This window comes from Vipera berus (genome assembly GCF_964194415.1).
Source record: "Vipera berus genome assembly, chromosome: 6".
NCBI lineage: Eukaryota > Metazoa > Chordata > Lepidosauria > Squamata > Viperidae > Vipera > Vipera berus.
In genome coordinates this window covers 57,512,678-57,584,766 of record NC_138208.1, presented here as the reverse complement: position 1 = coordinate 57,584,766, position 72,089 = coordinate 57,512,678, and the positions used below count along the sequence as shown (strand labels likewise).

The 72,089-nt window shown below is 36.5% G+C and overlaps 2 protein-coding genes across 3 annotated transcripts; both read right to left on the bottom strand.

The window, feature by feature from the left end:
* Nucleotides 1–15,057: 15,057 nt before the first annotated feature.
* On the bottom strand, nt 15,058–28,969 carry GAS2L3 (growth arrest specific 2 like 3; the record flags this gene model as incomplete). Its single annotated transcript, XM_081330595.1, has 8 exons — nt 15,058–16,488; nt 16,922–17,029; nt 20,657–20,795; nt 21,469–21,532; nt 26,985–27,126; nt 27,832–27,950; nt 28,509–28,677; nt 28,952–28,969. 8 exons carry the CDS (start codon nt 28,967–28,969, stop codon nt 15,058–15,060), a joined length of 2,190 nt encoding a protein of 729 aa, XP_081186721.1.
* Nucleotides 28,970–38,332: 9,363 nt separating this feature from the next.
* Nucleotides 38,333–66,568, bottom strand: NR1H4 (nuclear receptor subfamily 1 group H member 4; the record flags this gene model as incomplete). 2 transcript variants are annotated; one of them, XM_081332029.1, is made up of 9 exons in its annotated part: nt 38,333–38,571; nt 41,249–41,362; nt 48,666–48,812; nt 52,506–52,605; nt 53,204–53,302; nt 55,231–55,364; nt 58,371–58,523; nt 60,563–60,925; nt 66,484–66,568. In XM_081332029.1, 9 exons carry the CDS (start codon nt 66,566–66,568, stop codon nt 38,333–38,335), a joined length of 1,434 nt encoding a protein of 477 aa, XP_081188155.1. The 2 variants fall into 2 exon arrangements, with proteins under 2 accessions (XP_081188155.1, XP_081188156.1); XM_081332030.1 differs by having other exon boundaries at nt 58,383–58,523.
* Between the last annotated feature and the right edge of the window lie 5,521 nt (nt 66,569–72,089).

Genomic DNA, 72,089 nt, shown 5'->3' with positions numbered 1-72,089 from the left:
TTATTATTATTATTATTATTATTATTATTATTATTATTATTATTATTATTATTATTATGCAAATAAGAAAAAAATCCCACTGGAAAAATAAAAAATAAAAATGGCAACATATATGACTATTATTAACAGCTCTGTTACAATATTTACAGAAGGCTTTTCAGAATCCTAGTAATATTATAGCCTTCTACAATATAATGATATGAATAATGATACTGTCCTAAATAGAATGCTGAATGAGCTAAGCAGTAGCAAGTGTATCCCATGTGGCTGTGTATAAACTGCAATATTTCAATATTGTTAGCATATGTACTTGGAAAAAAGTACTCATCCCTACATGGCTACTATTTCAAGCAATTTTATGACAGAAGATTCCACAGATCCCTGAAACTCTGTATTATACCTTGGGCAAGGTTAATATACTTGGAACTATGATTATTCATTTCAGTCAACCATTCCAATCACATCTGACGTAATCATACATGCTTACTTTCAAATACAGTAAAATATTTTCCTAGAGTGGTTCCTAACTAAATAATGAGATTTCTAATCATAAATGCTTATTTGTGTATTTTTTGGTAAAGGAGATTTTTCATTGGCCAAACATCAGACCTCAATCTTATCTAGTATTCTTTTAAACTTCTGTGTTATTATACATCAAAACAGACATTGCCATGAGCATGAAGGAAATGTTTCACTTTTATTATGTTAACATAAAGGCTGAAACATCCATGTGGGGTGTGCGGTCAACAGTATGTGCCAACTGTGGGCATGACCAAATGATCAAAAGCTCATTCTCTTTTGCATATGTGTGATGTATTTTAAAAGGGGGCAGACATTTGATCGTCTGCTTATCCTTGTTAGTTTGACACTCTTGACCAACCTATGGATGCCAGTGGATAAAGCTATAGTCTTCTGCAACTCACATCTGACTCCCACTATTTGGATATGTTGCTCTCTTGTGAGAAAACAGAAGCAGCATCTAGTTTTTATCTTACTTGGATCAGCTATGTTCAGCTAAAGCTGGCTAAGTGCTGCTGTCTGTTTTGAGCCTATCTCAACTGTTTGGGCAGCTGTATCCAGGGAGTACTCTTTTCCTCCAAGAATTGGGGAAATGTAATTGTGAATATTTCAGCCCCAAACTGGGACTTAGCAAAACATAGTACATGTTTGTTTGGTGTAGTTTGCTTCAATTAAAAAAAAACCCTGGAAAGCTTTAAAAAACCTGGGGCATGAAGAAATGCCTGTCTAATGAACTGCACAGAAAAAAAAAATAATCCCAGAAAATTTTGGAAGCAAGTCAACAAGATTAATTTTCTTTCCCCACCCTCTCCAATACATCTTCTTCATTTTGGGTGAATAAATAGGTCACAGATGTTTCAACACTCCACACAGACATGCATTCTGCTGTGGAATAGAAAAGGGATGAAAAATATCCAAGTCCACTTAGATACATTTAATATAATAAAAAATACCAAAACACTTTTTGATCATATCCTTCTCATGTACACTGTCACTGTGCATATCTACAATGGGCATTCATGGAGGATACTATATTACCGGTACTTCTTTTTTAAAGCAATTGTCCAATAGTCTAATTTTCTAAATAAAAAATATATTTATTCCATAGTTCCTCCTTTGGTTCTCCGTACAATCATATTAATTGGTATGATTCCTTTTCCCTCAAGGAGCAGCCTGTTGCTATCAGAGCAAGCCACCTGAGAATGACTGATCTTGAATTAGAGCCTGGAAAGCCAGTGTAAGAGACAAACCAAGGAAAATCAACCTTTATACTTGGCTTAGAGAACCAGCATTCCCTTCTTGTCCAATTAGTTCAATACTGTAGGTCACCTTTTACAATTTACTCTCTCACAGAATTGTTATATAGATAAGATGGCAGGGTTCAATCAAACATATTGCCTCAAATATGGAAGAGGAACGATAGAATAAAAATAAAATAAACAATGATCTGCATATGGAACTTCCATGAGCAGAAATACACACGTGGAGCGTACAATAACAATCAGAGGGAAGAAAATCTTCACTACTTGCATCTTGTCCTTTTGCCCCTTTGCTCCTCCACTCAAGAGGAAATTTAACTGACTCCAGGGATCTTAGTCCTGAAATATTCCTACTTACCTTTTACCAGTTTTGGGGGAAAAGAAGAACTCATTGGGTATAGTAGCCAAAATTTCTAAATATAAAACATTAGGGGTTTCATGCAACACTAGCGAACAAGTTATTGATAAATAGCACAATAAAATTACAGAAATCATGCAGCAAACATTGCTTAGGTTTATAATAGATATATTTAAGTTATATAATTTATAATATTACATTCCTTATTATTATTATTATTCTGATTGATATAAAAGCACATCAAGGGACTGTTAATATTCTGTTTCATTTAATAAAAGCCCTGAATCTTTTCCTCAGTAGTATGCTTATTTTCTTTGAAGCTGAACTAAACCTATTAGTTGCTAAGACAAAGCAATCTGTAATAAAAAGTGCTCACCTAGACTGACATGTATGCTGAATACTTGTTCTTAATATATTCTTGGTTCACCTTTCCCTGATGAGCTGCATGCTTATCCACACTACATCATCATTCTTATCTGAGGGGACAGATCAGTCTCTACTAAAGACTTTTCATTCTCTCTCATATTTTAAGATCAGTTATTAAATTGCCATTGTTAAAGGTAAAGGTAAAGGTTCCCCCGCACATGCGTGCTAGTCGTTTCCGACTCTAGGGGCCGGTGCTCATCTCCGTTTCAAAGCCGAAGAGCCAGCGCTTGTCCGAGGACGTCTCCGTGGTCATGTGGCCGGCATGACTAGCACGGAACGCTGTTACCTTCCCACCGTAGTGGTCCCTATTTTTCTACTTGCATTTTTACGTGCTTTCAAACTGCTAGGTGGGCAGAAGCTGGGACGAGTAACAGGCGCTCACTCTGTTACGCGGCACTCGGGATTTGATCCACCAAACTGCCGACCTTCTGATCGACAAGCTCAGTGTCCTAACCCACTGAAATAGTAATGAATCAAAACATTAACCTTACATTCCTGATACCAAATAATTTATTTATGGAAATTCTAGTCTGCATCCCAGCAAAGTTAATGCAACATTCACACTGATTTTTACATGGCACTCTCAAAGTTAATACAAAGAGTCTTTGAAGTAGCAAAACTGCTGATAATTTATTTTTTAAAATGCTGCAGGTGCAACACTGTTTTGACACCAGTAATAAGTACTTTTCAGGTATTATAAAGGTTCAGTTCTGTAATGTGTACACATAATTTATGATGCTCTTATTTCAATGCTAGACTCAGCAGAACAGAGCTCCATTGGACATACTATTCATCAGAATAACACGTGGTAGTAATTATATTTTTCCAGTGGCCATCACAGAGGTCAATACAGAATGACTCATAGTGTGTTTTGTACAGAAAGATTATTGCATCATTCTGGCTAAATTGGTAGGAACAACTTGAAGGAAAGCAAGTGTCTTTTCCTATCCTATCAAATTGACTGATTTGTAATAAAACATTATATGGGCAGATAAAATGAGATCGATCTTTGTTTATTAAATTATTACAATATTAAAATACCTGCTTTTTAAAATCTCCTAGGTAGTTTGCAAAACATCAATACCTAGAAAATGTACAAATAATATAAAGTGGATTCATTATATAGGGTGTAAACCTGGAATTTACTGAAATAACTTCAGTGTAGAATTCCTAAAGAGAATGTTGATGACTCTGGCCAAATGGTCAGACATGTTGCTTTGTTCAGAAGAGGCCTCTCAAAGGGCTGCTCTGCTTACAAAGTAGATGCTTTGGGGCAGAAAAGGGTTCCAGTTTCTCTTCATTCAAATAAATCATGTTTAAATTATTTAAATTTGTTTTTACTGTATTTCATTTTATTTTCTTAGATAACTGTATTCTTCAAGGTGGGATTAGATAAGGCCTCAAAGGGTTGCTAAATTACAGCTCCGAGCATTTCTCCTCAGTGGCTATACTGGAACTGCAAGGAATTCAACAATTCAAAGTCTATAGATTGTCCAATTTACAACAGTTCATTTAGTGACCATTCAAAGTTACAACCGCACTGAAAAAAGTGGCTTACGAGCATTTTTTACACTTAAGACCATTGCAGCATCCCCATCGTCACATGATCAAAATTCAGATGCTTGGCAACTGGCATGTATTTTTGACTGTTTCAGTGACCTGGGGTCACGTGATCATCTTTTGTGACCTTCTGACAAGCAGTCAATGAGTAAGCCATATTTACTTAAAAACTGTGGTACTAACTTAACAACTGCAACAACTGTGGCAAGAAAGGTTGTAAAGTGGGTTAAAACTCACTTAACAACTGTCTCACTTAACAACAGAAATTTGGGGCTCAATTGTGGTCATAAGACAGGTATCACATGTACTATGCAGTTGTTAGAAAACATAACTTTTCCTACATCTACTTTTAAATAGGGATAAGAGAAGAGAGCAGAAAGAGTGGCTCATGAAATACTACTTGTTTTTACTAAGCAATGTCAGGGTGTTTCTATATATTATTTTTATTATTATGATTAATAATTGCAACAGTAAAAGTAAGAATTGCAGGTGAAGATAGACTTCTTAATAAAGTGCTTTGGTGTACTAGCCTTCACATGACCAACAACATGCAACTTCTGTTAAAAGAAATAAGGAAAGCATGCAAAATACGACTTCTAGAATTCTTCCCAATTGTTTCATCATTCTAGTATTGTCCACTAGAGGTCCTCAGACTATCAAGAAGTTGTCATTTTACTTAGAAAAAAAATTCTAGCACATCAAGTAAACAAATTGGATATTTAATGAGCAAAAAAGTGAAACAGATGACAGCGGAGCTCTTTACTAATTTTGCAATGTTCCCTTTATTATTTAGGTAGTATCTGAAAGTTTAAGCAATATGTTATGGGGTGTGTAGAAATGAAGAAGATAAGCTATGAAAATATTTCTGTAACTTTAAGTCTTTCAAATTGCAAGTTTATGCTCACATGCTAAATTAAAATGTAGTGCACTGACCACATGGAAGCATATAATCCACTCAGTGAATCTGAAGCAAGCACCACAGAGTATGGATAAGTGAAGGGTGCCTCGACCTTTCTATGGCAATATCTGCATTACACCAACTAAAGGATTTTTGAATGCACACTTTCGCATTCCTAAGAATTTATCTTCAGTCAAGATGGTAGCACAAAAAGGGGCTTAGAGATTTTTTTAAAAAAATCTTAATTTTAATAGTAAGGTAAGGTAAAGGTAAAGGTTCCCCCGCACATGCGTGCTAGTAGTTTCCGACTCTAGGGGCCGGTGCTCATCTCCGTTTCAAAGCCGAAGAGCCAGCGCTTGTCCGAGGACGTCTCCGTGGTCATGTGGCCGGCATGACTAGACGCCAAAGGCGCATGGAACGCTGTTACCTTCCCACCGTAGTGGTCCCTATTTTTCTACTTGCATTTTTATGTGCTTTCGAACTGCTAGGTGGGCAGAAGCTGGGACGAGTAACAGGCGCTCACTCTGTTACGCGGCACTCGGGATTTGATCCACCAAACTGCCGACCTTCTGATCGACAAGCTCAGTGTCCTAACCCACTGAGCCACCGCGTCCCTTTTTTTAATAGTAAATTTAAATTTAAATAGTAAATAACTGTAACATAACAGTAGATAGGCCAAAAGGGCAAAGAAGCAAAGTGCAGAAAACTTATACCATTTATTATTAATACCCTAGGTAAATCTATTAAAAATGCAAGATTGTCAACTTTTAAATAGCTGTCACTACTACTAATAATAATGGTTGTCAAGTCTGGAAATAAATAAAACTAAAAAAGAGAATTAATTTCAATAAAATATTCATATTAAATATTTAAACTGGGGTCAGGATAAGCTGATAATTAGGAAACAACTGTACCAAAAAGGCAAAGGGCCTCATTTTGCTGATTGTACTCCAAGTCTCAAAAAAGGAGCACAAGCTTTTGTGACATCTTTACTCATATTTTCTCATGCAAATATGAAGAAAGTTTAATCGCTGCAATTCAAAAAAAAATAGATAAAAAGTGATATTGAAATTAAATCAGGGGACTTGAGATAAGAATTATTGATGATCCACCTATCAAATGCTAGATGGCAGTGGCTATTCTGGAAATAATACCTAACTTTGCAATTATAGAAGTATGTTTGAGGTTTGTACAACTTCAGGAAAGCAGAACAATAGAAATGAAAAAAAACATTAACTGATAAGAATTCAGAATATGCCAATCTCTGCCTGTTTTTGTTAGATGAGCTACGATAATTGGAGATAAATATTCTGGCCCTGGCAACAGAGGTTTAACACACATACAAACACACACATAAACAGGAAAAAGGTATCTATATCTATCTATATCTGTATCTCTGTAGCCACACATACATACATATATACAGGTAGTCCTCAAGTTACAACCACAATTGAGCCCAACATTTATGTTGCTCAGTGAAACATTTGTTAAGTGAGTTTGCCCAATTTCACAACCTTTCTTGCAACAGTGGCTAAGTAAATGATTGCACTTATTAAGTTAGCAACACAGTTGTTAAGTGAATCTGGCTTCCCCATTGACTTTGCTTGTCAAAAGGTTGCAAAAGGTGATCACAGGACCCTGGGACACTGTAGCCATCGTAAGTATGAACCAATTGCCAAGCATTTGAATTTTGATCACAGGACCATGGGGATGCTGCAATGGTCGTGTGAAAAATGGTCATAAGTCAATTTTCCAGTGCCGTTGTAACTTTGAATGGTCATTAAATGAACTGTTGTAAGTCGAGTACTATCTATAAACCTTTTGCCTGTAAATTCTCTAGTAACCAGTGCACTCATGAAGTTATTAACTAATTAATGTTTATTGTGGCTTTTTGAAGCATTTACTATATTTTAAAATAACTTGTTGAGTTGAGCAGGCAATTTCTTTGGAAAAATCATTGAACCCAAAACTGACTTCTATGCCATATGGAGGAGCATCTGACAGATAATCCAATAGTCTCATCCTTTTCATGTACAGAATCTGCTTCCTTCCATGTTGTGCAAGAACTACAGTATAGCTCAGCATAAACAAGCTATGGACAGCAATGACCAACAAAGTCATCACACTGTGGTTTCTAACCACTGTGTCATATCATGGCTTGGAGGCTATTCCTGTTAGAATCAGCAGATTACTATGGTTGTCCTATTAGCAAGAGTGACAGAGGATCACCTATAATTTGAAGATAACTGGAATAAAGAATTAAAATACAATACAATATAAAATAATATAATAAAATAATCCACAGAATTTAAAAACAATGGGAGAATGGAACAATAGAAATAATAATCAGAAAAGCAACTGAGGCCAACAAATACATACTTCATTCAAAAGTCTTTCCATCTATGTAGTTCCCTGATAAATTTGAAGTCTATGTCCTCAAATAGGGTGTGATATCAAATTTTGGAGAACTTTCAATCTATATCCAGTAAGACACTACAGATCAGATGCAAGAATTTAGGATGTGTTGCAATAAGGATACAGCAAGCTGTAACTTGGGATTTGTATAGCTCTGATTCATTTTTTCTTGGCTGTAGATGCAGCTCATGAGATGCAACTGCTTTAAAGAAAACCTACACTGAACAGAGGGCAAAACTGCTATCTGATGTCCTGTTCCACCAGTGCCATAATGTGTATTCTGAGGCAACTGGATCAGTTAGGCTACTTCAGTAAAACCATAGTTAAATAAATGTGTCTTAATGCAAAGCACAGCCCTATTTCTTCACAGAGGGTTTCTTACAATTACCATGCAAATAATGGTACATTAATACATCCTCACCACTAGATGGGATGTGTTCTCTAGCTTTATATTTCTTTGTTTTTTCTAATTTTTGCAAACATAATTATTCATTTATATTATTACTGTAACCTATATTCACTGATAGCTTAAAATATAAACATTTTAGAGCATGAATGGAGAATGAATAGGAAAAATTTGCATGAGGGAGAAGAGTGCTAAGTGAAGTCAAAGCTGCAAGCAAACTGAACTGTACTGAACTGTATGGAAAAATGGGGTCAGTTAGAAGGCTGAAAATACGACGACTTCAAGCTGCCTAGAAGGTGATTATCACATAACTGAATACTGAAGCCTCTAAGAAAATGGGCATATAGCCTGAGCTAAAGAATTTGCAAAAGGTGGAGGAGGATAAGTCCCAGGATGAGCTAAGCTGAGTGACACCCAGAAAAGCTTGAGAATACAGATACAAACAACAATTGAAGGTCTGTACACATCTACAGCTGAAGCACTTGAGGTCAGGTACACTCTAACCATGGGCAAAATGCTCAGTAATCTAAGGGAAGAATTATTCTGCTATATGATAGTGTGTGAAGTTTAAGAGAACATTGATAATCAATTGTATCTTTAATAACTATGGATTGTTCTAAATTTTGAGATTGGTCTCATGCTTGAATTATTCAGTAGTCCGCTTTTGTAATCGTGCAGTGCAAGACTGATATTCTGACCTGTGTGCGCTGGTAGGTAATTCTCTTAAGTAGAAATGTGTCTTTTTTATTTGACATCTATAGCCACCTATTTTGTAACAACCCTTTGTGGCACATCAAACAGTAAAAATCCAAACCATCAATATAAAACTCAACAAAAGACCACGGCACCTGGGACAGCACTCTCCCATACATCCACGCACCATCTTATTGGGCTCCAACCACATCCTACTTCAGCCTTTGTGGGAAGAAAGAAACAGTTCTTTCAGAAGGGATGAGGGTGGGGGCTTGCCAGGTTTCTTGGGGAAGGATGCTCCGCAGGGCAGGGGCAGCTACAGGAAAGGTGCACTTCCTAGGTACCACTAGGTAACCTAATTTAAGGGAAGAGACCTGGAGTTTGCCCATCCTATCTGAGCTGGTGGAATGGGCAGATATCCTCAGGCATATCCTGCAAGTAGCCCGATCCCATGCTAGCCCTCCCTATCTTCATTTTGTGTATAACAATTCTGTGCATTATGTTGGTCCAATTTATTTGGCTAGCTCTTCTTCATGAGATAAGACATTTCCCATGGGCAAAGATTATAAACCATCGAACCACAGAGAAAAATAAAAGCTTCAGAGAAATGAAATAAATAAACTATTATTATACAACTTCTCAAGTTTATTTCTCAACACAATGGACATTCATTTAGAAGACAGGATGGGAATGAAAACAAGTCTGATGGGAATTGAAAATGTTTTTTCGGAAGAGACTCGGTCTTGTCAAAGGTAAAATTTTTACTGAAAGATTTTGATGAGGTTTATATAAAGTAGCAATTTTACATACTAACATTTTTTTATGGAAACATTTTACAATCCAAATGATATTCCTGGATTCATGGTATTTTGATAGAATACTTGTCCAAACCTAACTTAGTGAATATTTGGCAATCTACTAATCTTTTTAATGAGAATATAGCTTGCTTTTTCCACACATAAGAATTGTTCTAAGCTAGCTTTCCCCCACTCTGCTAATTCATTGATATTTAAAGTTAACTCTTAGATGTAGATGTTATTATAATTTCAGACCATGCTTCTGTGAAACTTACAGCTTTTTAAGTGGTTCTTGACTGTGGCTTTGTTGAATGATACAAATGATATAAAGCAGAGAACAATGCCTTGGTATGATTACTGTAAAAGTTTTTATTTATTTATACATTTTTATTTTAATCCTCTTAGGGTTAAACTCTGGGAGGCAAACAAATTAAAAACAAAGAATTAAAGCAAATATTAACTAAAACCACATCAAGGCTCAGTAAAAACATAAACCATTAGACACTCCCCTCATACAACTAACATCTCACCATCAATGCCTGGTGGAAAAGCCAGATCTTCATGGCCTTGCAAAAGGCCAATAGAGTAGGAGCCACCCATATTTCAGGATGGAGGCTAATTCACAGGGCAGGTGTCATAAAAAGAAGGCATGTTTTGGGGGACCTGCTAGACAGCATTGTTATAGGGAATATGTCTGCTCTGCCAGAACATTGATATGAGATTGAATTATCACTATGCAAAATAGAAAGTAAAACAATGCATATTGTTCAGATCCATTGCTGAATCGATATAGATCTTTGGTCTTTGCAAAAAATGAACTGAATAAGTACCAACATATATTTTCATACTTTGCACAAAACAATATTGTGGAAAGGGAGTAAAATATATTCTTATTAGATCAGTAAATACTATTGTGTATTCTATTCAGAGTACACAGCGGAATGTGTCATTAATAATTTTGAATTTTATTCAAAACATACTAATTAAACAAAAGATTAGATTTTCTTTTACACTAAATAGTTTTACCATATTGATGTCAGCACTTAGTTATTAATTCAGTTCAAAAAACTTATTACAAATAAACCTATAAAACTGGCAAGTAGTTTCCATTGGAGTATATTCCATTGGATATAAAAAGTATATGGAACTTTTGTGTCATACCTTGCTAGAGTTGTATGGTAAACCTTTTTCAATGTCCTGACTTTCAAATTTTAATGAGCTATCACAGATATTCTAAATATAGCACAATGTTCTAATGATAGAACCTAGAGTGGATTTATACAGGGCTGTCAAATTTCTAACAATATCAGACAATAGAACAAAATAGGTAAGATCCAGAGTTATAATAGTTTGAGTGCTTTGAAAACACTTTCTTGGAAATTTAAGAAGCCTATGTTAAAATGTTACAAATTGCTTCAAAGTTTTAAATTTGGATTGATAAAATGTATGCAATCTCTTAAGAGTGAATATGCTTTCTTTGTTAAATTTATAAAGAAGCATGCCCTGCTGTTCTTTTTCTACTTTGCCTTTAGAATAACTTGGTTTCATAATCAGAAATTCTAAAAATATTAAGGCTATCACGGTGGATACAAATGAGTTCTAGTCATCCCTTGGGTAGGTAGCTTTTGGCCAGACATTCTCTCTTCCTACTTGAAGGTAGACTAGGACTTGGACTTTCCTGTTCAACTCCTTAATTACTACACAGTGGCTGGCTGTGTGTATATGCATATGTATATACAGTAAATCTTATATGTAATCATTTTGAACTCTTATTTCCCTTCAGTGACTTTGGACACAAAACTCATTTGTAGCAGAGAAGCTCCATCTTGTTGAACTATTATACAACAAAGGAGAACTTGCTAACCATTTGTAGCAATTCATTGTTTAAGCATGTGGGATGAGGAGGATGCTGGGGTAACATTTTTGCAATTGTTGTCTTTACAAATATTTTACAATTATATAAAAGATAATCTTAGAAATTATGATTTAAGTTTGAAGCTGATTCTGCTGAATGTGTATTTTTTTATTAATTTACCACAATAAAATAAAATATCCATAGACTAGGACTGGGCAGCCAGGATATTTCTCGCTCCATCACTTGCAGAGTGGCCATTTTTCTTTTCTTTTCTTGCTTGATTGAATGTAGCTATTCCAACTCCTCTCCGATCCATTTTGTATATTCTGCCACATTCAATGTCTACAATCCCAGCATTACAGCTGGATTTTTCTGGATGCTAACTCTATGGCTGAAGAACGAAGGGTGACTCTTTTGCCAGTGTAAACAATCCAGTGGCAAGAGATTCCTTTGGGTTTTCTGCTCTGTCTGGACAGATATTTAATAAAATTCCAAGTAATTATTTTCTTGTTTATCTATAAAATCCAAGGTTAGTCAGGGGAAGGATGTCATTCTCCCATTAGCTTCACAAACCTTAAACTATGTAGGCAGAGGGTCATAACCCAATTTCACTCCAATTGATAGCCAATATATTGAAATGATTGTTCCACTAAAGCAGACATGTCAAACTCGTGATGTCACATGATGTCGCACATTTTATGACTTTGCCCCCATTGATGGCAATGGGGTGGGCGCGGTTTTGTGATGCATCCAGCCCACGGGCCGGCAGTTTGACATGCCTGCGCTAGAGAGATCCATTTAGCTAAGAGCTTCATGTGCTGATTGTAACCAAATGACTGTCATGAGAATGAATTTGATAACATGCTCTTAGAATTCAAAAAAGGTAACCATGCAGTAAATCAAATATATTCCTAATTAGAAAAGATAATGTGTTTTTAACGTCATAAACAATTTATTATGGAAGTAGCTTTTATCATGGATGCAGAATGCTTTGGTTGTTTTGTGAGTTCTTCAGTATGAACTTTAACCTTGAACTACAAATAGTCCTTGACTTTTGACCATACATTCAGCAATCAATTGAAGTTATGATGGTGCTGAAAAAAGTGAATTACAACCAGTAACACACTTATGACTTTCAGAGTCCTTGCTGTCACATAATTGTGATTTGGACACTTGGTAACCAACATGTATTTATGACAGTTTCAGAATCCCAGGGTCATGCGATCACCATTTGCAACCTTCCCGGTTGGATTCCAACATGCAAAGTTGGTGAGGAAATCTCAATGTGCTTAACAACCATGGCACAACGATTGTACAGTTGAGTATGATAATGCCATGACTTACTTAACTGTATCATGGTGGAAGTTCTGATACCAACTGTAGTTGTTAAGTCCAGTACAACCTGTACTTTCAGGTACAGTTCCATATAAATATGCATGATTTCTAAAATTAATTGTTCAGTTCCCAACTGAAGCCATATAGTTGTATCATTTAATTTTGCTAAAGCTTTTCAATGCTTATTGGTAAATACAGGAATCTAGCATCCCATATCTAGGATTTTTTTTTTACTTAGCATTGGGAGGGCAGAGAAAGAAAAGAAGCAATGTCTTCTCCGTTTGAAGAATAAATACAGGGACCAACTGTAACCAGTTTTGAAATTGTTCAAACCTAAAACCTTAATTGAAAGCAAAGATGTGTTGATAAATATGCTTTTCTCACAGCTTATAACAATGAGACATTTTGTTTCCAAATCCATAGATTGTTGAAGCTAAGTGCAAAAATGAATATTTAGAAATCCTTGTATTAGATACAAATTACTTTTGTATTTAACACTATCCTATATCCAAAAGACAAAGTGCCATTATTTAATATGGTTGTTTTCAGATAAGTAGCTATAAGGTTACAATCTCAGAATCAGTCTGATTCAGCTAAGGATACCTGTGTGTATAAGGAAGTCTGGATTCAAGAAAATGGATATAAATTTTCAGCACACACACATACACACACACATACGTAACTCTTGCCTACACTGAACTTCAAGGAGATAGACACAATCTATGAGAAGTCCTTGACTTACAACAGTTTAGTGACTGTTCAAAGTTACAATGACACTGAAAAAAGTGACTTATGACCATTTTTCATCCTTACAACCTGTCATGTGTAATTTACATTCAGACGCTTGGGAACAGGTTCATATTTATGACGGTTGCCGTATGCCGCCATCATGTGATCCCCTTTTGCAATCTTCTGACAAGTAAAGTAAAGGGGGGAAAGCCAGATTCACTTAACAACCGTGTTCCTAACTTAACCAGTGATTCACTTAACAAATGTGGTAAAGAAAAGTCATAAAATGCGGCAAAACTCACTTCGTAAATGTCTCACTTAGCAACAGAAGTTTTGGGCTCAGTTGTGGTCATAAGTTGAGAACTACCTGTATTTTGAAGATGCAGCTAGAGCAGAGTCAGGGTGTTTGTTTGACTAATTATTTGAACTCTGGCCAAACCCATGATTTTTTGTGGGAGTGCAGGGAGGAAAACGTGTTTCCATACAACACTGATTAATTCTAACTTGAATTTCAACTACTGGCACTGAGGTGAGAAGCATTTTGACCAATAGTGAAATTATATAATTAATGTTTGAAATGTTTTTTTTACTTCCTAGGGGAGGGGGAACACAAATTTGTTTTAAAACTTGCTTCAAACCCTATGACAAGTGCAACTATGCTTAACAGCAGTATATACATACTAAAAAAGTACTTTTCTTTCAATGTTAGTTATGTATGTTGTAAGCAAAATGATTAATGCAGTAAGAAATGTATTCTACAGTTAAAAATGAAATAGTGAGAAACATAAATATAAAAATATCAAAGGCAGCTTATTTGAAAGGTTTTCAGTTGTGCTTAATATAACCTGTTTTCTGAAGCTATACTCTCACTCTGTAGACACAAGTAATTTCCTAGGCATCTACTGGGTGCTGTCCTTCTATAGAGATTGTCTGTCACATTTTAAGAGTGAAGCACTGTGTTAGCATAAATTTCAGTCATTTCTGAAAAGCAAACATGAAAAAGTTACAGTGCCAGTATCATCATTACATTATAATTTGAACACATGTTCGTATAAAGTCCAGCTGGTAACAGTAGCCTTGAACACAACCAAATTAATTAGAATACACATTTAGAATACACTTTCCTGTGATACAGCTAACAAAGAACATAATCTGTGAAGGCACTAAAATTATTGCCTCTAAAGCCAAGCACTCTTGTAAAATGTTCTTAGCGTTTTCTTTGACTGAAAGTTTAAATAAAATTTAGCAACGTAGATATTTATTGGGAGTTATTCTTAACTCAAGACTATTTGATAGTTGCTTTTTTAATTAGTAGTATGCACACACAATAGTAGTAAATACCAATTCTCATGCTCATGTTTGACCAAAGCCCTTATTGGAAACAAATATTCATGAGAGTCAACAAGTGACTCTTATCAGAGAATATCATTTTTTTGGCAGATATAACTAATACAGCCAATTTACTGTGCTGTATTTTTCCGTGGAGATGCTAAACATCACCTTACAATTCATTAACAAATATTTGCCACATGAACCTGAGCAATAAATGACCTATTGGGAGCATCCTTATCATCTTAACATCAATGTGAGAAATAGATCTCAAAATAATTATAATTCAGATTGTGATAAAGTGCCTTTTTGTAATCCAGTCAGTTATTGCACTTGTGGGGACTAGGAAACCTTTTAAACTCTCCTGTTCCAAGGCAGTTAGCATTCAAATTATTGTACTGTTATTTTGTTAAAGTCACTAGTATAAGGTAGCTATTAGAAAAATATATTGCAATAATCAATTGAAATTCTGAGTACTTTACTTTCTGAGTTTCTTATTCCCAGTCACAACAAAGTAATTATCATCCTGTTTTGACTTTACTGTGGAATCTTTTAACCTAACCTGTGTTCCTTTAGTTAAAACAGTTGCAGCTTTTTCTTTTAAGACAGGATCCTTAGTGGTTGAATCAACATCTTTATCATTCTTTTGGGAGACTTTGACCTGTGCCTGACTTTTGACGTTAGTCTTTAATGTCTTTTTCTTCGTCCCATTTATGGTTGATGTTTGAGGAAGACGCACAATAGATAATGGCATTCGATCAGAATGTGTTGTTACATCAGCTGTTACCTGTGTTTTCATCCTGCTATTTTGAACTGGTCTCTTCTTGGCTGAAGAATTAACAACAGGTGAAAATGAATTTTTACTCTTTACATCTACTGTAGATGTCTGCTCAGCAGCAGATAAGCTGCTCTGCTTATCGTTTGTAAGAGAGGAATTAAAACTCAGCTGTTTGGGGCCAAGACCAGTTTTCTGTTTGGCTTGCTTACTTTCCAATTTCCCTCTATGTGAATAAAACTGTGTGGGTAATGTTTGACTGTTATTTTGGGAAATTATTTTTGTAGGCATTGTAGACGATGTTTGAGGACAAGACGGCTTAGACACATTTAAGTTTCTGTTAATTATTTTTACAGATTTTGCTGAGGTTTTTGAAAGAGGCTTACATTTGTCTACATTTTTGAGCCCAGCTGCACTATTAGGAGATTGGTGTTCTAGACAGCCTGCCCTTGTAGCCGTTTCAGGCAACTTTGAAAGTTTATTGTTTGAACAACCTAGAGCAGGATGTTGTACAGTTGGAGAATTTTGGGAACACGCAGGCTTGATAGATGATACAGTAGATTTCTGAAGAGATGCTGATGGTGTTGAAGCAGTTCTCCCCTGAGCTGATGATGAGCACTTATTTATATTTCGTCTGTATTTTGAAACAGATCTAAGGCTATGAGAAGGTGGAGCTGGCTTTTTTGAAATTGGTTCTGATGATTTGGAAAATGACTGAATGTTATTTACTAAAGAATCTTTTAATTTGGGGTGGCTTTGTGTCAACTGGTCTGTAGGTGAGGAATGCTTTACTGCTTCTGAAGAAGAAAGAACTGTTGGCTGGGACAACTTACATCCTGCCTGTTTCCTATTACCTACACGAGGATTTTTTGAAACTGAAACCACAGTAGAGACCTTTGAACTCTGTTTATGATATGCATCAATGGCAGATATGGGATTCATGGGTGGAGGCTGTGGAGGTCTAGCAGATGAATCAGAAACTGTATCACCAGAAGCACCTTTTTGAAATGACAAAATCTTTTGTTCCAACGTTGCAAATTGAAGCATTCGGCAAGGATCATACTTGAGAAGAAAACCTTGAAGAGTATCCCAGCCTCCACCAACACGTACCATTACATGTTTGCCATGTAACATCTAATAGAAAAGGAGATAAAAGGTTTATTGATTATAACTGATTGCACTTAAGCAACATAGGTATTGCATGAAATATTAAAATGCTTTTAACATTCAGTTTTCCCATTTGCCATCCATACCTAGAAAGCAGAAATATTGTACGCACACACACACACACACACACACCAACAACAACTGCTGACCAAGAGATGCAGAAAAGTACAAGCTGCCCAGCATTATGGCAGCAAAGAGAAAGAATGATTGCTGAAGTATTTCCAAGCATCAGTAACAGTGGGACATTTTCAGATAGGCAGTGAAATTAGGCAGATAATATCACTAAGGTAAGGTACTAGCAATTAAATTATATTGTCATCTTTTGAAAAGGAATAAATTCCCACTCGGTTAAGATTGATGTTCAAGTGACTGAGCAAAATCACTGAAAACGTGTACTTACTCGAATGAACAGTATTTTGTCTCCCAATCTATAGCGCCCTTCAGACAAATACTCAATTGAAAATCTATGAGAACAGCTACAAGGAGGATCTTCAGCAATATGCTTAACCTACATTGTACAAAGATGCTGTTATCTTTATATAATATATACTAAAAACAACACTAAATGTGAATTACACAATTTGGACCTGCCCCCCAAGGGGGTGTTCTGAGCCAGCAGGATTTTTTTCTCTGCTGCTGACAGCCAATTTTGTTGCCAAAGCTGGCTCCTTGGCAGCATGCTCCCCAGTTATGAACGGGAGCTACTAGGAATGACTCAAGAGGACTTTTGGATGACCATGGATGCATTTGTTTAATCTCTTTTAATTTTTGTATTTTGTATTTGTATTTTGTATTTGTATTTTGTCTTTTAACATGTATTGCCCTGTTCACCGTGCTGAGTCCTTCGGGAGAAGGGCGGTATATAAATAAATAATAATAATAATAATAATAATAATAATAATAATAATAATTAATAATAATTAATAATAATAATAATAATAATAATAATAATAATAATAATTAATAATAATAATAATAATAATAATAATAATACCTCAGAAGAGGATCTAGAAGGTAACAATTCTAAGTGGAAGTAGTCAGAGTGTCAAGTCTCCATCTTTTTCCTTTCTACTGTTTGCTTTTTAAGACTGACTAGATTTTAACTGCACATTTTATTTATTTTATTTATTTATTTTAATCCCATTTATATCCCGCCCTTCTCCGAAGACTCAGGGCGGCTTACAATTCTAAAGCACAAATCAATGCCCCCCCCAAGCGGCATTATTACAAAGTCAGCTTATTGCCCCCAACAATCTGGGTCCTCATTTTACCTACCTGTGAAGGATGGAAGGCTGAGTCAACCTTGAGCCTGGTGGGACTCGAACCTGCACTAATTGCAGGCAGCTGGTGTTACTTAAGGAGGCATTAGCCCACTGCTCCACCAAGGCTTTTGATATGTTTTTATGTCTACTTTTAAACGTTAATGTACTGGCTGGATGCTGATTCAAATTAACCCTCTGCTACATCTTAAAGTGGCTTTTTGATGTTCTTTTTATTGTTTGATTAGCTTCTGTAAAATAATTTTGTCTCTTCTGCATGGAAGCTTCAGCAACTCCAATGAAAGAGATTTGTTTTTATTTACATTAGTACTGAACTTTCACTACAGTGATTTTGTATTTTATAAATTTATCAAGAAATACTGTTCTTAATTTTTTTTAACTTTTGATAAAAAAATCTCTCCTTTATTACTGAAAGTTCTTCTCATTTAATCTGTTATTCTCCTTGTCTCTGAGAGGAACTGTTTATGACCGACTGTAAAGTTTCAGCTGTAAAAATACTTTTACAACTTAAATTGTGGTAAGAAAAGTTGAAAATGTGACAAAACTCACTTAACAAATATGTTTGTTTATGTTTATGTTTATTATATTTGTATACCGCCCTTCTCCCGAAGGACTCAGGGCGGTGAACAGGGCACATATAAAAATACAGAATACAAAAATTAAAAAGAGAATTAAATACGAGCCCGAACTAAAAACAGTAGAAAAATGTAAAAATCCCCAATAAAAACCCCAGCACATCCCCCATCAGGCCAGGCCGGCTTGTTCAAATAGGTAGGTCTTCAAACTGCGTCGGAAGGAGCGAAGGTCAGGTGCCATCCGGAGCTCAACCGGCAGCTGATTCCATAAAGCCGGGGCGCCCACAGAGAAGGCCCTCCCCCTGGGGGCCACCAGCCGACATTCTCTGACCGGTGGCACCCTGAGGAGGCCCTCTCTGTGGGAGCGCACAGGGCGGAGGGAAGTTGACGCCGGCAGCAGGTGATCCCCGAGGTACTCCGGACCCATGCCATGTAGGGCCTTAAAAACCATTACCAAAACCTTGAACCTCACCCGGATAGCTCACTTAGCAACAGAAATTTTGGGCTCAATTGTGGTCATAGGTTGAGGCCTACCTATATATCAAAATATAGTAACATGCAAGCAATATATCAAGATAAATCTCATTGGAAAGCTGGGGAGAAAGAATATTTTTTTCAACTTACAAGTTCAACTTGAAAATTTGGATAAGAAGCTTGATGAAGTAACAATGATTTTAGGTGGTAACCAGATTGTAGCTCAGAGTTCTTATATCTGAATTCAAATGCCACTTATCTAGAGCAAAGATATATATCCTAGGACCCCAGAGTGTCACATGATAGGGAACGCCCTGTGCGTTCCCACAGAGAGGGCCTCCTCAGGGTGCCACCGGTGAGAGAATGTCGACTGGCGGCCCCCAGGGGGAGGGCCTTCTCTGTGGGCGCCCCGGCTTTATGGAACCAACTGCCGGTTGAGCTCCGGACGGCACCGGATCTTCGCTCCTTCCGGCCCGGGTTAAAGACCCATTTATTCGAACAAGCTGGCCTGGCCTGATGGGGGAACCTTAGGGTTTTAATGGGTTTTACATTTTGATTGTTTTAATTGGGCAATTATTTAATCTTTTTTAACTTTTGTATTTCTATTTATATGCCCTGTTCACCGCCCTGAGTCCTTCGGGAGAAGGGCGGTATAAAAATTCAATAAATAATAATAATAATAAAAATAAATGGGTAGCAAATAAATTGAATAAATAAAAATAAACAAATAAACTTCCCTTAAGCTCTGAGTGCTGGTTTTAGGAATCCTTCAAAAATTATAGACGGGAGATGATCTTGAGTAAGCTTGCATTCACAGACCAGGAACATCCATACCAAATAGCACTTTGAAAAGATCAACTGCCATTATCTGGTATAATGAGTATCAGTAGCCTTCAATCAAGAGAACCATGCTCCAATTTAAGCAACTCTGTGTTACCTGCACTCTGGATAGGACTTATCTTGATTACATGAATAATGAGATATCAAACCCCTTTGGTACTAACCAAGTTAGTTAGATGCCATTGGTTAGAACTTAACTCTTGGGTAACCATGAATGCTTGTCACTTCAAACTGCCTCATAGTTTTTCCAAGGACAGTCCTATCATCCTTTGATCCTATCCATCCTATAATCTCATGCATCCTGTCCTGCTGTGTTGTCAATTGACAAACAGAACATCCACATTTCTAGTAGATAATTTTAGTTTTTCAATAGTTGCTTAAAACTACAATACATACAAAAAGCTTGCAACACTGCCTGAGATTAACCAAGACTAATACACATCAGAAATGTAGTGCTGAGACAGGTGGTTCCCTGAGTTAAAAAGGCTTTGAAGGCTCTCTTCTGCGATGTCATGGTCTGACAATAAAATGGCTTCACCTTTCATGCTAATTCATAATTTATAAAGTCATAAACAAGTAATGGCTGGTTCAGATGTAACAAAAAAACCCAGTTAATTTGCTTTATTGTAATCTTGACCAACTACATAGATAGATTTTTGGTTGGAATGTGATTTGCAGGCACTTGGGCTATGTTCATATTTCATGCGAAACATGGTTTGCCTGACTATGATTTGTAAGATAAATCAAAAACTGCTGTTTTTGTCCAAATGCTAAACTTTAAATACAGTTAATAAACTACAATGGCTTGGCTTGCATAATGTGTTATTCCAAACCAAGCAAGCTTGGGCCATTGCATGATCTAGTCATTCAAAATACCTAGAAAGTTTACATAATTCACCATTGGGTTACAGATTTCAGAAAAATTTAGATTATAGCTTCATAGGTAGAAATATGCATGCTACTTACTGCTTCATGTAATTCTCCATGCTGGCAGCATGATTTGTAGGAAACTATAGGGGTTACACAATCAGAAGACATCAACAAAGTTTCTTCCAATTCAATTTCTTTCTCTAGCTTTACTAATACTGGTGGTTCAACTCCATGTCTATAAAAAGAAAAATATATAAAATACTACATTTAGAATTCTGGCAAAATTCTAAGACAATAACCATAGGGTGAGAATAGCTATTATACTTATTATGACAAATGTAACACATGAACACCTGAAATCATTGCTATCAAGAAAAAGGAGAATTACCTAGGTTAGCTATAGAACTGGCATTGTTCCCGAGTACTTTTGGGAGCAAGGGTAGAACACAGGAATAAAACATTCTATTGTCCTATGGGTTATTGGCTTCTTCAGTAAAACTTGGTCCCTACTGTGGATCAGTGACAGTAGAGGTTCTTTCATTATCTCACCTAATGGCAAAGGAAGACTTCCTTTTCCACTTGTAGGTGGGAAAATGCAAAATATCCTACAACACCTGGACTGCCTTTCCAGGGAATATAGGATTATAAAGGAATGGCTGTGTTTCATAAGACTTAACTTAAAAATGAGGTTTAGCAATTAACCCATTTTCATGACATGTACACAAAACCATACACTAATCAAGCACTAACTGAAATGTACTAGGTTAGTTTGTAGTATCATATACCTTATGAAAATAGCCAATGTCTGGGCTGAAAGCTCTTAAGAACCTTGAGGAAACTCTTAAGAACCTTTAGGGAGACTTACTATGCATTCAAGCATCTAATTGGAGAAAGCAATGAATACGCACCTTGATACAATGCGACCAATTTCCAGCAAGCAAAGGTACACTTGTCTTCGGTCTTTATGCAGCACTGTAAAAAAAAATTTGTGCACATAAGGAAAAAAAATTAATTCAGTGAAACCTAGAGTACTTGCCTGTATTCAACAGCATGGAGCAAAATTTGCAACACTTGTAACTCATATGTAAACATCTAAGTCTGTACCAGTAAGTTCTTTTCTAATCTACTCCCTGATGTACTTTTGCTTGGCATCCAGACCTTCCTTTAGCTATCATTGATTTGGAAATCTAGCAGTGGATTTAGTTATTTATGTATTTATTTAAAACATTTATATAACTGCCCATCCTCTAAGCAACTCTGGGGCACTCCGAATCAAAGATTAAAACAACATATAAAACAGTATAAAACTATAAGACCAAACACATTAAACCATTAAAAACAACAAAACCCTCATGCCAACTCAAACTTCTTATTTCCAATCATCCAATCTTATCCCAGCACTTGGGGGAAAGGCCAGGTCTTCAAAGCTTCACAGAAGGCTAGGATGATAGAGAGGCCTGCCAAACTTCAGAGGGCGTATCCCATAGGGCAGGGGTAGGCAACCTTGGCTCTTTTATGACTCATGGACTTCAACACCCAGAATTCCTGAGCCAAGGTTGCCTACCCCTGCCATAGAGCAAGGGTTGCCATGGAAAAGGCATGCTTCCTAGCTCCCAATACTAACAGCGACCCAACTACAAGTATGCATGGCATGAGGTTTGTGCTGGAGCCTTATCAGCACTCCCTTTGGGGTTTGCTTGGGCAAACCAACTGTCCCATAAGATCACGCTCTCTCGATTTTCCTTCCTGCTATCCCTGGACAAACTGTCCACAATGTTTAGCTAAGTATGCCTCTCTTAGCTTTCACCAAAGTGACCTGTGTCCTTTCCATATGTCTGCAGCAGAATTTCCCAGCAATGAGGAGGAACAGAATCTTAAGACATCTCCTGAAAAAAACCTTCCCATGACCTTCTCAAACATAAGCCAACAGATTAGTTAAAGGCCTTGGTATAAACTTTTGTTAAAGAAGACATCCAATGATAAGGGCCATTTTTTTACATTTTCAATTTCCTACTGGGGTTGGGAGGAATGCTTAAAGCAGAAATCATGGATATTAGCATAGTGCAGGGGTAGGCAACCTCGGCTCTTTTATGACTCATGGACTTCAACTCCCAGAATTCCTGAGTCAGCATTGCTGACTCAGGAATTCTGGGAGTTGAAGTCCATGAGTCATAAAAGAGCCGAGGTTGCCTACCCCTGGCATAGTGGAACCAATGTGACTGCCAGGGCCACCAGCTTACTGTAAGTAGCCTAGCCAGTCAAAGCTTTCCATGGAGGAAGAGGTAGGCTCTCTGGACCTTTGGAAAGGCAGGTGGGGAACTTTAATGCTTAATATGAAGTTCTTCAATAAAAGGAGTCCTTTCCCAAACTGTCACTTTCTGAGAGACAGCAGAAAATTGAGTCCCAAATGCTGTTCTGGCTTTTCCATAATTACGGTATCTGAAATCCTCTGGAGTTCCTAACCCTCACTTTGAGAAATCCTGCTTTATCCTATGTGGTCCCTTCTTTGAAAAATTCTCAGCTGCAAGGAAAAATGTATTCAGGATGTATAATAGAATAGATGCATATCAGAATAACCATAATTTTCATAGATATTGAATGTAAGTAAAGAATTCTAAACATGTAAAAGAGAAGGCAGCATAATCTGGGCCATACAAGCAGACGAATACCTGACATTTAGTTTGAGTTATAAACCTTCAATAATGGCTAGATCATATCCTAGATTTATCTAAGAAATAAACTGCATAAAATATGGAAATGGATGGTCACATGAGAATCAGGTGTGAGGCGTTTTTCCCCCAGAAAAGTCAAGCTATCTTTTCCTTTCACCAAAAGGGCAGGAGCAATGAAGCAAGTTTAAAAGGTTCACTTTTGAAAGTAAAACTATCAATACTTGTATTTCTTTAAAAGAAATCTGATTAATCAGAATTTAAACAGACTTGCTCCTTGAATGTTCCTGTCTTCATTATGGTGAGTTTAGACAACCTGTATCATATTAATATGGTCCAGCCCCCATGATGAGGCATATCTCACCCAGCTCAATGTTTTGTACAAGTTGCTTATGGCAGGTTTACAACTGCAAAATGAGTTTAGCCTCTTTTTAAAAGTATAAAGATTCAATGGCACTTGTAACGATGAATGCAGTGAAACTCTTTTGAGACCCATATGGCCCCAACATGAATATTGTCTAGGCACAAACCCACTCTTTATTTCACCCCCACAAACTTACAAAAGGGTCCTTGCAGATCTATGCCAAGAACACACAAAGCATATATTCATGCCACAAAACCAGCTACTGTAATCAGTAACCACTTATAAAATATTCTGAATTATGTCCTTAAAACTGCAATATTATACAGGGTTGGTGACCCTGTTCCTTTATAGAAAAAAATTAACTGAATGTAGATTAAAATATGCTGTGTAGGAGATATATCAATCCTATCATTCTTGAATGACATTGTGTCTTATAAACCCTGTCCACTGAAAAACTGATTATAAACTGAACTTTGCCATACCTTTAACAATTCTGAATATTTTTTAAATTTAAACAAGCCCACACCATGCAAAGCAAATACATAAAGAATACTCTTTAAGAAGGATATACACCAAACAATTTAAACATTGATTTTATATAGGTCTAGGGCTTACAGCTATGTCTATGTATTCTTAAAAGGGACAATGCTAAACACCTAATTATCAATACATCTTCAAGCTATTTTTCTTAATGAGCAGTATAAGATTTTAGTCCATCTGGAAATATTTGGTTTGGCAGCTGCTGGTTACAAGGTCCAGCCTGAAACAACAAGAAGTAGGTAGTCCAATCCTTGAGGTGCAATTCCAACATCAGATTTATTTAGGATGAGTAATAAACCGAGGGTAACAACTCTAGACATAATTAATAGTTTGTATTTTTATAGCTATCAAGTTAGGAAAAAGACATAAAAGTAGAATCCAGGACTTGAAGCAAAAGATTAATTATCAACAGATTATTAACTATTAACATTAAATTCTTCATTCAACGGCCTAATTTAGCAACCAGGTACATATTATACTTTATTCAGAGATTCATAATCAAGAATCTTTATTGCCATTTTGAGGAAAGGCAACTTTCCTCTCACCTCTTGAAAAATATCGGCAGTTCACATATTCATTAACATAACAAACACAGTTTTACATATACTTTTAAAAGGTTGTTTAATCTATGAGGATCTGTAATACAAAAAGCTTCAAAGCAGACATGGGATAGTTGTTTTTTTAACTAGGCTACACCTCTTGACTACCACAAATTTATTACTGTGTCTAGATCAGAGGTCACCAACCTTTCTCAGTTGGCAGACCAGAGGGAAAAGGAGGGGTAAGCATTTTAAACATACACGTGCGCATGGGGCCATGACCATGCACGTGAGGCAAACAGGGCAGTGCTACTGCCCGTGTGATAGCTAATTTTTTGTTGACTTTGGTAAACCAGCTGAAGTCCTAGCCCTTTTTCACAAGGCCCAGAACAGACCACTGGAAGTGCATGGCCACCACTTCTGGAAGTCTGTTCTGAGCCTCGGAGGCCTGGGGGAGGCTTCCCTGGCCCAGGACAGACTTTCGGAAGTGGCGTCCATGCAGAGAATCAGTTGTTCAGGAGTTTGAATCCCACCACTGGTAGTGATGCATCACCTGCAAATTCAACTCAGCATCTGAAAGTTACCAAGAATCTAGTGAGCTGTCAATGAACCCACAGAAAGCATTAATAAAGCCATTATCACACCAACATGTTCCAAAAACATCAGCCTAACCTGATGCAAATTCACATTGCAAAAATCAGACAATCCCAACATTTTTAGAAAAAAACCTCCTCTCAGTTCTGTTGGAAAGGTATTGCAATAACATTATTAAACTTGACACACTAAATTTTAAAACTCTTATAATAACTTCTATTATCAGAAAGTCCACCAAAACAAAACTGTTTTAATATTTCAGTCGAAGAAATACTTTATCCTGTTTAGCATTGTTAGAATTAGAATTAGAATTTATTAAATTTATATGCCGCCCTTCTCCCTAAGGACTCAGGGCGGCTCACAACAATAAAAAGTTAAAAAACATAAAATACAAAATTTAAAAAAGAAACCATTAATGTAATAAATACATAACAATTAACCCAATAAAACCAAATTTAAAACTATAGTCACTCCAGGCCCAATTGTTGGAACATCCATGTCTTCAGGTCACGGCGGAAGGACCGAAGATCAGGGGCCATCTGCAGCTCCGGAGGCAACTCATTCCAGACCTGGGGGTCACCAGCCGGCATTGCTTAGCCGACGGAACCCTGAGGAGGCCGACTCTGTGGGAGCGAACCGGGCGATGGGAGGTTGACAATGGCAGCAGGTGGTCTCGCAAGTACCTCGGGCCTAAGCCATGTAGGGCTTTAAAGGTAATTACCAGCACCTTGAATCGCACCCGGAGGGCAATCGGAAGCCAATGCAGCTCGCGCAGGAGTGGTGTAACATGGGAGTATCAAGAAACTCCCATAAGCACCTGCGCAGCCGCATTTCGCACCAGCTGAAGCCTCCGGGTGCACTTCAAGGGCAGCCCCACGTAGAGAGCATTGCAGTAATCCAGGCGAGAAGTGACAAGTGCGTGGGTGACCGTGTACACAGCATCTTGGTCCAACAAGGGGCGCAACTGGCGCACCAGGCAAACCTGTGCAAAAGCCCCCCTGGTCACAGCAGTTAGATGATCCTCCAAGTTAAGCCATGAATCCAGGAGGACACCCAAATTGAGGGCACTTTCTGAGGGGGGCAATACCTCCCTCCCCATCAAAAGAGATGGAACATGTTGGACAATATGAGATGCCGGTATCCACAGCCACTCGGTGTTGGAGGGGTTCAGCCTGAGCCTGTTCCTTCCCATCCAGACCCGCACCGCCTCCAGGCACCGGGACATCATGTCAAGGGCATCACTGGGTTGGCTCGGGGTGGAGATGAACAACTGGGTATCATCCGCATATTGGTGATACCTCACCCCAAAGCCATGGATGATCTCACCCAGCGGCTTCATATAGATGTTAAACAGGAGGGGGAGAAAACCGACCCCTGAGGCACCCCACAAGTGAGGGGCCTCGGGGTAGATCTCTGCCCCCCCTGCCAATACAAACTGTGAGCAGCCCGAGAGGTAGGAGAACCACCGTAGAACAGTGCCTCCCACTCCTAACCCCTCGAGCCGTCGCAGCAGGATACCATGGTCGATGGTATCAAAAGCTGCATTTCTACATGTTTTAACAGTGTTTATTAAACATACCAATATATTTTTCTATATAGAAGGGTCTCATTTATATAAACACCTCTTATCTTTTAAATTTAGAAGTGAATAATAGCATATATAAGAAATTAGTGTTTATAATTCAACAAAACAATGCAAAAAAAGCAACAAAAGTTACCTAAGCCTTCAGATTCAAAAAGATAAGTCTCATCCACTCCAATGCATCTACACCAATTCAGAAAGTTCGCTGTGTTATCTCTGGCAAAGAAAGATCCTGAAGGAGCATCTTTTTTACAGGGGACTTTTCTCAAAGGGAAATTCTGGAAAGTAATAGACAAATTTTAACAGGAAACATTCCAAAACATTTTATCATAAAGGCTTTTTCTAGAGTAGAACCAGTAAGGAAAGTGGGGAGGGGGTTCCTTCCCCCCAAAAAAGATTATATTTCAAAAGAATCTCAGCTGTATATAAATAAGCAATGGGGAAATTTGTTTAAAATAGTACTGTCAAGGAGTTGGCTAAAAGGCAAAAAAGACCACAAACTTTGTGACATTCACTTTTAGTTGTCAGAAAAAAGATGACCCATTTACTTAGCTGAAAACATGGCTTGAAAGACACTTCAAATATATATTACTGGCAAAAGATACAAGAAGGGCAATAACATGTATCATATGATTACCAAAACAAACCCTCCAAGATATTTATATCCAAAATACTACTTCAGTATTTTAAAATTAGAACAAATCTGTCAGCAGCTTGAACATATGATTCACATTTTTCTAATGAATTTCAAGTCATGTACAATTTTAACCAGCAGACTTTCATCTTCCAAATTACTTTTTCTTTTTAATGGAATCTTAATACGAGGCTCAACTTTCATGTATTCTGCACCATCTCAAGCTACTGTATGTACTATTTTATATCTGTTTTAATTCTAAGTGCATCTAATGTGTAATCTTGGTCACATGAATTTTCATTAATTTAAAAAAAATTAATTGCAATTTTTAAAAAACAAATGAACTTACTTTTAAATCATTTGGGTTACAAGAGCTTTTAACTATGTTTTGAATGACTCCAATCAAAATGCACAGGAGTACCCCATTATCAAGTTCTTCCAATAAATGCTCTGCTTTAAGTTCAATACCTATAGAAAAGCCATGATTTTCATTAGTAGAGAGAAGATAAAACTCAGACTGGTAACCCAGATATTCATAAGCAAAGCTTCAACCTAAATCAGTAGAAAATATAGTTTATTTATTTATTATTAAATTTACATGCTGCCTATCTCACTATTCAAAGCTTCTGTAACAATCCCTTTTATTGTGGTTTAACTGGAGTGGGATTGCGGCAATGTCCAAACTGATACAGAATGTCATAGATGTCATTCATATTTAAAGCACATGATATATTTTAAAATAATTATTTAAATTTCAACTTGTACATTGGGCTGTACTTTAAATTATACTAATTAGAAAAAATATTGAATCTCACTGTTCTGATTAGCCAATGTTTCAAAAAAGCAAACATGCATTTTAAAATTGTTTAGGGAAAGGCAGTATTATGCACTCTTAACAAATGACTAGACTTCTATAAAAGGAGAAACAGTAACATTAGTAGTTTTAACTTCTATCAGCGTGAACTCTAAATCTAGCTCTATCCCTACATTTTTTTCTACAATAATGAGATGGTTCTTCAAACAAACCCAACAAGCCAGATAGCCAGATAGCCAGATCTTCTTGCATAGGAATCAGAGTCGCCTCATGTCGGACAGATATCCATTGGTCATATAGTAAAACATCAGCCAGGCCAGGGCCATGCCTTGGAGTCAGTGGACTTCGTGGATTGATAGGTAAATCATCTCCAAACCACACCTAAGGTACATATCAACAAGACTGTTCGACTACAATTTCAGTACCATGTGACAACTGATCATATTTGCAATCCATTATCAATGTCTTTAAAAATGGAAGGTCCATAACAACAAAACATGATTCACTGTTATTTGGGACTACTTTAGCTCTATTAAAAGCTGCATTTGGCTTGTACAATCCATCAAGATTTGAACATTAAAATTATAGTCAATTATGTTCTTCAGATACATATCAGAAAGTAGGAAATATTTAATAAATATTTCAATTTGCCTACCTGAGCTGTATGTTGCATGGTAACTGGATGTTCCTAGGAATGGGAGGAAAAAAAGAGACTTTCAACTAAAAATGACAAATTGCATTTTATTTTCATTCATTTATCTGCAACATTGGAAAGACAGCCAACAGATCAACAAAAAGTAAACCAATACTGATTATCCAAAATTATCCAACTGCTAGGTTGGCAGAAGCTGGGACGAGTAACAGGCGCTCACTCTGTTACGTGGCACTCAGGATTCGACCCGCCAAACTGCCGACCTTCTGATCAACAAGCTCAGTGTCCTAACCCACTGAGCCACCGCGTCCTGATGGTTATCTGAATTAAATTCACCCATTCCTGTCCATTTTAGCTCGCTGATTCCTAAGATGTCGATGTTCAGTCTTGTCATCTCTTGTTTGACCACATCCAGCTTGCCTTGATTCATGGATCTTACATTCCAGGCTCTTATGGAGAAAAAATCTTTACAGCATCGGACTTTCCTTTCACCACCAGATACATCCACAGCTGAGCGTCCTTTCGGCTTTGGCCCAGTCGCTTCATTCTTTCTGGCTCTACTAGTACTAGCCCTCTGCTCTTCCCCAGTAGCATATTGGACACCTTCTGACCTGAGCGGCTCATCTTCCAGCGTCATATCGTTTTGCCTTTTGGTACTGTCCATAGGGTTTTCATGGCAAAGATACTGGAGTGGGTTGCCATTTCCTTTTCCAGTGGATCACATTTTGTCAGAACTCTCTGCTATGACCTGTCCGTCTTGGGTGGCTCTGCACGGCATAGCTCATAGCTTCATTGAATTACGCAAGCCCCTTCGCCACGACAAGGCAGTAATCCATGAAGGGGATCAATCTACTTAAGTTAGTTAAAATGTTAGCATTGGAATAATTCTAAGTATATCAATATGAAATAACATTTATACTTTGTACATTAGTTTCCCATACATTTTAAACATTGTTTATAATTTTACATTTATCTCAGATTTTTAAAAAGTAGCTTCATATGAAGAACGTGTCCTCGACTTGCCAAAGAATAGAAAGAATTCAAACTGCAATTGAAATCTGAATTGTTGCAAATTTCCATAGAAACACTTAAAGTATATAAAACTTCAATTAACTGAATAATCAATTGTGTACGGGAAAAAATATCCATGTTGTGAACATTATTGTTTTGGAATGCAAATCCTGCTGTATAGTTAGAACAAAAACCTTTTAAATTTCATTTTAAAATTATCTTCAAATCACATATAGAAAATAATTCACTTGCATACTAATATTGCTAAAGTGCTAAGTTTAAAACTACATCAAAAATCTCAGTTTCTAGCGAGCTGGGAACACATATCCTAAACAAATGCCACCATTTATTACTTGAACATTAGAAACTTGTGTCCTCCTGATATTTTTCTCTTTTATACAACACAAAAAAGGCAGAAAGTAGAACAAGTCTTTACTAACTAATATATTCAGCTTCCCACAGTGAGTACCAGGGAATAAAGTTCATTTACATAAAAAGTTCTTTGTCTTAACAGGCCAAAGTAAGGGGCTTCATTGACATTTTAGAAGGAAAAAAATATGGTTGCAAAGGCTACCAAAAATACTGCTCTCATTAAATGATGGAATACTAGACATTTGAACAAGGCCCTTAACAAGCCAACTACCACAGTAACAAAAATACTGCCCAATATTCAAGGCAGACTATCAGCTTGAACAAAGGAAAATATTCAAAAAAAGAACTATTAGAAGAATGTTCAGTATCTTCATTTTTCAAGAATGCCACACAAAGCCTGCCTATTTTGGAAAAAAAACCGCACACTTGAAAGAAAATGTCAGAAGATTTTTATATTGGCTCACTTCATAGTATTACATCTGTCTTTGGAATCAATTAAAATGCAATTGTGAAGCTCACAAATTGATGGCTAGAATTTAACTTTTCATATTTCATATTTATTAGCTGGATTCACATATCAAGTTAAACTGTGAACTGACTGGTTTTTATGGAATAAGCTACAGTGTTTCAGGTCACAACTGAATAGGCCAAAACAGAAATCTCATTACAGCCCAGTACAGGTAGTCCTCAACTTATGACCATAATTAAGCCCCAAATTTCCATTGCTAAGTAAGACCATTGTTAAGTGAGTCTTGCCCCATTTTATGATCTTTCTTGCCACATTTAAGTGAATCACTGCAGTTGTTAGTACCATGGTTAAGTGAATCTGGCTTACCCATTGACTTTGCTTGTCAGAAAGTCACAAAAAGTGATCACATGACCCTGGGACCCAAAAATATGAATCATTTGCCAAACGTCCAATGTTGCAATGGTCATAAACATGAAAAATGGTCAGAAGTCACTTTTTTCAGTGCCATTATAATTTTGAATGGTCAGTAAACAAACTGTTGTAAGTGGTGGACTACCTGTACAATGCGGCTTGCATTTTCTGGCTAAATGGGACCTTTTGTAAACTATGTTTCAGGGCTTGTTTGAATCTATCCAACTGTTGTTTATTCAATAACCCATAGTTGAACATTAGTCTTTTCTACGCAGCTTGTTTCAGTAATCATATTTTTTGTTTTTCAAATCAAGATTTGGAGGATTGGGAACAAATAAAGAGTGTCTACATGCTTTTTCACCCTTCCCCCCCCCCCCCCGCCCCTTTGGCCTTTGTATAAGACTTGCAAATCACAGATTTATAGTTCAATAATCACAGGAAATTGTGGTTTAAGAAAACCACGAAGTCTTCTATGGGGAAAAATAAGAAGAAAAACGATACACAAGTATTAAGTTTGTTCCTTGTTCTCTATTTTTCACAAAATGGTTGGAGAATTAGGAATCTGATGTCTGAATGCAAAATACATCTCAATTCACACATCATAGCCATTGTGATTGGTAAATCATGGCTTATGATGACATTAACATGAGAAGCAGCCTACATGGTTTGTTTAACCAATTCTAATTAAAATAAACCACGGATTAAAATATATAAATCCAGTCATAATATAATCCTGTGCATATACTTGAGTGGAAATGCTACTTAATTCAATGAGCAGGAACAGGAATGAGTGCACGTGATAATTTCAGATAATAACTATCTTGTAGTATTCAACTAAACCTTTTAAACACTATTTGAATATTACAAGAGATGCATATTAATTCCTGGTACAATTAAAATACTAGCAATGACCTTTCAGGATCAGAAAAAATACTTTCAGGGGCATCCTTGTCTTAACAATTATTTCAACAATAGTTAGAAAAAAGGGAGAGGACATTTGGATAGTTAAACCATCAAAATTATCTTTCCAAAAGAAACACTTCTTAATCTTCTGGAAGTTAATGAAAAGCATATTTTAGGAATACATGGCCTTCAATATTTTGTTTGTTCTTGTGAGACCCTTCCTACTATTCACACTTTATAGTTTACCCTTCAAATTGTAAACTGAAAGGATATTTTAAATTATTTGGGATTCACATCTTTGAGCCTCTAGGACAGAATGCAAAATATAGTTTTACAACCAACACTCATTTGCTGGGGATGCTGCAGCTGTAGTCAGGGATGAATGCTTCATCCTCAAGTGAATTATTACAGAAACCACATGTAAAACCATATACCATTATGTACTAGACCTTAGTCACACACCTTATAATTGCATCCCCTTTTAAGGTTAATATATAAATCTGTAATTAATTTTTTTAATAAAACCTATACTTTACTGCAGTTATAATCTCAGCAATTTATGGTTTCCTTACACCAGTATTTTTCAAACTTCATGCTGGCTGGGGAATTTTGAGAACTGAAGTTCACATATCTTAAAACTTGCCAATCTTGAAAAATGCCAAGTTAACATCATTTGAAAACTACTAGTAGACCATATAACCTTTAATTCAGGACGTGCGAACTCCAAAATCAGCCAGGATAAGGAACAACTTGCCACAGGCTGTTATATTATGTCAAATTATTTCCTTGTTTTTGAGTCTCGGTATTTTGATTATTCGTGCCATTGGCAAAATGCAGTAAAAAGTCAGTTTAGCTGCTATTTCAAGTTTTCCCCAACTTGGTGCCCTGTTGGACTACACTCCTATTTTCCAAAAAAAAAATACCTGCCAGAATGAGGGCTGTAGTTGCAGAAAGCCGTTTCCTCCGGGCGAGAAAACCTCTGGTCAAGACTGTACGTGCGTCACTGCAACAGAGAGCAAGCGCCGAACTGATTTTCTTCCCCTTTTCTGGGTAAATGGCCAGCACTTTCCCATAGCCCTATCCCTGGGAAACAAGGAAAGAAAAACCTTCAGGAACATTACCGCCTTAAGGTTTAAGGCAATCCATCCCCTGTATGGCATATGGATCTTAAGAGGCTCTACTGAGCTATAAACACGCTTCATCCTAGTAGGTTGTGAACGGTCCCAAAAATCTGCTTGCTTGACGCTCGGGGACCTACTGCGTTTCAGCCGGGAGAAATCACACCTCAACCAAACACTCTGCTATCCACCGGGGAAACTTGGGAGTACTTACGGGAAACCCCCGAGTCAAAACCCCCCACGCAGCCCCTGCCGGGGGGGGGGCACACGTGAGATTGCGGCAGCGGCAGGGAATCCTCCGGCGCTCCGGCGCTCCCTGATTCATTCGGCAGCGTCCGCCCGCACAGTTCGAAAGGCCCAATCAGCTGACGCGAGGCGGAGCCCAGGCCGGCAGGGCTGGGACGGGCGGGGGGGGGGGCGAAGGAAGGGAAAGCGAGTTTTCGGGTTGTGTGGATCCCCTGTGGCGTCCGGAGCCAAAGGCTGGGTGGCGATGCTGGTGCTCAGGGAGGATTCAAACGGAAGGGGATGCAGCGGTCATTGGGAGGGGGGGAGGGGGATCCTGCTGCCCTTAGTGTCAGGTGACAGTCACCGCGGGTTGTCTGGACCGAGTGTTGGTATGTCCTTAGCTCAGCGTTTCCCAACCTTAGGAACTTGAAGATGCGTGGACTTCAACTCCCAGAATTCCCCAGCCAGCTATGCTGGCTGGGGAATTCTGGGAGTTGAAGTCCACGCATCTTCAAGTTCCTAAGGTTGGAAAACGCTGCCTTAGCTGAGAAAGAAAGCACAGGATGTGCGGCAGGAGAGGCAGCTCTTGCTAAGTTTTTGCCTATCTCCACAGCCTGCTTTGGACTCGGGCCGCGGGTGTTAGGATTTAGGATTCCTCTGTATGCTTTGGTTAAAAAAACCTAAGCGGTTGCAACACCCAGCAGCCCTAACCAGAAAAGTCAGTGTGGAGGCAGAGAAATGGATCAGAAGCATAATCAGAGGTTCCTTATCCTTCCGTATAAAGCGTATTGCAACACAGCGCTACAGAATTCGAACAACTAGTTTATGCCTATGTTTGCCAGGCGTAAACTGTGAGCCTTGGTTAACAAATGCACTGGATAGGCCACCGTGCAATACAATATTCTGTGCTGATATATTGCTAGAATCATTGTGTTAAATTATTACACGATGTTATCTCTTTGGTTTACTTTGGTTGTGAACTCAAGTGTTGCGGTTTGTTAACGATGATTGATAGTTTAGTGTACTATAGACAGACAGGTGCAGCCTACCTAGAACTCACTATTCTACATGGACAACACTTTAGGACTTCTTTAGAAAGAGAGAATAAGTGGTTATATAGGTTTAGGGTTTTTTTATTTAATTTTTATATTGTCTATTGTTTTGTTTTAATTTAGAGTAAGAGGTTACTTTATTATAAATTTGTACTGAAAAAAGAACTCATTTTTGTACTTTTTTCTTTTCTTTTGTCTTTTTAACTCCCCCCTTGTTCCCTTCCCCCTTTCTTTTAATCTTTTTTTGTTTTTGTTAATTTGTATTTTATCTTTTTAAAAAACTTAATAAGGTTGCTTTAAAATAACTTTGAGGCCCAAACCAAATGATTCCTTGCCCTCTGCTCTGACAAAGCTAATCCACAACAGGATTTAATTTAGCATATAGTGGGAAAAAGTCATTGTAGTGTGTCTCAACCCTAGTCTGCAGGTTCTGTAAATCTGTACAGTTGTAAGTTGGTTGAAAAGCATGGTTAAGCAACCAACAGTGTAGTAAGGCATGAGGACCTCCAGCTTGGCCACTGTTGTGAAACAGAAAAAAATATTTTTCATTTAAAAAGTGTCAGCACTGATGCTAACCATCCTAAGTACACACACTGTTTTATGTATGTATTGAGTTAATTTAATAGGAGAAAACAAGTTTATTTTTACCCAGGTGAATAGGGGAGGAAAAGATTAGTGATAAAGAGAATCATTTAAAATAATCAGGAAACGTACATTTCTGCAGATACACATTTTACTGATGAATAGTGTGGATGCTTTTGAAATTTGCCAGCACTTGGGAATGAGTGCTTGCTTGGAGATTTCACCGTTTTTTGTAATATTTCCATAGTGTTTTTCTTCTCTTTCCCTGTGAAATTACCTGCTCTCCTCCCCTTATCTCAATGCCATTTTTCCCTTTTTTGTCATTCTCTATGCAGCTATTTCTTCCCCTTAATTCATATACATTCTATTTCTTTGCTTCTTTGAAACCGGGGACGGGAATGTGTGGTTCTGTGTAGGATAATGGTTAGTTTCTGTGGGTAGAAGGGGAAGGTCCATTAGTTTAGAAATGAGATTCCTCTTAAGGAATTAATTTGAGTCAACTGAGATTAATTCAATTAAAATGAAAGTATTTATTTATCCAGACCTTTCCCTGCTTTGGAGTTTGGCTTGTGAAAAAGATATACACATGTATGTATGCATACACATATGAATAGATTAAATGAGTCACAAGGCATATATTTATGGGTGGGAGATTGGTTTCATTTAGAGTTGGCAGACCTACATTAAACAGGTCAGGAAGTTGGGCACTCTTTAGGTTGTGTGTGTGTAGTTTTTATAAATATTCATTTTGGGATCAGGTTAAATTTGGCACTGTCTTTTTAGTAAATAGTGTTATTGGTTTGGTTTAGTTCAGGGGTCAGCAACCTGAAACAGTGAAAGAGCCACTCGGAACCGGTTCCCTCACAAAAGGAAAAACGGAGCCGCAAAAAATGTGTGCACATGCGCGTACATACGCGCATGCGCAGAACAGGATTTGACTGAATAGTGGAGCCAAGGCGAGATATGCACCTACCCTGCATATTTGAATTGATTGGTTGAACTTTTTTAGTCCCACTTTTTTTTTTTTTGGACTGCACATGGCAGACGACTGGGAGCCGCAGGAGACGGCTGAAAGAGCTGCATGCGGCTCCGGAGCCACAGGTTGCAGACCTGTGGTTTAGTTGGACATATAAGAACAGGGCTGCAAAACTCGACCTTGGAGCTTTCTGCATCTCTTTCTGCATCTATTTGTCTAGATTTGTATAGCCCAGATATGGTAGTGACAGTTTTAGGAATTTGGTTTTTAAGCCATTTTAATAAGTCATAATTGGCACAGTATAGCACAGGTTAGCCCAGTAAATGAACCAGATAAATGGATTTGTACTTTTTTATGGAATGGTGGATAGGTCTTAGCCTCTTCTTCAAAGAGATGATCCTTATTTACTCACTTGATTTTTAACTCACATATCCTTCACAAACCCAGGCATGGAGGACTTTCTCCGTCAGTTTTCTCCAATAAGATAGCCCTGAAAGCAGCCATTACTAAAAGATGGATACTGGCCTAAGGCATCCTAAGAGTTTCTACAGTAGAGGTAGAATTGATAAGTCATGTAACTTCAATTCAAATCATTCATCAATATATTGTTTTTACAATAACTCCAGCAGTATATTCAACCTTTTCTTCTTTTTTTCTACCTAAAAATAACAGATTTAAATAATCAATTGGCAATTGGAGCCTTGGTGGAGCAGTGGGCTAATGCCTCCTTAAGTAACACCAGCTGCCTGCAATTAGTGCAGGTTCGCATCCCACCAGGCTCAAGGTTGACTCAGCCTTCCATCCTTCCGAGGTAGGTAAATTGAGGACCCAGATTGTTGGGGGCAATAAGCTGACTTTGTAATAATGCTGCTGGGGGGGGGGCGAAAGCCCTAATAAGCAGGCATATACATAGAATGAAGGCTATTGCTAAGCACATTGATTTGTGCTTAGATTGTAAGCCGCCCTGAGTCTTCGGAGAAGGGTGGGATATAAATGGGATTAAAATAAAATAAATAAAATAAATATTTGTGGTACCTCCTTTGATGGGCAACTAGTTCTATATTCCCTTTAAGGCTATTTTTATATTCACAGAAAAACTGACCTCCACCAGTCTATGAACACTGCCTTTGATAGTTGTTATTCTCCGGGCAAAATAGGAAATTCTGATTCTTTCAAATTATGCTGTCCCAGGTGCTCAGTAAGTCTTTGAGCCAATTCCCAGTTTGGAGAGATGAATCAATGTGTCTCTTTGAGTGTGAAACTGTATCAAAGCAGGGAATGGAAAGTTGGCTGTCTTCTGATTCACAACACAAAATCCCTGTACCTGTCATCTGTTGTTCAGGCTACTTTTGAATATGGTTTTCTGGTCTTCTGAACTAATGCTGAACTTACGTATATATAACAGGTAATGTAAGCAAAATAAAGATATTCAGAACAGTGCTCAGTCAATGACCAAAATTACCAGCCAATAGTCAAACTTCTTCTGAATGCATTTGTGCAAAACTGGAACAAGATTTGAAAGATGGCTGACCCCACATGTCTAATCATCCTCCCAGCCTTGCTCTATATTAGGGGTGTCAAACTTGCAACATCACGTGGCATGTCGCGACGTATCACGACTTTTTCCCCATTGCCGGCAATGGGGTGGGTGTGGTTTTGGCGTGACACATCTGGGCCGTGGGCCGGCAGTTTGACACCCCCTGCTCTACATTAAGGAGAATTATTGGTGCATAGTTTTCCCATGAGATGGTGATATTTGGTAATAAGGGAGGGAGCCCACAAGTTTGTCTCTAATATGACTTGAATATAAGATCAGCAGCATTTGCCAACATAGTACCTACAGCAGGATAGACAGTGTGTTTTATGCAGGTCTAGTTTTCAATAGTTTAGGACCAAGAGATAGCTCTTCAGCTTGGCTATGATAAATATCCATTTATCAACTGAAGTAGTGATTTATAATGAACAAAGATGGAAATAAAAAGAAGAAATTGTAGTATATCATTTTAATTTCAAAAGAAATAACAGGAACTTGCTTCAAGCAAATAGAAATGTACTTTTGTTTCAAGGAATTTAAGAACCATGGCAAGTATTCTATGTAAACAGACACAAATGTAAACTTCAATGAAAATGATTTACTATGAATTATTTTAAGTGCTTTAAGAGAATATTTACCATACAAAAACTCTGAATGAATACACTGATGTTATGGATTCAAGTCTGTTGTCCCAGCTAACTTAGTTTAGGATCCAGTAAAATCCAGGCTTATCACTGCACATCCCATATTTCACAAAGAAGAGGTGTGAATTTGTGATTGTTAACTCTCCATGACATCAACATATCTGCATGATGGTGGTTAAAAGTCCGTAATTCTGTAATACGACCGAGGAGACAAGCAAAATGTTGAGGACTATCTGTGTGATGAAGCTTGCAGAATGTTTGCAGAACTTCAAGCAGAGGCTCTTGAAGCCGTTCAACAGAATCTCTATCCTTTATGTATTGCCGATCTGGTTTTAATTTTCAAAGAAGATGGGGAACAATAATAAGCATTATTTCATATATGTAAATTATGAAGACCAAAGTGTTACAATTGCAAGTGAAATACATCATTTCTCTGTTTATAGGCTATTTTGTTCCCATATATGCAGAATTGCTTGTCTCTAAAAAGTTGCAGTGTTGATGGGATTAGTTTTACTTATTAGCTTGCTTGATACTACAGTATTGTTTATAGAGGTTGCACACCCTGATTCTGAGATAATTCAAATTCCTATTGCTGAAATATTTATCTCTGTTATGCAAAGATAGTAAAAACAACTCTGGAATACTTTGCAGTAGAGCTGGCGTCTCTCTCCTTAAAAAGGCACCCCAAATTTTTATTCTCACAGGCCTTTGGCTCACAGTATTATATTAAATATTGCTTCATATTTTGTTCTTCATATTTTGTTTGGTAGCAGTATACAAAATCAAAAATAAACATGAGTGTGTTTTAATTGGTTTTGTTATATTCTTGCTTCAAAGAATGGTTACAATCTTATTTCTTTGAGATTTAAATTTAAAATCTATCCCATGCCTACAAAAAATACAGAATTAAATATTTTTTCATTCAAATCCTATTTTTATTTTCTTGGTTTCTGGCTTTAAAGATGGGTCAGGTTGACTATTTCTAGAGACTGAGAAAAAACAGGCAGTCTTTGACTTATGACCACATATGAGGCCAAAATTTCTGTTTTTAAGTGAGATAGTTAATTGAATTTTGTCCCATTGTATGACTTTCTTGTCACAGTTGTTGCCACAGTTGTTAAGTGAATTACTGCAGTTATTAAGATAGTAGCACAGTTGTTAAGTGAATCTGGCTTCCCCATTGACTTTGTCAGAAGATCACAAAAGGGACACAGCATACTTAGGGATCATAGAAATCCTCTGGTAGGGTACGCTATTAGGGGGTACAGTGTTAGAACAACAGAAGAAAAAGGATTTAGGTGTGTTCATAACAGATGACTACAAAATAAGCAAACTGTGGCCACGCAGCTGTTTAGGCAAACAAAATTCTGGGATGCAACACTAGAGGGATCACCAGCAGGAAAAAGGAGGTCCTAATCCTAATACAGGGCTTTGGTCAGACCTCATTTGGAATACTGTGTCCAGTTCTGGAGATCTCATTTAAAAAAAGATATTAATAAGATTAAGTTCAGAGATGGGCAATAAAAATGGTGCAAGGTCTGAGGGACAAAACATATCAGGAGAGATTGGAGGAATTGAGTATGTACAGCCTGGAGGACAGAAAGGAAAGTGGGGGGCATTACTGAAACTTAAATATATTAAGGGTGTGAATAAAGTTCTAGAAGGCAGTATGTTCAATATTAAGGAAAAATCAAGAACATGGCATAACTTCAAACTGACAGGAGGGAAGTTCAAAAGTAATGTTAGAAAGTATTACTTCACAGAAAAAGTAGTGGAAGCTTGGAACCAACTTTCAGCAGAATAGTGGGTCAGTCATCAGTAACTGAGTATAAACATGCATCATCTGACAAAAATAAAAATAAAAATTCAAAGGGTAGACTCAATGGGCCACTAGGCCTTTTTTGTCATGAGTTTTATACATTCCTGTATTTCTAAATACTTGCTAGTTATCAAGCGTCTGAATTTTGATCACATGACCACAATGTTGCCACAGTGGTCATAAACGGTCATAAGTCACTTTTTTCAGTGCCGGTTTTGAATAGTCATTAAATGAATGTTTCTAAGTCGAGGACTACCTGTAACACAAATCCCACTAAACTCAGAGATTTCTTCTAGCTAGACCCCTATTGTTTTATGCTGCTAGTGATCAGAATTATTATTGCATCTTAACAGCTATGATATTAAATTTGTACTCGCTATTATGAATATGTGTTTGAAATACTTGGCCATAACTGTACTCCAGGGAAAAATAAATGCTTAGATACCTGCCTAGTATGGAAGGAAAGAGTTAAGTCTTCTACCTGCACTAGAATTCCAAATACCAACCCTGGAGGATGCGGTCTGATGTAATATGTAGTTTGTCTTGTCTTTTGAATGTAAAAAAAAATTATTTGAAACATTTAATTCAGAAATGTCTATGATTAAACAATTATATCTCAACATTTGTAATCTTAATCAGTGTAGAATTTTACAAGTTCCTTTCTGATGCATTCCTTCTAGTAGAATGCTAGAAAGAAATATTGTTCACAACAGTACACATTTGGACCACATTTGGTATGAGGAGAGAAGCTGGTGAAAGACTGAATTTAAAAATGGGTCAGATTTAGACAGGGGGCTTCAAAAAGGGCCTGAGAGAAGTCCTTGAAAGGTCCTTGGAATACTGCTGAGTGTTCCATTCTAAGCCATCTTCATTGCATGAACAGAGTAGGAAAGAGCATTTGGACTATATTTCCCATGCCCATACATGCACATATGGAGTGTGGCAAAGTGCACACATAGGCAACAGATATGCACTCACTCTAGAAATATTTGGTCAACATATTTTAATAATATTTACCATTTTTATATAAAAAAGAGCATTCTCTTTTTCCTGCCTCTTTTCTTTTTTCTTCAAATTTGGTAACATAATTCAGTATTGATTGTCTAGAACAGGGTTTTTCAAACTGATGCACCCTAGGGTTTTGTGGTCTGAACAGGTCTAAACGATTGAGACAATGAAATTACCTGGTGATAAAATAATGATTGCTGTAAGCAGAGCATATTCTTCTTGTGTCATCTTGAGTTCCCCAATACTTTTATAGAAATGAAACATAGGTGTTATGTATTCATCTGAGATACCTATAAGACAATGTGGAAAAGTAGACTCTTATAATAGAATTATGTGGCAATCTATGGTAATTAAAATTCAGACAATTCAACACTCAAGTTATGCAAGAGCCTGAAAATCAACAAAGATAGAAATTACTGCATGAAAATCCTTTAACTTAAAAATAACCCTTCTCTAATTCCACATCAGATCTATTTACGTTTGTTTTTGTTTTTTATTGTTTCATTATAGGATGGCTGTGTGCTATTTTATTCACAAGAGGGCACTATTTTCCTGTATAACATAAATTCGAACACCAATTCTGTAAATCTCATAAATAAATATCAGTTTATAAATGCATTCTATATGCCTTCTTTCAACTGAACTCAAACTGTAAAATAGATCAATGCAGCAGATTATTAATATTATTTGCAGTCATCTGTCAAGTTTCCAATGTATGGGCTTTTCAAGTGACTCTGAGGCATTGTTTACCTTAAAAGTCCTTTATTACCGTATTTTCCGGCGTATAAGGTGACCCGGCGTATAAGACGACCCCCTACTTTTCATGTTAAATTATAGGGTTTGGGCTAATAACTCAATATTTCACTTCCTGGCACACAATCTGCATATTAACAACTCGTTTAGCGTTAGTACCCTTTTTTATAAGTGCCACGATGTTGCTAAAATAAAAGAGGTAAACTTCGTGACCCTCCCAGCCCGTGCATAAAACAGAAATAAAAAGGCTTAAGCCTTTCCGTTCCCAAATACCAAGGTTTCCCCCGAGTTTTGCGTGGTTAAACAAACGGCATTTGCGTATTAATGTTTCTCCACGGAGCACAAAATTCTCCCGAATTAAGGAAAGTGGGGAGCTAAAGAATCTGGGGCTACAGGGAATACCTCTGGCACGACAGGCAACCCTGGGAAACACGAGGCCTGTAGCGGCACGCTCAGTTTGCACAATCCAATCCAGAAAGCGCCCGAAGGCTCCTTCGTTACTTCTAACTGCAGAACGTCTCCACGTCCTGCCCGACATTCCTTTTAAACCCCGCCCCCTTTTCCCCTCTAACGTTTCTCTGCTCCGCCTGCTCTGTGATTTGCTCAGCTTTGCTCCTTCCCCGCCAAATGGGTGCCTCGCCTTCTTTTCTCTGAGCTCTCTCGCCTGGTGCGCTGCTGCTCTCAGTTCCGCACTCCATGACTGGGCAAGCAATTCTTCTGGTCAGTGCGAGTCAGGCGGTGCCTCGGCGGGAGCAAAGGTGCTCCCTTCCTATGGTCGAGCGGGGCGCCTCTGGGGACTGCCTGCCCCTCCTCTCATCGGGGACCTGATGGCCAGCATTGGAGGCGTTATCATGGCCAGTCCTAGAGAGAGCAACGGCGGCAGCTGCAATAGCCGCCCCAGAAGCTGACAAGAGTTTGCCCTCCTTCGCCGTTCGCCGTCAGCCGCTTTACCATGGGTCGCCATGCCTACCTCCATTCACCCAGAGATCCCGCCGCCCAGCAAAAAAGAGAAAAGATCTGAGAGGTATTTTCCGGCGTATAAGACGACTCGGTGTATAAGACGACCCCCCAACTTTTGAGGTGATTTTCATGGGTTAAAAAGTCATCTTATACGCCGGAAAATACGGTAGCCTAATACACCGGCAAATGCTTGCTCGAAGGAAGCTAGAATCTGAAATCTCCGCCCCTTGCACAATGTATTAAAACACAATTCTCCACCTTTCTAATTTTGTCATTAATCATATTCTCCAATTAATTTAAAGAATCAGTTTCCCTTCCATTAGAAGACCCACCAAACCCTTATCTTCTTAGTGAGAGAAATAGCCTTGAAAGTGCATTCCTACTCATTCCCCCTCCTAACCTTAAACTAAAGCAATACACTAGTCTTAAAGCAATACACAAGTTTAGCATATGAAATGGCTACTTCTTCATCTCTTGTCAAGCAATAACATTAGATGTTAGCAGCATTGACATCATCATTTTACTGTCAAGATTCTTCTATTAATCAGAAATGGGGGGAAAAACAGCCCTGTTGCAAAATTTTAGCTCCCAATATCTTTTGCCATTGGCCATGCTGATTAGGGTTAATGGGATTTTTAGGTCAACCACATATGGAAACTCCCTACTGTTGATCTGCTTGAAGAGTTGACTAGTACATGTTTAATTTGAATACAGTTGAAATGGTTTATCACTAGTGACCTATACACAATAGGGGTTTTTTGTTGCAATATCTTAAATATATTTTGGGGAGCTGAATTTTGTTTTATTTTGAAGTGTATACGTAGACATCCCATTATCGCACTCCTTAATTTCCAAGAACCATACAGGTAGTAGAGAAACATAGTAGGAAATAATATGGGAAATTGGGCTCAAATCTAGATGTACAGGTTTAACTGGATGTTGAATCACTCTTCATATCTATGCATAATATTTCCCTGCTACATAACTACCTTAAATTCATTTCAATATGTGAAATTGTAGGGAGGTTTTCATTTTATCTGTATAATAATAAATTGAAACAGTATAACAAAACAAATGCAAAGCCTGAAATATTTTCCTCTTTGGTTAAAAAAAATCAGTAGTCTATGAAAATTGAACTTTTGACCAAGATCAATTGTAGGTTTCCTATCTGAGAGGCACTTTTAATGATACTTTAAATAACCATTCTATGCTTATAGAAATCAGCTCATAATATACTGTAGGTATATTTCACTGATTGATTATGAGGAATAGCTATTTATAGGTGTTTAGAAAATAATAACTAATAAAGTACTAAATTGACTGGAAACATTTCATGCTGCAGCAATTAGACAAGACAGATGTGAAAACCTCAGTATCAGGGACCTCTGTGTCTGAGCAATAGCAATAGCTAACTTCAGAATGAAGGAATTTCCATTTCTTAAGTAAATATTTTAGCACTTAGAATTATATACCACTTCACAGTGCTTTACAGCCCTCTCTAAGCGGTGTTACAGAGTCAGCATATTGCCCCCAACAGTCTGTGGTCCATTTGATTAGTCAAGCTGTGAGATGAGTAGGACATGAGGTCTAAAGGGCCTTCCAATCAAAGAAAGGGCACAGCTACCCCACAAAAGGAAGGCCTTGTGGACTACATCTGCAACATACTCTGAAGCAGGAGTTGTGACGCTCCTGAATTTTGAGAACATGATTGCAGGGGTGCTGCAACATCGGTAACTTCAGGCACAGGTCGTAAATCCATTCAGAGTATCATAACTGAATAATTGCCGAAGAAATAGTCATAAGCTGAGAACTCAATATTCTTTCTGTGTTTATTCTTTTTAATGATTTTGATTTTATATTTCTTTATCAGATAAAACTTCCATCTAGAGGGAGTTTCCATTCTTGAAGTGACTTGTGTTGTTCCATATGAGAAAATATTTGCTATGAATGAAGTAAAATACAATTTCTGAAAACTTTCTGATATTATTTTAACAACGTTACCCTTTAGGTGAATGGTACATTCAGTTGGTACTTGGTTATTGGTATAATTCAAAATTTATGTTCGTTTTCAGACAATTCTTTATTGTACATGCTATTTTAATTTCCATTGTTCAGCAATAAGTATTCACTTTATGCATTTATTATAGCTAGATGTTTAAATTAAAAGAAGAAAAACAGCTTTCAGGAAAGTGGTTTACAGCTAATTAATTATAACTACGACAGCTGTTAATATGGATGAAGAGATCTTTCTTCTGGATAGGCTTGAAGCTGCCAGTAGATATTAAATCAAAATGTAAATTAGTTCTTGTGTTACTGAGAAGTAAACACACATTAATTACTCATGCTGTTTTACCTCATTCACGGTATCTTATCTATTCAAAGTATTTTCTTAATTCTAAATCTTTCATTAGAGTCTTTCTTTAGTTTTTCTGAAAGCTTTCACTTATTGCATTACTGAAGAAACTGTCCATTGCTACCAATATCTGCCTATCTAGTATGTGATTCAAGAAAGTTCTTTCTGTTGGGAAAATTAAAAAACACTGAGTAAGTGCCAGTATTTTCTGAACTGATTATTTTTCATCTAAGAGATTTTCTTTTTTTAAAAAAAATATTGTTAATTCACTCCTTGGGGTTTTCCACCTGGCTTCTAGTTGCATTAGTTGTAAATATCCATGTTTTTTTTGAACCAAATAATTAATCCTTTAAAAAAATGTTTTATGACCTCTTTTGGCTTTTGGAATTTTATGGAATAGATTTTAGTAGTGCTGTTTGTGTATTGAAATCTTGCAATCTGCCTTGAAAGAGTTTGGAACTGTAAACCAGAACAAAATCCAATAAATACAATTCCACTGCCAAATTATGGTTTTCAAACATGGTATTTGCTTTGGAAATGCATTGATTTTAAAAGCAAATGCACAAAGCTGCATTGGATATTCTTTGCAGCTAAAATGCATGACTATAAATGAGCATTCAGAATTATCAAAAAAGTCATTTAAAATGCATTTACTAATGTTACAACTTCTTTTTGCCCATCTCCATGAGTTAGTTTGAAAACTGATCAACAGCATGGACAATAATAGCATATGCTTCTGTCCATGAAATAAAGAGAAACTATTAGGTACTGAACAAAAGCAGGTGAGAGTATTGCTGCTACATAGAAACATTTTTTAATCTAATATTTATGTAGAAGAAGTCAGGGCTATTTGCAAGATAGCGTTCCATCTCACAAGCTATTTGGCTGTTAGTCTTACCACCACCGTCACCATCCATACAGCACTGCCTTAACAGAAGGAAGCTACATCAGAAAGGTCACCACTAAGCTTCTTTGTCACATAGAGATCCAAAATGCACAACTGTCTAGATGAAGGGGATAACTGCTAACTGTTAAGGGAATTCAGAAGCCTGAATTGTGGCAGGTGACAAAAAAATGAACATCTATTTGGCATATTTATTTTTTCAGCTTTTGTTATTGCATTTCACTGGTGTGAACAATAGGAGCTATCTGACAACTTGACGTTCACTTTCACATAAAAATCATCTCAACAAGCCACAGAAATGATCCTCAAGATTTTGTTTTTCTGTCAGAAGAAGTTCATATTCGTTACACATTTTAAATACATCTAGTTATAGTGTGTAGTATGCATTCATTAGAATGTGCAACTGCATATTAAAACCCCTCATCCCTTAGCTATAATTCTTAAAAGAATTTCAACAACCTGTCTTCAAAACAAACAAGAACAAGATATATAATACATTAACACAGAAAATCATCTGACAGTAAAATGCCATATACTCTATTAATTCTTGGACATATATTTAATATAGGTAATCTCCAAGTTATGAGCGTTCACTTAACGCTCATTCAAAGTTACATGATGAGTGCCTCCTAGTGCTTATGAGCAAGTCCCGAAGTTACAAATATTGCAGCACCACCGCAGTCGTTCGCCCTTATGAGCAACTGCAGTGGCTCTACAACATTCACCCTGGTTATTCCCTCCCTCCCCACCCCCATCCCGGGTCTTCAATACTCACCCTGTGAAGATCGAGATCCTTTGCTTTCTTGGCTGCTCCAGGCCTTTGGTGCATTTGCAGAGAATGGAGGCCTAAAGTAAAGCAAGATCACGTGAGATCAGAGGTGTGAGATCTCACGCAACTGATCTCATGTGATCTCATGGTACTTTAGACCTCTGTTCTCTGCAACAGAGAATGGAACTGAAACTGGGGGACACTTTCACGTACCTCCGCAGGCTGGATCAGGGTTCCGGGCACCTTTTCTAGGCCACTGCCGCCCAGATTTTAGGCTGAGGAACACTTCCGCACCTCCTCCTTGGCCTGATCCAGGCTCCAGAGGCCTTTTCCAGGCTGCTGCCACTCGGATTTGAGGCTGTGGAATGCTTCTGCATTCCCCCCATGGCCTGAGCTGGGTTCCAGAGGCATTTTCCAGGCCCAATAGGGCCATGGGGGACTACAGAAGCATCTCCCAGCGTCAGATCCAGGTGGCAGTGGCCTGGAAAAGGTCTCTGGAGCCCAGATCAGGCCACAGGAGGGCACAGAAGCATTCCCCAGCCCCAAATCTGGGTGGCAGTAGCCTGGAAAAGGCCTCCAGAGCCTGTATGGAGCCACGGAGGGGGTGTGGAAGCATTCCCCAGCCTCAAATTCGGGTGGCAGCAGGAACTGCGGCACAGAGGAGACAGATGTTTTCCAGGTGAGTCCGGCATGGCAGGAAGGGAGGGTGAAGCATGTGGTATCTTAGTGGGTCAGAGAGGCCTTGGGGGCCCACTCCATCATTAGGCCCTCCATGGCCTTTCCCACCGTCATGTTCGCTTAACGGGCTGCGTGCATTTTAATGAGCAAGGGAGTAATCTTGTTTGAGGTACAAGATTCACTCTATGAGTTTTCGAGTTATGAGTGTAATGGGCAGGCTCCATTACACTCGTAACTCGAGGACTACCTGTAGTAGAGTTGCTAACAGAGTAAAACAGTCAGAAATACTAAGCAGAAATAGAACTTGTTCCCATATAAATGGGTATAAATTTGCAACCTAGCTCCTAGATGTTTATCTTATACCCCCATTCATGCCTAGATCATCTTTGGGGGGGAAAAACAGCAAGAATTTTCCCCTCTTATCTTCCTCTGCAATTGTTCATTTTGGTTCTCAAATGTGTGACTTCCAAATATGAAATCCAGAGCATAGACAGTAGGTTCAAATGATAATAACTTATGATGACCAAGATACTTATATATACCATAACTGTATTTAAATGTTAATGAAATCACATTTTGTACACAGAAAGATGCTGTAAAAGTATTAGTAAAGATAATCTTGTGAAACCAACTATATAGTGAGTATCACACACATCAGTTATAACCAAATTTATTGTAGATGAACTAATATCAGTTTTTCCACTCAATCTATACCAGGCATGTCAAACTGCCGGCCCATGGGCCAGATGCATCACACTGAAACCGCGCCCACCCCATTGCCGGCAATGGGGAAAAAGTTCTGATATGTCGTGCAACCTCATGTGACGTGAATTTGACATGCCTGATCTATACAGTACTTAGCAATTATAGAGCTTGTTTTGTCATTGCCGTGCATTTGGATGGGTGAGATTATTTTACTGAATTTAATGAGATAGAAATGACATATCATTATCTGATTTTTTTCACATCTTCACATTTCAAATATGGCTGATTATAATAGCACAAATTTATTTTCAGTATTTGTATTTTTATAATACATTATAATTTCTTGATAGCCTTGAACCCAAGGTTGATTCTTACTGAATGCTGAAAAGCTTGACATTCACAAAATAGCTGTGATTTTTTGTTCAACTTTTCAAGAATAGTGAGTCTCCTTTTGCTATTAATGATACCTACCACTGTTGCGAATTCTTTCTTCTAAGAGATCAGCGTGTCCTCTAGGAAGTTTCCTGTTAAAAATTTCAGCTGATCGAAGGAACATAGCTTCTACTGCTGAACCTTTTAGCAAAGCAATTTGATCTTCATGATCCAGGATTTGAAAACCTGAAATAAAATGTGAGAACATTAAGCTAGACGTCAGAAAAATGGTTTTTAGGGTGACAAAGATACACTGTAGGATAACTAAAATAGATAAATCTCCTTTTTTTTAGCTCAGAAAAGAAGCTATTTAATTATAAAGACATATTTGAAGGGTGAATTTTGTTTCAATTCCCAAGCCACCAAACAAGAATTCATCTAGGTTTTTTCACATATACACATTCTCTTAATCTAATTTAAGATCACAAGGTGATTACTCTCAGCCTAATTAGCACATTACAAATTAACTTCCTGTTTGTGGGTTAGAAGAGAGCTGATGTATTATCGTCTTTCAGTATTTAACTGGATACTTTCCAATTCTTTCATTCATTTCTTGTTCTTGTTTTTTTCTTTGTTCTAATTACCGGTAGCTTTAAAAAGAGAGACTATGTAAAAAAACTTTATATAATACTACATAAAAATAAGGTTTGTAGTTGGAAGAATCTTTATTCATCAAATTTAGGCACTACCCATTTCAGTCTAAGTTTTCAAATAAAGAACTCCACACTTACACCAATTTAAAGGTGAATTATTAACGTTGGCAATATCTTAATCAGGTCTGCTTTCCAATTATGCCAATTAAGATTTGTGTTCACTTTATAAAAGCACAGAGATAACTGGGTAAAGGTATTCTAGCCTATCTGCATTTATTTTTCCAGCCTCACACCAACTAGTCATAAACTGATTCAAAGAGAGCTGGGTTAGCTGTGGTGGAGGTTTGGTCTATCAGGATGACTGGAATACATCTCCACCAATCCCCAAGTAAGCCTCCTTAGAGCCATGTTAATTTTCAGTGCACTGAAAATATTATGAAGATATTATGAAGTCAAACAAACATTTAATTTATAATATCTGCTCTACTGAGGCTTGGTCTAACTAGAGTTAAAATTGATATTTAAGCTAAATATCTGTAACCTGATACTGTCTGGCTTATTAGTAATTTAAAACAGCATAGCACTACTTTTACCTACCAATTTTTACAACATCTACTGCCAATTGCTTTCATAGGTAAATTTTGCCTATTTTCTTTTTTAATAGTTTTTTAATTAAAAATTACCACTGTAACAATAAAAACTAACAATGTAAAAAATAGAAATAAAAAAATAGAAAGTACACTTTCTGAAAAATGAAAGAAGTATAAGAATATAATAAAAAAGAAATATAGGACTTCCCTCTTCATCAAAAGTATAAAAACAATTTTAGTAACTTTGCACCTTTCCTTAAAATATAACACATTCTTTCCATATCTCATCTCATATCTATAAATAAATCCTTAAAACTATGTCATTTCAATCCAGATGTCAACAAAAGCCCATTAAGGGTTACCACAGATAACAACATATTTATTTTAACTTTGATCAAATAAACTATCTTTATATTCTTTCTTTTTTACTTCTAACAATCTTGATCTTTAAACCTTTTAAATAATGTCCTAAAACTTGATTTCTTTTCATTTTTTCTTTATCCCTTTTCATAAAATTCTTAAATCAAGACTCCTTTTAAATCCAATATAGGAAAATTATCCAGGTAATTCTCTTGGCTTGTTATTTGCATATCCCTTTTAATTTTTAGACTACCAGTCTTTTGTATGTCCAGTGCAATATCTTCTGCCATGTCATTCTTGTAGCCTGTTATATTTAAATCCACTTTCACGTCAGTCTCACTATTGTCACATAAAATTGGTTCCTCTTCCATAATATCTTTTAAAAGCAATCTGTCTATAGAGGCAGATACTCTTAAAATTAACTTTTTGGATTGTTTAAAACTATTTCAATAAATCCAATGTTAAAATATTTTTTCATTCTGTATTTGCAAAACAAATTTAAGTATTCTTTTCAATTGTAATCTGTAGTTCCTTTTAGTTTCCTCTAGTGTCCAATTTTTAAAGTCTTATTTTTTAAGATGAATTCAAAACAAAGGCACTTTCCCAGGGAAGGATTCTTACAATTAATTCCAAAATTTTATTTCAAATTTATCTGGACCATTTGTAACTTTCTAAAATCAAAGGTTTAACACACTCTTTTGCTGTTTATCCCCCCCCTCCAATTTTTTAGGTCTTAAACCTATATTTAAAACTTATTTCACTAAGGATTAGAGGAGACATGTCAAACTCACGACATAACGTGACGTCGCACGACGTATTGGAGCTTTTTCCCCATTGCCGGCAATGGGGTGGGCACAGTTTCGTCGCGACGCATCCAGCCCGAGGGCTGGCAGTTTGACACCCCTGGATTAGAGGAATGTACTATAAAACCTGTTGATCCAAAAGTTCTAACAGCAACTAACAGCAATTTCCAGGAGTAATTAGAAAAGTAAATATGTGAACCCAGTGCTCTTATAAGGCACCAACTGCAGTTTAAGCAAGATGGCTGCTATTCCCCCATGACTTGAGAACCCCATATTGTAATCTCGCATGGACCAACCTCTCTTTATCTGGAGAGGAGGTATCAAAGAGCTAGCCTACCTGCCGCCTCTTCACTCTAAAGCAGTTGTTGGCTTCACTTTTCACAGAGCCACTTTCAGTTCACCATTTCTTCCCCAGAAACCCACATTTGCTTATTTTCTTCTAATGTGTTTAGATGACAAGACATCATAAGAAGAAAATGCACTGTTTTATATGGTGGGAAGGAGAAACTGTGTGACCATTTTGTCCACTACAAAATTAGTACCCACCAATTCTTTTTAATGAGAGGGCTGTAGGAAAATCTATATATGTGTGAGAGATGACCAGGCTAAGCCCTGGGGAGGGGTCAAACGCATCATAAGTCATGAGTCCCTTCATGCCCACAAGAGATCTAAGTCCAGCCCACCTTGAATTGCTTTCTATTCTTAACTTTCCTTGCCCATTAGTAGCTCAGATTCTTGTAGAGAGCTTAAGCTTGCAATAAATCTTTATACTCATTTGAACTGCCTGAATCTCCTGATTTGCCCGGCATTTGACCATATGCTGTCAAATTAACAATAAATCTGGTGGGGCTCAGTTAAGAATTGATAAATTCATAAAAGATCACTGTAACTATATACAAGGAAAGAGTATAACAGATTTTTTCTATCAATGAAAAACCTGGAATGAAGATGCTGAAATTTATTATTTGATTATTTTAATAGGTAAGGGCCTAAAATGAAAACTCTTTACTCTAATTGCTCTAATATACTCTAATAAAAGTTATTATATTACCTTCTGAAAAAAATTGCTGTGCAACAGATCTTATAGGTCAAAGGGTAAGCGCATGAAATATGGAGAGTAGAGGCTGACACAATTGATTTTTATTTTCTAAAGAGATTGGTCAAAGGTGATTCTAAGAGGGAATGGATGTTCTGGAGTGAAAGAGGTGCTAGTATCTTTAATTATATGCTATATGATATCCCCAATCTATTAAGCAGAAGCATTGAATTTAAGATGGTTGTCATCCTGAAATTTATGTTCCCCCTCAGTAGTTATAAAATCTCTAAAACAACTTTCATTGGTTATTTATTTTTTAAATGTTATTAATATTAATGTTGTTGCCCTTTACTTTCTATTTTTTATTTTTAAAATATTTTATTAAGTGCCTTGAGTATTAATTAGATTAGGAGGATATAAAGGGATATAAAATAAAAAATCTCTGATTAAAAATCAAATTTGATGAATTTGACCAAACTTATTCAACATCTCATTACCTGGTAATCTTTTAGTGAACTCCACAAGCATTTTAACATGGCTAGTGGCCATTTCTGTTAAAACAAGAAAATTTTCTTCTGCACTGTAGTCCTCTTGTAACTGATAATCAAAACAAGATAATCATTAATTATAACTAGTGCTAAAAATAGGAATCCTAGAAATTAATTATTATTTTTTCTTGAACAACTATCTCAAATGTATAGGATTACTTAGTGAAAAGTTAAACAATTATTAAATTATGAAAGTTACAGAAAACTGATTATTTTATACCACAATAAGATAAAATGAAACAGATGAAGACAATATAGCAGTTTAAAAGTCTCATAATCTTATACACTATAGATGAAAAATAGAGGATGTTGCACATTCAGCTTTTTGTACAACAAATAAAAACTTTCTGTACTGCTTGTTATGAGATCTGAATCCAAATTCTATGCCTTCACTTGGCTTGACTAGAACAAATATAAATAGTGGTACTTCAGCTAGACTGCAAAAATTCAGAGAATGCCCAAGTTAAGAGGTCTTTAAAAAAAACCACCCTTTGTCGCCATTTAATGGCCCACTGAGTTTTGTAGCCAATATGGTACAGTAGTGTCAAAATAACCTCTAAAATCCCTGTTGTTTATTGGCATACCACTTTAAGCCAAAAATATTGATCACTAAATCATTCTATGAGAGATAAAGCATGAATACTTACAAGCTTTTTGGTCACTTCAGGAGGAATCTGCTGTTTATTATAGGAATCCATTATATAACAAAGAAGATTTTGTTGTTCTGGGCTTAGTTTTACTTTCTCCTATACTGGCAAAAAAATGAAACCATAACTGAGCATGATTTTTCACTTCATACGTAGGTTTAATTTCAATAATAGAATGGAATCATTTACTTTTGCATTGTAGGTAGTCCTCAGGTTACTACACCAATTGGAACTGGAATTTCCATCACTAAATGATACAGTTGTAAAGTTCAACAGCACATGACTGCATTACTTAGCAATGGTAATCCCAGCAGTCTCCATTGCCATTGCAGCCCCAGGACCATGCAGTTTGTTAAATGAGAAGAGTTTGGAGTGTGTGTGTGGGGGGGTGGGGGTGGAGGTACATGATGGTGCTGTGAGGTGTCTGTGTGCAATGGGGACAGTACTACAAGCAGGCAAGTAGGCAAGGGCCACAGATGGTTGATGGGTTGGCTGAGGCTGCAGGCAGACACTACAAAATGTAGATGAACTGGTAGAAGCTATGGGAAATTGCTATGGAGGGTGGTCCTGGTGGAGTGGTGCTACTGAGTATGAGATCCCTGAGATTTTATACTCCATAATAGTGCATTTGGGGAGAAAAAGTGGCAAAAACAACTGATGGGAGCGACTTGCAACCTTCCCTGTTACCTTCTCCATTGCCTTTGCTTGTGGGAAGCCAGCAGGGAAAGTTGAAAATGATGATCAGGTTACTTCAGAATGCTGCAGTCGCCATAAGTGTGAGTGGGTTGCCAAGTGCCCAGATTGTAATCATGTGATTTTTGAAGACTAGTCATAAGTACTACACATTCAGTACAGTCATAAGTTTGAATGATCGCTAAACAAGTGGACATAGCTTGAGGACTACCTATATATATGCAAAATAAAATAATAAACACATCTTTTCCATAATGACTTAGACATAAATATATTTTGCCAGGGATTCAAAACTATATCAAGCTAGTAATAATAATAATAATACATTAATTAGTCATTAATCTGTATCAGAATACAAAAGACACAGAAGAGAAGAATAGAAGAGTAGTAAGATTATATGGTGTACAAACCATGTGTATATGATGGGAACATCCTATTACAACCAAGATTAAAACTTGTCAGAACTGTAAATATTAACTGTTTATGTATTTGTTTGTTTGTTTATTATGCGTTAGAGTCCTGGTGATTGCCTGGACTAGGCTTTGCAATTTTTGTGGCAAGATTTCAGAAGTGGTTTGCCATTGCTTGCTTTCTGAGACTGAGAGAGAATGACTGGCTCAAGATCACCCAGCTTATTTTGTGCCTAAGTCAGGACTAGAATTTATGCTCTCCCAATTTCTAGCTGGGCAGCTTAACCCCTAATACCGAATTAGCCATGTCTGTTATTGCATCAATAAGATCAGTGGTTCTCAACCTCTTCTTCACTACTGACCCTCTTAAATACCTTTTGTGGCAATAGACCATGGCCATGGACCCCTAAGACTTAACTCAAGATTTAAATTGTAACATTTCTTCAAGCCCCCTATGATGACATTGCAGCCCCCAGTGCTCCCAGGTTGAGAACCACTGCTCTAGATGGTTCACATACCACTCTAAGCCATGGTTTGTTTAATTATGGCTTACTGAATAAATCATAATTGATTTAGGCTAGCTTCAATAGGCTAGCTTCATACCATGACCAAGGTTAGAACTAAATAAACAATATTTTGCCAAATTCAGGGATGATCACCACACTGAAACTGATTATATCATAGTATAAACTGATATACTCACAAGGCCATCAATGATACTTTTGCACATAAATAATATTAAATTATATTTTTACAGTTATATGGTTTATTCCAGCAAACAGAAGACTTATTTATTTGCATTATTAAAAGCTCACCTTTCTATAAGGTAATAGAAATTTGCTGGTCAGAATTCTCATTCAGTCTGCCATACTTACTAGATGTATCAAACTATAGAGTGATGAGATGCTACAGTAATTTTATTACCTTATAGAATTTAGTTGTAGATGACACTTCCTTAAGGTCAGGTCTCTCGGGATCTTCACTAATAGTCTCATCTGGGCGCTGTGATGTATTTTTTCTTAGTCGTTTTGACTTGCATTGGATTTCAGTTAACAAACCTGAAAATGAGAAAATGAATACTTACAATTTGTACAACTGACACTTATCCATGTTGGTAATCCCAAAAGTAACAAATAAAGGCTCATGTATAATTACAATCTCCATCTTTTTTATTATTATTATTAATTCACATGTTCAGGTAAACTTGTCCAGGAGTGGATGCAACTACATGCATTCCTAGACAAAGTTACTTTGGCAACTAGGATCATATGTCCCCAAATGCTGCTGGATGCTTCTTATCACTCTGAGGAAAAACAGGAGGAGGAAGTTTTTGTTAAGTTAATCACCTTCTTGTCTGATGAAAGTCTCTTCCTGGATGGACCAGCTATGTGAGGCTATAGAGAGAAAGGCAAATTTGCTTCCCCAGAAGTATTTTTCCATGATAGACAGACCCAGTTTGAAATAGCTGGGTAGAAATCAAGAGCTAATTCTACATATTACATACATTCTCAGAAAAAATTGAGGAGATATTCACTTATTGGCATTATTTCAGCATTTAATAATAATAATAATTTCATTATTTTTATTAATACCTGGAATGTGGTGGTGGAAATAAATTTGTAAAGTTATTGCCAAGGCTGGATCTACGTAATTCCTCCCTCCCATCTATCACAATTGTTCAAAGTAATATAGCCAACTTCAGTGAACATATTTCTCTACTCAGAATATTAAAAATTCAATCTTACTATATCAGTTTAAGAAGATAAAATATTGCTGTCCAAGAATAGGTAAATGATGATGCAGGGCTATAGCAATCATAACAAATGGAATACTTTTGTGTCTGTATACATATACAATTTTTTTTCACCTGGGAGAATGAAGAAAAGAGGCTAAATATTGTTGAGGAAGATATCTACAAAAATGCTTAATTCAGCAATGAACAGTTTTAATATCCTGTATATTATAAAATCATGCACCACAGAAATCAAACTTCCTTTATTACAGAAAAAGAGGAAATTTAAGGGATTAAAATAACAATTCCACATGATATCTCAAAAGATTAAAATGGCATTTATAATCACAACATAGGCACTAGGCTTAGTGCTGACTTTGATCATTTCAGCACCGAGCCCTTAGCAAACTGGTATTCTCCAGATGTGTTTAATGTAAATCACATTATGAATACTACCAAAGGGTGACAGTTGCTTCATATACTAGAGGAAAAAGACATTTCTGTATATCCATGAATCAGAAAACACATGGTATACATAAACCAGGGCCAGATAGCTTATTTAATGTATTCAGATGGATATCTCTTGTTCTAAATAACAGTACCGTTATCTTCAGACCAGCAAATATCTGACAAATGGTTTTATTGTATTAGATTTTTTCCAGTTTTTACTGTATTGTTTTGTTTTATTGTATTAATAATACAATAAATCCTATTGTATTAATAATACAATAAATCCACATGGAGCCCCATTTCCTTCTGTCCTGTTTGCCATCGTTCACTCCCTAGAGACTAAAATGGACAATGTGAAATTTGAGCGGGCCCCGAACAAGGAGTATATATCAGAGGTGGTGACCCTTTGAGAGCTGCATGCAACGAAATTTCATTTTGATGTATGCCGATTGGTGTACATTCAAAGTGACAATAAAGTTATCATTATTATTACTATTACAAGAACAGACATACATCCTTCTAAGCTATTTAATAAAATCTCAGAATTATTTCCAATGACAAGCTTGCCTTTCCAACAAAGTGTGAACCAGATTTGAGTGAGGATTGCTTTCTACCTCTTGAATTAGAAACGTATCTCTAACTGCACAAAAACATGATGTGTAATCACTACATCATCATGATTCAGGAATGCACAAATAAAGTAATAAAAACCATAAGATTGCCCTCTTTTTTGCAGTATAGCAACATTTTACAGGAATAATTGCAGTATTGTCTTATGAGTAAAGGCTCAAAGTCCAAGGTAATGTTAATTTCAGAGAGATCATTTTGCTTAAAGACAATTTACAAAAAAGTTACAAGTTTAACTATCCTGCAAACCTTGAAGGTTGTTTTTAAATTAAAAATGAACAGTACCACTCCTTATTTGAAGGTAGTTACAACTTGCATGATGTCCTCATTCCTGTACTTTACAAGAATCTGCTTATGTTTAAATTATAAGTTATATGACTCTCATAGTAACAAAGTACAAGTTTCCATTTCAGAGGGAGATTTAAGTCACAGTGCCTTATTATTGGCCTTTGCTTCACTCAAGACTATCTGAGAAAATGGCTAGCTGGTTTGAGAGTTTCCATTTCCTTGGGCAGCATTAGTTACATTGCCCTATTTTTTCTGATTATTTTATTATCAGATACTAAATTACTCATAGTACTGAAAATACATTTACGGGTAATCCTGAAGATAAACACATTTCCCCTTTCTCTAGGAAAAACCTGACTTTATTTTTAAGAAAGTTTATTTTTATTGCAGGCTTACAGATTCAATAAGGGGTCTGACCATCATGGCAGCCTCATTTGTTTGCCTGCTTGTGCACTGAGGGCAGAGAGAGCATAAAGCAAGATCTTTGCTTTTAAATTAACAGCATAAAGGGGTTAATTATACTATAATTTTTTTCATTAATTCCAAAATGCTAATAAAGTCTATTGTTTTCTACAAAGCATAAGAGTTGATATAGCATCTTGTGATCAGATTGTAGAGGTATATTAAGAATTCAGAATAGATTAATTTCCGGTATGAGCTTAAACTAGTTTGATACTGCAATTATGCTAAAATAACTGAAGCTATTAATAGGAAACACCAAACAGCTTGAATCCTGTACTTGCATATTTACAAAACACAACACATGCCAAGAAAGTAAATTTTAATAAAATACTATGATAAGTCTAACGTTAGTTAAGTACAATACCAACAGTGAATCTGATCTTCACTTTTTTCCTGAATGGGTGAATTCAAAGACCATATTATCTTTTCCTAACTATCCATAGCCCCTATAGTATAAAAACAAACTACAATTAAATTGCAGTTAAAATGAAATCAGTGAAAATAGCTGTATACATACATTCTGCCAGCATTCCAACTGCCTTGCACTTTTGTAGACGGCACTGCTGACACTTTCTCCTCATATACATGTCCATCTCACAGTTTCCTCCATTTTTACACTTGTATTCAGCATTTTTAGTGATACTTCTTCTGAAGAAACCTGATGATGTATGCAGAATAATATTTCAGATTTAAAACCAATACTAAAATGATTTCTATATGAATATCACGTACCTAAGATGCTTTTAATTAGAAAAATGTGTTTATAGATCACAGTAAACGTTTTATCTAGGCCGAATTTCTAACTTGAATATAATCAGTTAGTTCTCAAATGCTGCATATTCTGTTATCCTCTAAGTGGGTTCATATGTCATGCTAAATTATAGTCAAGTTGACATATTTTGTTAACCCATAAGCCATCATTTACCAACCACCTAGGCTGGAGTAGATACAGTAAAGGTAAAGGTTCCCCCGCACATGCATGCTAGTCGTGTCCGACTCTAGGGGCTCATCTCTGTTTCAAAACCAAAGAGCCAGCACTCGTCCAAGGACGTCTCCATGGTCATGTGGCTGGCCTGACTAGACGCCAAAGGCGCACGGAACACTGTTACCTTCCCACCGTAGTGGTCCCTATTTTTCTACTTGCATTTTTATGTGCTTTCGAACTGCTAGGTTGGCAGAAGCTGGGACGAGTAACAGGCTAGACTGCACCAAAGTCAGGGTATTTTATCATGCTATTTGAACCAGCTTGGCTTACATGTTGTATTGCAATGTAATTAGTTGGTCTTGGCTTAGTGTGTTCTGTCATTCCAGCCACAATAACTCCTCATTTTTGGTACATAGTTTCAAATATGTGGTCCTGTCTGATTGTGGCTAAAAATTAAAAAAAATCCGATTGCCTTTTGGAAAAAAAAAGCACTTTTGAACAAGCATGAACTGGATGGTTGAGAGTCTCCATAGACAAACCCCAACTAAGCAGTAAATTAATGCACATTCATGTTCACTAAATAAGGTTTATAGTTGAATCTATCATGCAAAGGCAGGGAGGAACTATCTCTATTCATTACCTAACATCCTGATAGTTCAGATTTATTTTATCTTAACAAATTGGTTATTATCAGATCAATCTGCTGTTACTTCTTTGACTATAAAAAGGTAAAAGGTAAAGGTTCCCCCGCACATGCGTGCTAGTCGTTTCCTAGTCGTTTCCTAGACACGGGACAAATCTTATTTCCTGTTTCAGCCTAGCCCAAGGCCATCTACAGGCAGTAGCCACAGCAGTGGCAGCTCATATTTGTGTAAATTTTTTGGCTTGCTAACAAAGAATCAGTCTCCCTTTATTCTTTGTTAGCAAGCCAAAAAATTTACACACAAACACATATATACGTGTGTGTGTGTGTGTGTGTTTGTGTGTAAATTTTTTGGCTTGCTAACAAAGAATAAAGGGAGATCGATTCTTTGTTAGCAAGCCAAAAAATTTACACAAATATGAGCTGCCACTGCTGTGGCTACTGCCTGTAGATGGCCTTGGGCTAGGCTGAAACAGGAAATAAGATTTGTCCCGTGTCTAGGACTAAGCAAGTGTATTCTGAATGCTTAACAAACATTTAACATTTTGTTACAGAGTGCTATTTCTAACAATGTCTCTATATATATGCATAGAACAATGTCACACATGGAGCACACATCTCTCAATCTTTCACTTGTTTGAACAATGGAGTAGATAGCTGTATCAGGTTATTGCATAATATTAAATACAAAAGCTATTCCAGGTAAGAAAATTTTCTAGTCCTAGCAAAATAAATGCACTGAAAATCCTTCTAGTGAAAGAAATTATAAGATTTGTGCCCTTGTGACTTGACAGTGAAGCAAACTTCCTTCTGAAGCCTTTGCTAAATAGTGAATGATCTTGTCATATCATTCCATCAGTTGACTTATCTGTAATCACAGAATCTTATTATAGTAATACTACTGACAGACTTGTATCTAAAAAGTATTTCTCAACCTTGGCAACTTTAAGCTATGTAGATATCAGTTCCTAGAATTCTGAAAGAATTGGTGGCCAGGGAATCCTGGAGTTTGAAGTATATATATCTTAAAGTTGTCAAGGTTGAGAAGATCTGGACAATGGCTCTATCTCTGGTTAAGTAGATGAATTCTATATAAATAGTTTGTTCTATTTTTAAACATGTGTCCTACCTTTGCAGCCTTCACATGTCAGGGCATTATAATGGTACCCAGAGGCCTTGTCACCACAGACAACACACAGCTCCTTATCTTTTGTTCTTCCAGAGAGTAGACCCATCCGAGATTTCTTGGCTACAGGAATATCTACCAGATCTGTCTCCTTGGTTTGTAAGTGATTAGAAGGCATTTTTCCAAGTTCGTACATTACAGGGGAGTGCCATTCTTCAGATTGTTGAGGATAAAGATTAAAACTTGAATAATAAGATGGTAAAGAGATTGGAGGCTGCATTGGGCAAAAATGCATAGTGTTGTACTGTGAGTAGGATGACAAATCAGTATCTTTCGCTGCAGAAATCATTGGATCCGGATGTATACCTCAATAACAACAGAAGATATATTTCTAAGTCAATATTCCAGGAACAGTTATTTTCACCAAAAATAATCATTGCCATTTTTTTCTTCTTGTACATCCTTGCAGTGTATATTAATATTCAATCATCTGAGCTGAGCTTGCTAAATGTGCTTGGATGGGTCTAATTATAGTAAGAGCTCGGATTAATGAATTTGTGATATGTAATGGGTGCTTACTTCATTCAGACAGCCCCTGATTTTATAGATTAAATAAGGGTGTTGTGCTTTATATTGAGTTTTTACTGAATATGGCAGGAGTTATGTTAATTATATGATTATATAGATTATGCATATTGATGAAAATGACAGATATGAATTTAATAACATTTGGCATTAGTAGATATCTTCTTTCAGTGGTCAATTAAACTGAAATTCTACAGCAGGGATTCCCAACCCCTGGTCTGTGGACTGGCACCGGGCTGCGGCATTCCAGAAACTTGGCCACGTAAATAAGTAAAGCCCCATCCGTGGGATGCAGGCAGCACATGAAACCATTCCCATCTGGTCCATGGAAAAACCTCTCTCTGTGGAACTGTCCCTGATGCCCCAAAGGTTGGGTGCCACTATTCTAAAGCGAACAATCTACAACATACATTTTAAAAAATAATTAACTTGACATGCTAATTCTTTTTAGATTTGGTTGGGTGTATATATAAACTGTATGCAGGAAGAAGACATGTATGCCAGATGAGGGGACTATAATTACATGCCAATTAGCGATGGACTGTAGGACTATGATAGGGGCTGGGGAACAACTATACCGCATATGAAACTTTTCCCCACTCTTCAGAGGCCTTCTTTTCAAGGCACTCTTTAAAGTAAAAGGGAAAGATACAATGGAGATTGCTTTCTTGTCTCCTCCCCTCCCTAGGTGAGAGGCTACTGAGCTTTCCAAAGAAAAGCCTCTCTCTTTCCTTGTCAGTCCCCATTCTACCCCAAAGATATTTACATAGTGGAGTAAAAATGGTTGTGTGTCCATCTAGCTCTTGATTCTAAATATTGAATTGCCAGTTGCTAAAACTGCATGAATACTTTTGCTGACAAAACCATGTATAAATATTGTCAGACTCCAATGTGGTTGACTTGTATTGTGTGGACAGAGTCAATGAGTTTGAATTTATGATTAAATGTTTCTAGTGAAAATGCAAAAACAGTTGCTGTATTCATTTTTCATAAACATTTATAGGAACTATTTTAAAACTACAGTGCTGAAAATCTGAAATTACTACTTTTTTACAGTTATTTTTTCTTTTCAATGAAGACTGCAATTTGATTCAGCTAATAGAACATTTTGTTTTTACTAAATAATTAATGTTTTTAGATCTCTCTCTGTCATCCTTGAATTTATCTGATACTTTAAAAAGATTGAAACTAGTAGCTTTGCTAAGTAAAAAAATTCAATAATTATAAATGTTACATAGTGGCATTACAAGGATTAACATATGCAAATTCCTGCAACATGAAAGCAGATTATTTCTGATCTGATCTTCGTAGACTTTTCCTCTGTTTTTCCTTTCCAAGATTTTCTCACAAACTAACCCAGGCATATTTTAGAATAGAATGAAGATCAAACCTGTATTTAAATTATAATCAGTATGTCATACAAACATTGGGTTATTTAAATAAACTATGGTCAAATGAATGAGTAAAATTGTTCTGAAAACACAATAAATAGATGATACAATAATTGTTTTTACAATTATCTTAAATTATTTTTCTTTTCTGCTATACAGATAGGAGGAGTTTTCAGCAGAGTAGGACTGAAGGAATATAAGGCTGGTATTTGTCAGGATAGATATATCAATTTTAGTTTGGGGGACAAAAACAACATATTTAAAATTTTAAGTCTTTGTTACATCATTTGCATACACAAAGAACACTTTTTAAACGTAAGCCATGGACTACAAAAGAAAGATTGACTGATTTCTAAAGAACCATTAAATGTTACTGGTACATTAATTCATTAAAGGAAAATTAGGTAACGAACTCTAATTTCCCCCAGTTAGTAAATGAGCTTGGCTGTCCTTTTAAAATCAAATAAATATTGCAATAATTATAGTAGTATTAATCACAATATGGAGGTGCAATGGCTCAGTGTTTTTAAAGATGCTGAACTTGTCAGCTGGAAAGCTGACAGCCCAGGTTCAAGACCTGAGTGCTGTACAACAGGGTGAGCTCCCATTACTTGCCCCAGCTCCTGCCCACTTAGCCGTTCGAAAGCATCCAAATGCTAGTAGATAAATAGGTACCACTTAGGTGGGAAGGGACAGCATTCTGGATGCCTTGGCATATAGTCATGCTGGCTACATGGCCATGGAGGTCTCTTCACTGACTCCCTTGGCTAAGAAACGGAGATGAGCACCACTCCCTAGAGTCAGAAATGACTGGACAGGGGAAACCTGTTCCTTATTAATCACAATATTATCCACAATTGTAATGTTATATTATCAATTCTTATTTTACAGAAGTTAATATACATAAGTCTTAATGTTATTAATATTATTTTGCAAACCAAATAATCTATATGTTTTAGCGTATTTTCAACTTACCTATGCTGATTGGGGTAAGATGACAGCTGTAGTCTAATACATCTGGAGGACACCAGGAAGGAGAAGATTGGTCTACCACAAATCAAGAATAAGAAGAACCAAAATTACCATATTAGAAATTATTATGTAGACTAAGAAAATGCTCACTAGATAGTTCCAAGCTGAATTAGTTATACATATAAAAAGAATAGTATTTGGATATCTTAGGTCATAAATATCAATGTCTAGGCACGGTGCCATTATAACTACTAAAAATGATCTTATCTAGTATTAAGAATAATAAATGAGTAAATTGGAATGATATCTTACCTTTTAAGAGCAAACCAATTTGATAATTTAAATAGAGTTTCTGAAAATTTTGTTATATAGTTTCTCTTCTGCTTCCTTAACTTCCAAAACCTTAATCACAAATGATACATAAAACTTCCTCTGAGACCAGCCAAGGAAACAGTAGGGCAGAGGTTACACGGTTTACTGATTAACTTTATTATGAGAAATAAGTTGAGAAAATAGCTATGACAAATGGTTGAAATTTAGAAAATTTGCTCTCAGAAGAAGCATTCATAACAAGGCTTGCCTGCTGTATTATTTCTTATGGATCAGCATATTTTATAATGAAGTATAAAAATACTGCTTGATAAAATAAGCCAATCAACCAATATATTATAATTCACAATGGTAAATCTATATAAAAACTTATTCTAGACCTAAGGCAAGGAAACTGCTTTGGGGAATCAAGATGCCTCATGTAACAGTCAGCAAGTCAGTATGACAGTGTTGTAAATAGGTCGACTGTTTGATATCAAATTAAGTTTTCCTCTTGGATTTGCCAGAGATGTTTCTAGAGAAGGACTGCTCTTTGCCTCATGGGGAAACACATGTTATTCTTCCCTCTCCCCCCAAGATAAGAGATGTATTGGGAAAATCACCTCTGTGTTAAAAATATAAATAAGTTGATTCAAGCATGTTTATAAGCAAGAGAATTGTGGAGTGGGTTGGGGTTTTTCCAGCATGTCTCAAGTTGGCCAAATGCTTTATGCTGTTGCTGGCCATCAATATGTTTCTACTGCCAATCAGCTTTTTGTGCAGTGCAGTCCTACCACCAGCTGTGCTCCTCTCATCTCATTGGCTAATGGTTTTGAATACAAGTTGAGTGATCTGCTGCCATGTGGGAATATAACATGTTAGCTGTCTGCCACTGACAAAAGGTGAGGGAAAAATTAACTCCTACCAAAAAGCATCAGCATTCAGAAAAACATGGTGAGGAATACTGGGAAGTTACTGATCACCGTGGCAAATATATCCAAAGATTTACTATACATTTACTATGTATCTTATTTGTTGTACACATATGTCCCAATAACACTAACAATGTAATATATGAAAGAAAAAAAATACTATTTACTTGAACCATTTTACTGTTCATTATATAAAAATACCAGTTGTATACCTAAAGCAATATATATAGAAATGGGTTGTATTTTATACACTGTCTCAGAAAATCTTTTCTATTCTAAAACCTGATGTCACCTGCTCATTGCTTGCAAAACCCCATCTATTCTTATCTTTTGGCTAAGTTGATGGGATGCCCTTATATGCTGACAGCTGAAAACAGAGAAGCGGTGACAGATAGACTAAAGGAAGTATTATGAAGAAAATGGAGAGATAAACAGATGAGGGGAAGAGGCAGAGAGCAGAAATAATACAGACATTCAAAGAATGCAGAAGAATTGCAAAGGAAAAATGGTTAACGCCTCCTCCTATCTTCTCCATCATCAAGACTTCAGTCCAGATCACCACATTCTTTCATCTATAAGCAGGGCTTTTTTTCTCATAGAAGGCTCAGAACGGAGTTCCGGCACCTTTTTTGGATGGAACCTTGTAGGGTAGGCAAGGTGGGTTGTATGACATGTGTGAGTTCTGGCACCTTTTTCTTTTACAAAAAAAGCACTGTCTATAAGTATATTTTCAAACAAAAACATAACAAAACAAAAACAAACCTACACAAGAGTTTATGAATTTCTCACACAATAAATAGTTTGACTAAATGTAAATGTTGCTGAATGATGGGGAAAGAAAGACATTTGGACAGAGTCAAGAAATAGAATTGGTTGAACCACAGAATTGATAGAAGAGAATACTTGTGGCTCAGGATTTAACTCAGGGTTAAATACCAGTGGAGTCTTGGTGCTCTCTGAACTTGGTGGTTTTCCTGCAGACGTTTTATTGCCAAATCAGGTAACATTAACAAAATGTCTGCAAAAACCCCACCAAACTCAAAGAGCACCAAGAACCACAGAATGGTTGAACAGCTGGGGAGTCTGAATTCTTGAATGTTCAGTTATTAGACATCCTTATTTGAGCTAATGTAACCATTTTTACATTGAACAAAGCACTGTCTACATTTATCTCCCTACTGCCTGCGTTGACTGATACTTGCTATCCAGGATTTCAGACAGGAACTTTATAGTGAAGGACACAAGCTGGGATCTTTTTCTATACAGCATATGTGTTCTCCTGCTGCATTAATAGTGTGCTTTACCACTGAATCACCTTATTTTCTTTAATTTTCTTTAGTTATTTACTGTGTTATTATTCATTCATTTTATAGCATCACTAAAAACTAATTGAAGACATTTCAAAAAATAGTCAATTGGTTAAAATGATAGAGAACTGCATTCATTTGTTTGTTTGTTTATTTATTTACCACCTTTATTATTTTTTACAAATAACTCAAGGTGGCGAATATACCCAACACACCTTCTTCCTCCTCCTATTTTCCTCACAACAACAACCCTGGGTGATAGATTGGGCTGAGAGAGTAACAGGCCCAAGTGCACCCAGTCGGCTTTCATGGCTAAGGTGGGACTAGACTGACTGTCTCCCGCTTTCTAGCCTGATGCCTTAACCACTATTTAGCTTTCTTTCAACATTATAAATATTGTATTGCTATTAATGTAAGTTCTGATTTACCAAATAAATTAGGACCTTCAGAAAGAGAAAATCCATCTGCTGAAGATAGCTGGGGATGGTTGATCAAGTTCATCTCCAATGCCATTGAATCTTTAATGTAAGATTTGCAAACAGTGATGAAACCTAACAACAAATAATATTATTAGTAAAAAATTACAAAATATTGGGACTTGCTGATCCAAGTTGAATGCTTATGGAAAAAGAAATCCATTGTTATAACAGTTGTGACTGGAGCCCTTGGACCAATAGTTCAAGCATATCTTATATTATCAGATGTTACTTTTACCACCAAAAAACCCCACCCTGCTTGGAACTACCTTATATTCTTTGAGTCTGTCTTAATAATTCTTAGATCCTTGGTAAAGACTTGATAGCAAACAAAAACAAGCCTTACATTCTTCCATGTGGATCATCCCCAGTATGTAATAATAGAATGTGATCGTTTTCATACTAAGAGTTTTCCCATTTTTAAAATGGATACACTTGCCTAAACTCATACTGGAAAGCACTAGTGTCAGATATTCATAAAGTCTTTTATCCATCCACAATCCATATGCCATTATCCATGAAGGCATTCTCAATTACTGCTGTTGTGGACAGTGTTGAAAGCTGTTTGACAATGATAACCAAAAATTAGGAATTTGGTAGCACTTTTTCTGACACATTTTATTTAAAAATAATAACCTTTCAGGAGCTGTTGCTTACTTCATCAGATGCTTAGTCAATACTGGTATAACATGCTTCAAGAGATTCATATTTTGGTTGAAGTATTTTACACTTTGAACAAACTTACATATTCATTGCATTTATTAGCCTTCATCTATAGGCTACTGTATTTAAGGTGTACCACGGCAAAACATCAATGTACTAGAAAATATAAAGTTACTGGAACTGTTGTGGTGGACATTAAAATGTCTGAACTGAGATATAATCTAACATACTCTTCACAGGCTCTGTTCTTATAATATTTATCTGACATTTCCAGTATTATGTATATCAACTAATATATTTTTTTTATTAAAGAGTTTTACAAAAACAAGATTTTACAATATATCCCCAAATCCCCCCCACCCCAAACCCGCCCACTTCCCCCCCCCACTTCCCAGAGCTAAATACAGGATTATAGTTATAATAATCATATTCTAAATAAAAATTATGCATAATATACAATTAACCAAATTCATAATGTGCTTTAACTCCCCTTTAACATAACTACATACAAAGTACCAATAACAATATCCCTCTAAAATCTACTCATAAGCTAAATGGAATATATCAACTAATATTATATTATTATGTTCTATGTATTATAGAGAGCAATTCAACCATATTTATACATTTTGATCATGTCCGTTATCTTTATCTACAATGGTAAAGGCAGGGTAAACAATAAATTAGCAAATATTCTGAAAATAATTCCAAGATATATATTTATTGATTCTTGATCAAGTAAATTCTATGAATATTTACTTGACAGCCTAATATATTCAACTGGTCATTTCTACATAAGCAAAATATTTCACTAGACATTAGTACTGCCATATTCAAGACTCTTTCAGTCTTGCATCTCTAGCTGTATATGAACTACAATTCCAATCCCTTTGCAATCTTGGGAAAACATCTGGGAGATGTAAACCTCACAAATCTGAAGACACATGATTTACAACATACTACTTTGGCCATGTACAGCTGTTTTATATTAAAATTATCAAATTAAAATTTACAATTGTATTATTACACAATTGTTTGTTAATACTGTTTACATAAGAGAATCTAACTTTCTTTGCACAACTATTTATCTCTATGCAAGCTTTCTATTGCTTTCCATGTATGAATCTTTATGGCTTTTGACTAGGAAGTGATGCCAAATTCTTATTAATTGAGTTTGCATTCTGGTTTGTTTCACCACTATTAATTGAATTAATCTCCCTTGGCTGGCTCCACAAATTATGTCAAACCAAAGCCAAATCAGCTATAAATTTATTGAAATGTCAGTCAATATTGTTAGAGTATGCAATCAAATTAATTCATATTTTTATCTTTGGATAGAAATATTCAACAATGTATCCATTTGCATTAAAACATTTATTAGATAAGGTAATAAGTGGCTACTGTACTTAAGGTGACCCACTGTCTTAGATGTACTGAGCATTACAATCATTGGCTTCATTTGTGTTCTGATATTTTATTGCAGCCTCTATGTATGGTGTTGTGCTGTTGCCCATATTTTAAATTTTATTTTAAAGTAAGATAAACCTCATGAGAAACTAGTGAATAAAGAATGACACTCTTTTGGAGCATTTTTACATCCAATTAAATGTGCCCCTTTATCAAACAAAGTAATTGCACTGGCAGGTTCAGGGCTATGTGATAATTATCAGATCAATGCCGGCCAAGAGATTCTATGAAAAACATTTATACTAAGAAACTAATGTAAATACATAAAAGTTTTATATTTCCTCTTGAAAGAGAAATAAAAGCATATAATGAACAGCGATAATGAGGTAATTAGTCAGGGCTTTTTTTCTCATAGAACGCTCAGAACAGAGTTCCGGCACCTTTTTTGGATGGAACCTTGTAGGGTAGGCAAGGCGGGTTGTATGACATGTGTGAGTTCCGGCACCTTTTTCTTTTACAAAAAAAGCACTGTAATTAGTTATATTAACGTTAAATTCTCACTAGTACTTTTTTAAATATTGGAGGAAAAGAAAAGGAATATCAGAACCGTTGAGTTGGAGGTGGCTATTATAATAAAGAACATTCATTCCACTTTTGCCAATAAAATTAATACTAAGAAAATACAGAAACGTGATTTTGTATTGTTCCATCTTTTTCTCTACTGGAGTACATATTGTCAGTTACACAAGATCCTATGCTTGTGAATCTACAGTAATTAATTTTTTCTGTTTTTTTCTTTCATAATACACACCATGGCAAAACTTCACATTTTGGGATCTGCAGCAGAAATATAAAACAAATACCAAATTTCATCAGCACACTTGCTAAATTTAATGAAAAAATTATCATACGCCAACTTGAAAGTTTATGTAATTATTATTTAATATTTAATCAATTATCAATATATTTTGACAATGGGAAAACCAGTGCTTTGGCTGTTATTCCCCACAAATTAACGTAAATTCTAATTGTTAAAAAAGGAGTCCTATGTCACACACAAAATAAATAATAATGCCCTGTTTTTCACTTTATTGCAAAATCATCTGTTAATCAAAGCTTCCAATAAGACAAAATGAATGAAATTGCAGAAAACGATGCACTCAAAAGTATGACTTATCCAAACTATAAGCATTAGTAAATAGCAACTTACACCTGATATCTTGCTCTGTTCATAGAATCGGCGGTTTTGCATCAGTTGAAACTCCTAATGATTTTTCAACAGGAACATTTTTGTTTTGTTTTTCACTTTCACAGGATTGTTCAGTGAAAACATGACCACTTTAGCTGACTTCTCCTCTCTTCATTGACTCATTGCTGCAGTAGACAAAGTTTACTCATTAACAGTACTTTCTTTCCTGCTCTATATAAATGGGCTTGAAATACAGAAACTTTATAAAACTGGATACAGCACAGTTCCTGGGCAGGATATGTTGCTAATCGTGATTGGTTGAAGATTCTTATTGGGCAGTAACTAAAAAGTATATTGACAAATGCTAGCTTTTGCTTCTTTGAATGAGACAACCAAAAGGTGTATGAGATCAAGGCCAAGTGGAATTCCAGGTATTGAAAAAGGCAGAAAAGTGCCAGAAATAGAGCAGCTATGTTTATGCCTATAAATCTATTTAGCTGTAATTGTAATCTAAATATTCTGAAATGTATTCCAAAACATAGTTACCAATTAAATGCCAGTGTCAACAGGACATGATCTCTAATAACTGGCACTGAGAACAGATCTTAATAGATAGAGCTACTTCCTCATAAATCTATACAATTCATAATTTTATGAATGAAATCCATGTACACATATATACACCTCCACCCACACATACACACCTGTTAGCATATGGGGAGACAAGGGGGAAATTTAGCTTGATAACATTAAAGCCTGTTTCTTTCTGATATGTAAACTGATAAAATGGAATACATTGGAATAGAACTCAAATCAAAATTATATATCAAAATAACATTTTAAAAAATATTTTGGCATATATCATTCCTATCATTTTGAAACATCCCTCTATTATTTTACCTTCTGGAAATGTTGTCTGCTTTTACACTCTAATTGCATTCATATGGAAAAAGAATAGAGTAGTTTGTTAAGTATCAGGTGAATTCCAAATCCTATCATAGTATTATCTTTTAAAATAAATGGCTGTTTTGTTTCAGATGGCGCTTTCTATAAATTACTGGTCTCATTATGTTCTTTCATTCCTTGTTCATTACATCTGATATCAGCTGTTTCTCAGGGTTTTTATGAGTTTCTCCTCTCTCAGTGCTGTACACATGGTCACAATGTATATTTGCAAGACATTTTGTTTGCAATCTAATTTATAATTTATGAATTACTGGTATTAGGAATTAAATATGATAGTGGTAGTATGTCATATGTGTTAAAAAGTAAAAGGAATATTGTACAGAATGTTAGCTTTGTCTTCAAGGATAAAAATGTTTATGGCTCTTAAAAATAAATGTAACATAAAATCTCTTTTAAACATTTACTGTATATGCTTATTTTATCCATTTAATCATTGACTTAACTATTGCTCCATCTCTTCAGTACTTAGGCCTTCAAAGTCAACAGATAATAATGTGAAATAAATAAAACCTTTGTCACCCACTGCTGCATAAGATTTTACGTAACTCTCCTAAAAATAAGAAACCTTTGTACAGCTGGCCATAATATACATTGTATCACAAAAGAAGTAATCAAGTCTGATTTGGAAAAAAAATGCTGCTTACTGAAGTTAGCTAGATATTCAAACTTCTTATGAAGGGAGTTGTCTTACATTTTGTCATTGTTATGGTCTATCACACATCCTTCTACTGTTAATTTCTAGTTTTAATAGTAGTGTGATTTTATCTTTGTTTCTGTGCTGTTTAATTAATTTCAATGCTACTCAAATTGTCTATTGATGTGGTGTATTCTAATATTTTCTCTGGAGTATTTATTTATTTATTTATTTTATTTTATTTTATTTTATTAAACATATACCGCCCTTTCCCAAAGGACTCAGGGCGGTTTACAGGGCATTTAAAACAACCAATACAAAAGTTAAAAACAAATTAAAAAAGATTAAATCATCCCTAGAATTAAAACCCCAGTTAAAAAATTCTCAGCCTGGGCCAGAGAGCTCAAAGAGCCAGGTTTTCAGGTCCCAGCGAAATGTGCGGAGGTTGGGGGCAGTCCTAAGCTCCACGGGCAGCTGGTTCCAGAGGGCAGGCGCACCCACAGAGAAGGCCCTTCCCCTGGGTGTTATCCGCCGACAATCTTTTATCGGCGGCACCCTGAGAAGACCCTCCCTGTGGGATCGCACTGGATGAAGGGAGCTTGATGCCGGCAGCAGGTATTCCCTCAGATATCCCGAACCCAAGCCATTCAGGGCTTTATAGGTCATCACCAGCACCTTGAATCTCACCCGGAGGGCAAC